Source organism: Cajanus cajan, chromosome 11 (assembly GCF_000230855.2).
Source record: "Cajanus cajan strain Asha chromosome 11, NIPB_CcT2T_4, whole genome shotgun sequence".
Lineage (NCBI taxonomy): Eukaryota > Viridiplantae > Streptophyta > Magnoliopsida > Fabales > Fabaceae > Cajanus > Cajanus cajan.
The window spans coordinates 29667284-29739372 of NC_138527.1; the positions used below are offsets into that span (position 1 = coordinate 29667284).

A 72089-nucleotide genomic window follows, 5' to 3' on the forward strand; every position below is an offset into this window, starting at 1 on the left:
TTAAGATCAAGATATCATCAAATCAAAGTGAAAGCAGAAGACATACAGAAAACTGAATTTAGAACAAGGTATGGTCATTATGAATATCAAGTGAGTATCTGTGAATCCGTTTAAAGTATAAGCAATTTTGCTTGGGAACCTCCAAAGACCGTGACAAAAATTCGTAGTTTCTTGAGTTTGGCAGGATATTGCAGAAGATTCATTGAAGGATTTTCTAAAATAACCATGCCTTTAACTCAACTCACTAAGAAAGGAGAACTCTTTGAGTGGACAAAAAAATGTGAGAATAGTTTTCAAGAACTTAAGAAAAGATTAAGCACTGCACTAGTCTTAGCCTTACCCAATCCTAATGGACAATTTGTTATATTTTGTGATGCCTCAAAAATAGGATTAGGGTGTGTTCTTATGCAAGACAGAAGGGTAGCAACATATGCTTCTAGGCAATTGAGAACTCATGAAAAGAATTACCCAACCCATTATCTAGAACTAGCCGCCATTATTTTTGCACTCAAGATATGGAGACATTATGTGTATGGTGGTAAGTTTAATATTTTTAGAGATCATAAGAGTAAAATATTTGTTCGATCAAAGGGAACTGAATATGAGACATAGAAGGTGAGTGAAATTTTTGAAAGATTATGATTTTGAATTACATTATCATCTAGGAAAAGCCAATGTTGTGGCTGATGCACTAAGTAAAAAATCTTTACATCTCTCTTCATTAATGATTCATGAGATGAATTTGATAGAAAAATTTAGAGATATGAATTTGCCAACTGTAGTAAGTCAGGATATAATACAATTGCATGCAGTTCAGATTACTAGTGACTTACATGGACAAATTTGTGAGGCTTAGGTAGTTGATGAATTCATTCAGAAGAAACAGAGATTGTTGAGACAAAAGGGTGGTGAAAAGTTTAATATAGATCAAAAGAGAGTTTTGAGATTTAATGATAGGATATGTGTGCCTAATGATTTAGAAATTAAGAAAATAATTTTAAGTGAGGCACATAAGAGCAAGTTGAGCATAGACCCTGGTGTAACAAAAAATGTATTAGGATCTCAATAAAATGTTTTGGTGGCCTAAAATGAAAAAGGAAGTAACACAATATGTAGCTTCATATGTTTGATTTGTCAAAAGGCCAAGATAGAACACCAAAAGCCAGTATGAATATTACAATCCTTAGATGTACTTGAATGGAAATGGGACAGTATATCAATGGATTTTGTAGTTGGTTTACCATGAACAACACATAAGTTTGCTTCCATATGGGTTATCGTGGATAGACTAACAAACTCTGCTCATTTCTTACACATTAACATTAGGTATTCACTGGAAAAATTGACAGAATTATATATAAGGGAGATTGTATGGTTGCATGGTATACCATCTAGCATAATATCTTATAGAGATCCTAGGTTTACTTCTAGATTTTGGAGAAGTTTACATCAAGCATTAGGGACTAAGCTCCGTCGTAGCTCTGTATATCATCCTCAAACAGATGGACAATTAGAAAGGACCATACAATCCTTAGAAGACTTATTGAGAGTTTGTGTGCTAGAGGATTCTGGTAGTTGGGATCAATATCTCCTCTGATTGAATTCACTTATAACAACAATTTCCATTCTAGCATAGGTATGACACCTTACGAAGCTCTATATGGAAGAAAGTGCAGAACTTGTTTGTGTTGGTTTGAAACTAGAGAAAATTTAATCTTGGGTTCTAAATTGGTGCAACAAACCCCGGAGAAAATGAAAATGATTCAGGAAAAATTGAGAATGACTCAAAGTAGACAGAAAAGTTATGCTAATAAGAGAAGACAACCTCTTGAATTTCAGGAAGGTGATCATGTATTTTTGAAAGTTACACCAACAACTAGTATTGGTAGGATAATAAAATCAAAGAAAATCATACCCTCGATTTATTGGTCCTTACCAAATTTTCAGAAAAATAGGTCCTGTTACTTACCAAATTTCTCTACCTCCTTTTCTTTCTAATCTTCATAATGTCTTTCATGTATCTCAATTAAGAAAATATATTTATAATCATTCTCCCGTAATAATGTCTGATACAGTACAATTAAAGGATTACATATGAAACAATGTATGTACAAATCGTAGACAAGAGAATCAAGCAGTTGAGAGGCAAACAAATTTCATTGGTAAAGGTCATTTGGAATCAAGACACTGGAGACGCTACGTGGGAATTAGAAGAAAAAAAATTGGGAAAAATTATCCTTATTTATTTTAAGTAATACAAATTTCGAGAACGAAATTTCTATAAGTGGGGGAGAATTGTAATATCTTAAATTTATGATACAATACTCTCAATTTTATTATTATTATCTTATTCTTAAAATAATAGTCTAAATTTTTTGTTGTCATATTTTAAAATAAATAGAATTTAAATACAATGTTTTTATATAATTTTAAAGCATTAGAATTTTTATCACAATATTTCCAAGAAACTAAAATGAAAATATATAAAATATAATGACATTATAAAATTTTAAAACCTTATTTATAATATTTTTCAGAATAATATTTTAATTACTATTATGAAAAATAAATATTTAAAATTGTTAAATATTTAATATAAATAATTATTATAGAAGAAAGAAGGTTAAAGAGAGAGAGAGAAAGAGAGAGAGATACCTTATCTACATTAAATGTATGGATAAGATTATGTAGTGAAACATATCCATTAGTAAAAAGATTCTATCTACAAGTAACAATGGTTGGAAATCAACCAAAAAGGAAAAACATGTCATTACATGCAAACTAAGTAATCATTACCAAATTTACTATAAATAGGCCATGTGGTGGGGGAATATGGAACTACAAAAATTTGAGAAGAGAGAAAGAGAGAACTTACGGAAAGAAAGAATATTAAGAAGGAAGAAAGAAAAAGAAAAGAGAGAAAGGAGAAAATAAATATATAATTTTAGAATACCTCCAAGTCATTTCATTTTTCTACTAAGGTAAGGGGGAGGAGATATTTATCCTTTTAAAATTTTATATACTATTATGTTTGTTTATTTATGTTATATCTATGTATATTTATTTAGTGATGTGTCTCTAACCTCATTTACTTGCTTAATATGAAATATTTTTTACTCTTAATAATTAATGAGGTGTTCCTAGTTTATGTTGTTTAATTATTTTATGATGTTTATCACTGTCATTTAATAAATTAATATTTTTTAATACATTTCATTTTTGTAAACTATATTATATTAAATTTTAAATAATTAAAAATATTTAAACTTATTTAGCATAATTATTTTATATTAATTATAACTATAATATAGCTTTGTTAAAATATTCTAAGCTCATCTTTTTATTATTTCTTCATATATTATAAAGATATATGTTATTCTATGGTCATAAGAAATAAAGTTTGAATTAATTTGTAGTTGGAGGTTTAACCTTGGAGATTTAAATGAGTAAGGAATTAAGGTAAAATATTCTTTTGTTAGTTGATATTATTATGCTCATTTATATTGACTAGTCACTACTAAAATAATTTAAATTTTATTATAACAAGACAGTCTAAAATATATTTATATGTATAAATATATACATACATATATATATATATATATATATATATATATATATATATATATATATTTAATATTGATTATAAATAGTTTTGTACATTATTTGTATTTATTGGATATTTGTTCTCACTTCTTATTTTCCCTTTTTTTAAAACAAAATAGATGGATCTACCCGCAATTTTATGTCTTTTTACAGTTGTTATTACTGCTATCTTCCCTATAAGGAATTGGAATGTGAAAGTTGTTTCCAACTCTATTACGTTTCAAGGCATATGATTATCTTCATATTTTTTTTGGCCAAGAAAATTCTACTATTATTGATGGACTTATTATAGTAATTTTTTTATCATCCGCCAACTATATTAATCCAATTGTAAATTTATTTCCACCATCAATATAAATATTATAGTAGAAGTAAGAGAAATAAATAGTGTGTAAAATAATATGATGTTATAAATATTTTTTTAGAATAGTATGTAATATAATTATAAACTAACTATTTATGAACAAGTTTAAAAAATCTTTTTTGTCTTTGTTTAAAATATTATTAATGATATAATTATAATAATAACATATAAGAAAATATATATTTAATATTATATAATTAGACATTACAGCACCCATCAACACTATCTCATTTGCCAAAAAAAAAAGAAGTACCAATGACTATTTTAGTATTTCTGACCAAAGACATTGCATTTCAAGTTTGTTCTCAAATACAAAGAACTGCAACATAAATACGAAAATGTCAAATGGAAACACTTCTAAATAAAAACAGATAACATAAAACATAGAACGTATCCACCATTAACATCATCCAAAGGGACCAAAACCTTTCACATAGCAAATCAATTCGTTAAATTCGTTTCAGATAACCTTTCAATTAATCTCGTACCTTTTTTCCGCGGTGTAATCGATCTTGTTGCCACTGCATGACAAAATGCTTGCTAAACCAACACTTATTGGTGTTGACCTTGGTCTTCACATTGACCTTAGTGCATCACATTCACTAACTAATAATTAACTACCCTACCTTGCAAGGTCGAGAACTAGGGGGAACATGTAACGGTTCCAAACCCTGTTATTCTTCAACTACCTCGTATTATTAATTTCCACCATTTAGCTCAGGGACTACCTAGCAAATTCAGATAGAACTGGGAGTACTAGGTCATGGTGTTTAATTTCAATCATTGATTAATTTATTATATTAGATAGCAGAAATAATCTCATGCACTCATGTACTACTTAGATGCCGCGTACAATAAACAATGGTATTTGTGAATTGTATGCAAGGAACATTGGGGTTGAATCTCCATGGAAATTGCGATGTAGTTTCTAGGTTTTTGATATTAACAAGGGAGTATGCATAGACCTCTTACCTCCCCTTACGTATGTTGATGGAATATTTTACGTGGTTTTCAAATGATTTAAAAGATACAATCAATTAAATAAAAACTAATAAAGATATTTGCTTAAATTTAAAAAATTAATTGTATTTTAAATTTTTGTTTTTGATATAAGGTTTGACTTGGTCACAGATAAATTTTCTTTTTACTTGATTTCTCTTAAAATTTGGAAACTACTTTTAATTCTATTTCTAATTATCATGATATAATTGTGAAATATTCATTAATTTAATTGTTTTAGTTTTCTATGTCAATTGATTTTTTTATTAAATTTATTAATTTTGTCGATGATTTATGTTTGTTAAAAAATATTATTGAACATCTTTAGTATACTTTATCTTCTCAATTTCGTTTTTTTCTCTTTACAAAACTATAATTTGTTTAGGAGATTTGAGTTCAAACCTGGACCAATATAACCGTTTTAATTTTGATGTATCTATATATTTTGTTAAACGTTTATCTTATCGTAAAAATGTCATTTTAACTTATTTAGGGCTCCAGCTCATTAAGTTTAAAATAAATTAATCTCTAAGTCATTTATTTACACGTTTTCTGCTCATTAATTTGTCTAAAATATTATACTTTGAAAAGAGTAATATATTGCATATACTATTTCGTCACGATGAAAAGGCTAATCAAAAGGTTAATCATGCATGTTGGGGCTTAATTGTTGGTGGATATATATGATCAGATTACGACAGCAGAAAATACTAGATGGAAACCCTTAGCACACGGTTGATTAAGAAGAGTAATAGTTTACTTTCTAGAATTTAATAAATATGGTAGACGACGAGAAGCTTCCAATTAATACCAATGGTGGAGACCAAGAAGAAGATTAATAACTATTATTTTAGCGTGTTGAAAATGAAATAGGAAAAGGAAAAAAATGTCAGTGAAGGTGACGGAGGCAGCTTAAGTGCGCCACCGTGGACGGAGGCAACTTTTGTTTGTGTTCATTTGTTGGGAGTTGGAGTAGCTTTTATCGACGGCGGTGTCATTTGCACCGGGGATTAATTATTTTATGCCTAAGTTCCAAAATACATCTTTCAAATTTGTCTTTCTTGTAAAATAATCCCTATTCTATATAGATTGTCAAGGAAAGATCATTCCTAAATGTTTTAATTTGGGGCTTTTAAACTAATATTTTAAAATTTGGTCATCATCAACTTGGTACAAGTATTAAGCCAGTAGATTATTAGAATTATAGGATTAATGACTCATCTAAGTAAATGACACAATTATTAATGTTATTGTGGATGTTCATGGATCGGCCTTATTGGTCGTGTCGCTCAATCTTCAAAGCGAAATGAATCTTTCAAAGTCAAGGTGCATCAAAACTTGTAGTTTTTTCTACGTTGCACAAAATATCCAATAAAGGCAAATTGCCTACCCAATTAAGCAATTACTTTAGCAGATCCAATGATGCATCTAAGATCTTTAATTTTTTTTAAAATTAAAAGTTTATAATCATCATTATATATACAAAATAAATTTAATATATAAAATTAAAAAGTACAAGATATAATATTTTTAAACACACGTTAATAATTTAATTAAAATAAAAGGTATATAACATGGGATTTATTTATTTATTTTTGTTGATTCGTAGAAATTATAGTGATGCAAACAGGTTTCAAAGCAAGACCTTGAACATAATATGAATCCCAATGATTTTCTGTAAGACGGGATTTGAGCAAATGCAATTTGATTTCAGTGCAAATTTTTGTTTTGGCATTTGTAGTTAAAATAAAGGCTAAGAATTTCAGCTACTAGATATTTTCTTGCAGGATTTTCTATTCTCATAACCTCTCAACAAATCTAAATTCAAAACCCCGTTACGGTCGGATACCGACAGGATGTTTCTATTTACAATAGTCCGGCCACCACCTCGACCGGCCCTTAGGAGGACGGTCGGTCTATATCCGATTGGACACATCTATACACCACCTTTCGGTCTTCTTCCGACACCCCCATCCCCATTCTAATCTTTCATAGTCGAGATCCCACTCAGCCAATGTCCGACTGGACTACTTGGGATGGGCCCGGTCGGTCATGATCCGACTCAACATTCCCATATTGGTGTAATGTTTTTAAAATAAGAACGGTTAAGAAAATCCCTATATTCTCGGAGCCCATGAGGCCCGTAAACAAGAAACGATAAAACTAAAAACCCTAGAGTTGATAAGGCATATTACACTCTGGCTTTGAGGTTTGACCTAGGAAAAACCCTAGTGCACCGAGAAATGAAGAACAAGTTTTCTTATATTCTATGTAAAATTTGTTAATTTTTACGTAAAAATGCAATTCCTCGTGTACTTTCTCTAAGGAGAATTTATATTCCTAATTGGGTTACTCCAGTGAATTTATATTCCTAATCCAATCTGGGCCTAAATGAGCCCATTAAAACTGTGATAGTGGATGAGGTTAATATACAATAAGGCAGATGATAAACACACATCCACTCTCATATAAATACACCCCCTTTTTTTTTATAAAAAAATATAAAATATCTAAATTACCCTTAAAAAAAATTCCTAAATTTACGCTCCCTTCCCCGCACCCCCTTTCCCGCACCCTCCTTCTCCTCACCCTCCTTCCCCGCACCCTACACCCTACACCAGCTCATGATTCTATGATTCTAGTTACACGCCGCAGGCAAGGGGAATGGTGGAGGTGAGCGTTGGAGGAGACGAACTTCCTGAGAATGAAAAGGGCGCCGTGGGCGGAGAGGCTCTGGAGGGACTTGCGGGGGGGCTCCCAGGCGGAGAGGGCGTCCTTGACGCCGGAGATTCTGAAGGCAAGGGGAATGGTGGAGGACTCTCGGTCCTTCGCCAGGCACTTAGCGATGTAGTCCTCGGAGTCTCCGAGGTGCCAGGTGCGGGAGCCGATCTTCACGTCCATGACGGAGGCGTAGCCGCGGAGGAGGTCCTCCAGGACCAGGTGGGGGTGGGGGCCGGAGCCGTCGGAGGCCTCCACCACTTTGGTGCCGTGGAAGGCGGGGAAGAAGGGCAGGGGGATGCTTGGGTGGGAGGAGAGAGAGGAGTAAAACGACAGCTCCCTGGAGCCGCGGTCCTCGTTTTGGAGAGGCTTGTAGAATCTTCCCGTGTCATCCACCAGAGGGCCCAGGACTCCGTCCTTGGCCTTGTGCCCCGCCACCTGGTGCTCCGGTACCTTCAGCATTTTTGCCCAACCTACAATAAGAGGATTTCAAATCTACGACAAAAACAAAAACCTAAAAGGGGGGTGTGGGGTGTGAAGGTGCCGGAAAGGGGAGTGTGGGATGCGGGGAAGGGGATACGGAAAAGGGGGGTAAATTTAAAAATTTTATTTTTTTAAAGGGTAATTTAGATATTTTATATATTTTTTTAAAAAAGGGGGTGTATTTATAACAGAGTGGAGGTGTGTTTATCATGAGCCATACAATAATCACGGGGATTATTTTGGTACGCTAAGCCCAAACCCATTCAGGTTTTATTAATATTTATTCTTTTAGTAAATTATATAAACATCTTTGAAATTTATGAGATTGTACAAATATTTTCTATTTTTTTCTACTTCTACAATAATTCTTTGTTTGTTTGTTTAAAACCTTTATTTAAATATTACAAACATAAAATATATATATATATATATATATATAAAACAAAACAAAAATTGTTCAGTTTAATTTATTATATTTTTTTTATTTTATATGCCAACAAAATTAAAATATAGATACTTATTTACATAAGGTGACATAGATAAGGCTTGAGAAATGAGAGAAGTTGAAAAATTGATTCTTTCATTAGTGTCCAAAAAAAGACTGACGGCAATCGTGTCCTCAGGAGACTGGCGCAGTCTGTTGCTCTGTAACTGAAACTCTACGGCTCTGCTTTCTCAGTGATTTCACCATCAAAAGGAACTCTTTTAATTTACATTTTTTGTTATAATTTTTAATTAAAATATTTTACTACTATTTATTATTTTAATTATTATTTTCTTTTATAAGAATAATATTATATAAAATATTTACCATCAATAATTAATTTCCATGGATCAAACTTTTAATGGGATAAATAGTTTTATAGAGTATGCATTATCCCAAAGTAATTATAGTTGTATTTTGTTAGACGAAAAATAATTTAAAAGTAATCCTTTGAACATAGCTGTACTGTACATCATTTAACCATTGTTTAAATATTTTATAATAAATTATTATAGTTTGTAAATTTTTGTTTTATTATTTGAAAAAAAATCATAAAATAGAACAGAAAAAAGTACGAATTCACTGGATAAAGCTTTGCATTTCAATAAGCGAATGTGTGAGCACAAGCTACTAGACATAGAGATAGATGACCGTAGATGTTTCGGAATTAGATCCGAATTCTGATTTTAGATAACGAATAAATTATATTAAAAGAAAGATATTAGTTATAAATTTAAATATATTTATAATTCTTTGAATTTAAAGTAAATTTAATTTTAGTTTCTAAAATTTAAAATTGATATTTTAAACCTTTATAATTTAAAATATATATTTTTTAATTTTTATACTCAATTTATTTTTGAAAATTTAACAAATATTATTGTATAAAATTTATTTATTAATATCTTTGTTAATACAAATATTACATTAAACTCAGTTTATGGTATATAATTATTTTAATATATCATTTTTAGATATATTATTAGTGTTATGAGAACTAAAACAACTTTATATGTTTATGTCAATTTTTGTTAAAATTGAACAATAACTTGAAGATAATTAATGTGTTCATATTTTAATATATTTATATTTTAAAATAAATATATTACGTCAATTTTATTTTATAGAAATGAAGTATCAAATCATCTTAGATTAATATAAATTTTTTTATATATGATCTAAGACTAAAGAACTTTAAATCTAACGGTTGAATTTATAAAATTCACACTTAATATAAAGTTATTGAATGGTGTAGTACTTAGTGTTATTATAACCTTCTCACACATACACACACACACACACATATATATATATAAGGATAAATCCATTTATTCAAAGAGTAAGTCTACCTAAACTTACTCAATTCAATAACGCATTTTTTACAACAAATTTTAACGATTGAACTGTTGAATTTAAAATTCTTAATGCATAAATCAAATATGCAAATTTAAAAAAAAAATAAAAATCATTTGATACTTCATTTCATTAATTCAAATCAATGTATAAAATAATTTTGATTATTCGATAATTTGAATTAATGAAATGATGTATTAAACGAGTTTTAAAATTTTTAAAAATTTACACACTTGATCTATACATTAAAAACTTTAATTTCAACGATTGGATCATTAAAATTTGATGTATAACATAAGTTATTAAACGGAATAAATATAAGTAGACTTACTCATAGAGTAAATGGATCTTTATATATATATCAAATTTGTTGTTTACTTAACTAAATTAATTTGCAATACGTTTCTGTACTGGTCAGCCGAGTTGCCGACTTGTCCCTCACCAATCTGCTGACTCGATCAAATGTTTACCAGCCTAACCAAGCAGTAAGCTCATTATTGCCGAGCTCCTCAGCCCGACCATGAAACATGGACATCGGAACACCACATCGGCCCAAAGAGGCCACGTCATCAAAAAAATAAAAATACAATCTTGTCACCGCGCTGCCCACGCGTTATGGGAACGAGGTGACGGTTATGGGCGTACGTGAAAAGTCACGACCCCTTGTCAAGCTCGGTCTTAACTCCGTAGACCTACGGTCTTCGGAGCTCGGGGGGCTAGTGTACTATCCGTACCGCTATGCCGAGCTTGAGCTCGGCATCACAGCGCGGAGTGACCTCGGACACGCGCTAGGCGACATCGACTCGCTATCCAATTAGGTCATAAACTGATCTCGAACCCAAGGCCCAACAAAACCCTAATACACACAAAGGTACGTGCATTACTTATACGAGACTCATACACCCACAAACACTAACTTTAGCATCGGAGTCTCTTTTGCAGGTATCACCCCATCTTGGAGCATCAAGCGTACCAGCGAAAGAGGCTCACCAATCTTACTCGGAGGATCATCTCTACAGTAGATTTCCGGTAAGAACATTTGGCGCCCACCGTGGGGCCGATCAAGACAGCTCTTATCGGCCACTCTTATGGTTTCTACCAGAAGCCATAGCAAACGCGCAACAGACGACCTAGATCACGCAACTACTATGGACAACGAAGCAGCATTGAGAAGGCTGATCGAGCAGGTCGAGCAAATGCGGCAGCAACACACCGCCGATCTGCAAAACATGCGTGCCAAGCACGAAACTGACCTAGCCGCGATGCGAACCGCCAATGAAGCAGACCTAGCGGCGCTGCGCGCCGAGAATGAGCGTATCCGCACTCAGCTACCACGGCGCACCTCTGATCAACCCCCTCAACCGAGTCACCTAAACGAGGAAGAGGGGCACTCGGTTTCTCAACCGCCAACAGCGCATAAGACACCGACTCCAAAGCCTGCCACGCATGGATCTCATGCACCGACACACAAATCGACCCATGAGGTTAGCAATGCTCCTACTCATGTCGCGGGGGATCAACCAACCTTCCGCCGTCATCCTTTTGTGGATGGCATTATGGAGACGCCACTCCCTCTCGGATGGAAGCCTCTCCACCTCGACCGCTACGACGGCACGACAGACCCAGACGAGCACATCAACCTGTACACCACACAGGTAAACCTCTACACCAATAACGATGCTAATCTGTGTAGGGTTTTTCCGACCTCACTCAAAGGGGTCGCGCTCAACTGGTACACCCAGCTACCTGCCGAGTCAATTGACAGCTTCGGCACCCTGGTCAGACGATTCACGGCGCAATACGCAACGAGCCGACCTCATCACATCACATCCGCCGCCTTGGCCATCCTCAGATAGGGCAATGACGAACCATTAAGGACATTCATGGAGCGCTTCGCTGGCATCTCCGTCAAAATCCGCAACTTAAATCCTGAGGTCGTACTGCACTTCATGCTCATGGCGTTGAAGCCAGGACCTTTCGTCGACAGCCCTTGCCGACGACCTCCTCCCGACATGGACGAGCTCCAAGCTCGCGCTATTGGGTACATCTAGATGGAGGAGCATGCCGAGTTCCGCAAGGCAATTCGTGACAAACCACAAGGAAAGCAAGACCAAGGTCAGGCCACGAACATTTAAAGTTGGCAACCTTGTTTGGCGATTACGGGGAGAACCAAGAACAGACCCCTCCAAAGGAAAATTTGGAACTTGGAATTCCACCCACCTCAAATTTTATTTCTCTTAACTTGTAAATTCAGGGGATGTACTCTTTTTCCTCCTCAGCCTTTTTTCCCACTAAAGAAAAGGGTTTTTGGCCAAGGAAGGTTTTAACGAGGCACCCCTCAGAAATAAATCAACAAAGCAACCCATTCCCATACATTTTCGGTATTGGCACATTAACCATGACGACTAACCAAGGTCGAGTTCAAACCTTGATATGCCAAGGTCGAATCCGAACCTTGATGCCAAGGTCGAGTTCGAACCTTGAGATCACATTTTCTTAACCAAGGTCGAGTTCGAACCTTGATATGCCAAGGTCGAGTCCGAACCTTGAGATCACATTTTCTTAACCAAGGTCGAGTTTGAACCTTGATATGCCAAGGTCAAGTCCCAACCTTGAGATCACATTTTCTTAACCAAGGTCGAGTTCGAACCTTGATATGCCAAGGTCGAGTCCGAACCTTGATATGCCAAGGTCGAGTTCGAACCTTGATATGCCAAGGTCGAGTCCGAACCTTGAGATCACATTTTCTTAACCAAGGTCGAGTTCGAACCTTGATATGCCAAGGTCGAATCCGAACCTTGATGCCAACGTCGAGTTCGAACCTTGAGTTCACATTTTCTTAACCAAGGTCGAGTTCGAACCTTGATATGCCAAGGTCGAGTCCGAACCTTGAGATCACATTTTCTTAACCAAGGTCGAGTTCGAACCTTGATATGCCAAGGTCGAGTCCGAACCTTGATATGCCAAGGTCGAGTTCGAACCTTGATATGCCAAGGTCGAGTCCGAACCTTGAGATCACATTTTCTTAACCAAGGTCGAGTTCGAACCTTGATATGTCAAGGTCGAGTCCGAACCTTGATATGTCAAGGTCGAGTCCGAACCTTGAGATCACATTTTCTTAACCAAGGTCGAGTTCGAACCTTGATATGCCAAGGTCGAGTCCGAACCTTGATATGCCAAGGTCGAGTTCGAACCTTGATATGCCAAGGTCGAGTCTGAACCTTGAGATCACATTTTCTTAACCAAGGTCGATTTCGAACCTTGATATGCCAAGGTCGAGTCCGAACCTTGATATGCCAAAGTCGAGTTCGAACCTTGATATGCCAAGGTCGAGTTCGAACCTTGAGATCGCATTTTCTTAACCAAGGTCGAGTTCGAACCTTGATATGCCAAGGTCGAGTCCGAACCTTGAGATCACATTTTCTTAACCAAGGTCGAGTTCGAACCTTGATATGCCAAGGTCGAGTTCGAACCTTGATATGCCAAGGTCGAGTCCGAACCTTGAGATCACATTTTCTTAACCAAGGTCGAGTTCGAACCTTGATATGCCAAGGTCGAGTCCGAACCTTGATATGCCAAGGTCGAGTTCAAACCTTGATATGCCAAGGTCGAGTCCGAACCTTGAGATCACATTTTCTTAATCAAGGTCGAGTTCGAACCTTGATATGCCAAGGTCGAGTCCGAACCTTGAGATCACATTTTCTTAACCAAGGTCGAGTTCGAACCTTGATATGCCAAGGTCGAGTCCGAACCTTGAGATCACATTTTCTTAACCAAGGTCGAGTTCGAACCTTGATATGCCAAGATCGAGTCTGAACCTTGAGATCACATCTACTTAACAAGGTCGAATTTGAACCTTCAAACAACAAATTTGGGAACTCCTCAGAAGCCCCTTTGCTCTTACATCACTCGGTGCTTGGGGGGCTAGTGTACTGGCCAGCCGAGTTGCCGACTTGTCCCTCACCAATCTGCTGACTCGGTCAAAGGTTTACCAGCCTAACTAAGCAGTAAGCTCATTATTGCCGAGCTCCTCCGCCCGACCATGAAACATGGACATCGGAACACCACATCGGCTCAAAGAGGCCACGTCATCAAACAAATAAAAATACAATCTTGTCACCGCGCTGCCCACGCGTTATGGGAACGAGGTGACGGTTATGACACATGGCGTCATGACAAATAGGCGTACGCGAAAAGTCACGACCCCTTGTCAAGCTCGGTCTTAACTGCGAAGATCTACGGTCTTCGGAGCTCGGGGGGCTAGTGTACTATCCGTACCGCTATGCCGAACTTGAGCTCGGCATCACAACGCGGAGTGACCTCGGACACGTGCTAGGCGACATCGACTCGCTATCCAATTAGGTCATAAACTGATCTCGGGCCCAAGGCCCAACAAAATCCTAATACACACAAAGGTACGTGCATTACTTATACGAGACTCATACACCTACAAACACTAACTTTAGCATCGGAGTCTCTTTTGCAGGTACCACCCCCATCCTGGAGCATCAAGCGTACCAGCGAAGGAGGCTCACCAATCTTACTCGGAGGATCATCTCTACAGCAGATTTCCGGTAAGAACAATTTCTTTTATTAGTTTTTTCAAAAAAAAAAATTAATTCAATTTTAAAAAAAAAAATTATTTTGAATCTTTTTCCCTGAATTTTTCTCCTACCAGTGTTTCTTGTAAAAATTTACATAAACAAAATCATTGACAGCTTCAATAATGTAATGAAAAAAAATAGGAAACATTTTCCGTCGAGAACTAGGTGTGTTATTATACTAGCATCATGATCCACGGTGCTGTTTGAAAAGCATCAAGTTTGAGTAGCTCTTTCTTAGGTATCGTCTTTAATGCATTATTACAAGATTTGAACTGTACAAAATTCTTCCAATTATGTGTTTCATTATTTTACCACTATGCCGACCATCATTAAAGTGGATGGCCCCCGAGTTCAGGGCAGGTCGCCTACCAAATGATTTTGCCACCCAAAGGCATAAATTTTACATTCAAGCGTCAAATTTATGTTAGATCAATATTCAGCACACCTTATTTCACTCGACTTTTTATAATATGATTTTTAACATATTTTATACTTTATTAATTAATAAATAATTATAGTGATAGACAACTATTAAAATCTGTTAATGAATGATTTGGTTTAATAATTTACCACTAATTATATAACCAAGTAATTTTAGTTATTAATTAATTATTTAAATTAATTTAATTATATTATTTATTTTAATAATTTATTTATAATAAGTATATAATTATTTATTTAAATATACAAAATAAAATATAATAATGAAAAAAAACATATTGAGAGGTTGGGTTTGGGGAACCCAACTTCGAAAAGGATTTTAAAAATAAATGTAAAGAAAAGTTGGAATAGTGGTAAATTTTCATAGAGGAAAAAAAAACAGTGGTAGTAGGGAAAGTAGTGTAGGGGAGGTTTGGGAAAATATTATTTTTTAATATTATTTATATACATAGTCGCAATTTGAAATAGCCAAGTTATTTTTGTTTATAAATAAAAAAAGATAAATAAAGAAAAGAAAAAAAAAAAAAAAAAAAAGACATGAATTCCGGCGGACAGCAGGAAGGCCCCACGAACGTAAGTGGCGCGAACCTATTTTTGGTTGAATTGGTGACAAAACACAATTCATGGGAGGTGACTGGTGACTGGTGACTGGTGACTGGTGAGGGTACTTATACAATTCTGCTCACCCAAATACCCTTACCGGATTCTGGGAGGTCTTTAGTTTTTCACTTTTAAGTTATAAATAATTGCATGGGAAATATCAAGTTTAATTATTTTATACAAACCCTGCCTCGTTGCTCTCTTGCCAATTAATAGAGTAAATCTTTCCATCAATAACAGATCAACTCGTTAAATGTCACTTTCGAACCATTTTTGTTGTGCTTAATTAAAAATAATAAGATATTGTGATTTATCAAATAGACATAATAACATTTATAAGTGTAAATATTTATAAATCTATTAATATTAATAATGATATAACATGATTTATAAAATTATGTCAATAAATAAGAGATTAATGTCTATCACATCACCCTAAATTATATATAGAGACTCTTAAATCTTAAAAAAAAGAATAACCAATTTTATATTTAATGAATGATCTAAATTAGAACAATCACTAAATTTTCCTAGAGAGAATCCAATATTGAAATATAAATAATATTTTTTTTGTAATATTTTTAAATACAACAAGTTTTACTTTTAATCCTTTGTTTTTTTTGTTTGTAGCGCAATGTCATTTCTATTAACCAAACAACATGAAACTTTTTAAAAATTATATATATATATATATATATATATATATATATAAATATATCACATAAAAATTGATTTTTAAATGAATTTATATAAAAGAACTAAAACTTAAATTATATTAAATATATAAATAAAAGAAATAAGACAGTGAATTATTAGTATTTTTCATAAAATAAAAAGCTAATGTAGCACTATTTTTTTTAAATTATTATGCAGTATCTCATTAAATATGCAATCATTTGACAGACAGTAAATAAGTAAATTTTCTCTCTTAACTTGAATTTTTTATAAATATCTGAGTTAGAATTCAAGCTCTCATAACTTGTAGCACTGTATATATATATATATTTTGTTTTTGTTTATCACTAAGGAGTGGTTTCCAACTTGGGAGTATCCTTGCCAGAAATTTTCACGGAAATAATATTTTTCAAAAGAAAAATTACAAAAATGATACATGTGCAAGTATATTTACAACAATAAAACGATTTACTGTTCATGCTCGGAATTCGGTTCTTCGAGAACCGAATTCTGAACTTCAAAATTTTTTTTTTCTTCTCAAAATTCGATTCCCGGGAAACCGAATTTTGAGTTAGTTTTAATTTTTTTTTTCGTGTTTGTGGCCCATTTTGGGCAAATGATGGAAGTGGAACAACCCGTTCCGAAAGCAGAACAGGTCGTTCTGCTTAAAGAATCAGAGTCTTTTTTTTTTTTAAATTAAAACGGGCTAAGAACGGCCCGTTCTACTTTCGGAACGGGCCGTTCTTAGCCCGTTTTAATTTAAAAAATACTCTATGTCTTTAAGCAGAACGGCCCGTTCCGGAAGCAGAACGGGTCGTTCCCCTTCCAACATTTGCCCAAAATGGGCCACAAACACGAAAAAAATATTTTAAACTAACTCAGAATTCGGTTCCCCAGGAACCGAATTCTGAGAAGAAAAAAAAGAAAAAAAAATTTGAAGCTCAGAATTCGATTCCCGGAAAACCGAATTCCAAGCATGAATTTTCTAAATAAACTTCTAACCGAATTCTATTCCTATAAATAAACTTCCACAAGTGTCATTTTTGTAATTTTTCTTTTAAAAAATATTATTTACGTAAAATTTTCTATCCTTGCCCAGGCCAACCTAAGTTGGTAAATGTAGTCATGTATAATAAACCATAGACTAATGACTAATGAGTGGTTTCTTACTTAGTTCAAGTAAAGTTTGGAGATTAAAATTTTGTGTGTATGAGAAAAAAACAAAATTGAAAGATAAATTTAACTAAAAAAATCTGGGAATAGTTGTAAAAAAGATAATGAATAGTTTATATTAATAAAGTGATTAAAGAAAATATATATAATGAAGTATAAGAGTAGGGAAATATATATAATAAAGGAATTGTGAGAAGAGCATTTGTCTTTAGTCGAAGTGGTGCACGTGAGGATGTTTTGTTTCACTGTGTGAGTTGTTAGAATAGAACCTTGTAAGTCTGGGGTTCCTCAGATCCCATCTGGTCAAATGAGTCTCTTCATCCTCATCACTCTGCTCCTACTCTCCCTCGCCACGCCCTCCGCCACTCAAACATGCTCCTCCACACACACACGCCCCTGCCCACCCTTCTCCTCTAACTCTAACCCCCCCTTCCCATTCTCCTCCTCCCCAGGCTGCGGCCACCCCTCCTTCCACGTCACCTGCGCCACCCCCCACTCCCTCATCTCCATCAACAACCACACCTTCTCCCTCCTCGCCTACAACCCCAACGCCTCCACCATCACCCTCTCCCTCCCCATCCCCACCCACCCCATCAACCTCTCCGCCTCCCCCTTCCGCGTCTCCGCCGCCTCCTGCTCCCGCCTCGCCTTCCTCCGCCCCTGCTCCCCACTCAACTGCTCCCTCTCCCTCTCCCTCTCCCTCTCCCAATGCCACCTCCTCCACAACCCCTCCCACCTCTTCCAAGACTGCACTTCCACCCACCACTCCCTCGACCACTCCGACCAACCCTGCCAAACCGACCTCCCAGGCTTCCTCCAGCAGTTCCTCCTCACCGGCATCCAACTCCAATGGGACCCCACCCGCGACCCCTACTTCACCAACTGCACTCCATGCCAATCCAACCAAGGTATCTGCGCTTTCAACTCTTCCTCCCCCAACAAACCCTTCCTCTGCCTCCGCTTCCGCCCCCAATCCACTCTCTCCCCTCCCTGGATCCACAAATTCAAACCCAACCACATCGCACTCCTCACCACCATCATCGCACTCACCTCCTTGCTCCTCCTGGTCACAGTCACCACCGCCATTCTCCGCTCCGCTAGGTCAAAACCTCACCCAGACCCTACCACGCTCTTCCTCCACCGCCACCGCTCCGCCACCCTCCTCCCCCCGGTCTTCACCTACGACGACCTCGCCTCCTCCACCAACAACTTCGACTCCAAGCGCAAAATCGGCGACGGCGGCTTCGGCTCCGTCTACCTCGCGCACCTCCGCGACGGAAGGCTCGCCGCGGTCAAGTACCTGCACCGCCACCACGCCACCGCCGCCTTCTCCACCAAGTCCTTCTGCAACGAGATTCTCATCCTCTCCTCGATCAACCACCCCAACCTGGTGAAGCTCCACGGATACTGCAGCGACCCGAGGGGGCTGTTGTTAGTCTACGATTACATCCCCAACGGAACCCTAGCGGAGCACCTCCACAACCGCAAGGGGTCGCTCACGTGGCGTGTGCGCCTGGACATCGCGTTGCAAACGGCGTTGGCGATGGAGTATCTGCATTTCTCGGTGGTGCCGCCGGTTGTGCACAGAGACATAACGTCGTCGAACATCTTCGTGGAGAGAGATATGAGGATTAAGGTTGGGGATTTCGGGCTTTCGAGGCTTTTGGTGGTGCAGGACACGACGTCGTCTTCGAACGGTTTTGTGTGGACCGGGCCGCAGGGGACACCGGGTTATTTGGACCCGGAGTATCACCGGTCGTTCCGGTTGACCGAGAAGAGTGACGTGTACAGCTTCGGCGTGGTGTTGTTGGAGCTTATCTCGGGGCTCAGGGCGGTGGACCAGAGCAGGGACAAGCGCGAAATGGCGCTTGCGGATTTGGTCGTCTCCAGGATTCAGATGGGGCAGCTGCACCAGGTGCTCGATCCCGTTCTCGGGGGCGGCGACGGCGTCTCCTCCGTGGCGGAGCTTGCGTTCCGGTGCGTGGCGGCGGATAAGGATGACCGGCCGGATTCCAGGGAGGTGGTGGAGGAGCTGAAGCGGGTGAGGAGCCGGACGAAGGAGTGAGGCCCAATGCGCATGTGGACTTTGACTGCCTGGGTTCACTTGTGTCGGATGGTAACGTTGACTTGACCCCACTCCACCCAATGAGTTGTTTTTTTAAATTGTTATTTCCAATTACCACGTTGGAGGTGCACGCACGAGGGTTTTTATTTTTATTCTGTTATTATCGTATAGTTACGTTACCTCAGGACTCAGGAGTGTATAATGTATATATATATATATATCTTCTGACTTGTATACCTCTTTGGAAAAGTACATTTTGAATTATAGGGATAGCTTTTCCTTTTCCCTCTCTTTTTTTTTTGCTATTGTTATTACTCACAAGTCACAATGAAACATCACACACAGTTTTATTGTTATAGGAAATAAATAATCAACTAGGGAGGGTTTTGTGTTATGTAAAAGAGTGGTAGAATAAAGTAAAGAGGTTGATTTTTTAAAGGGGTTGCTGATTGGAATGCTTTCACGAACAATGAGGTGGAGTTTCTGTATTGGTCAAATTGGTGTAAAAGTCTTCCAAGAACCTTTTTGACGACGACGTCAACATAAAGATGACTCCTCCTCCTCCGCACCTTTTCCGTGATTAGCGTTTTCGATATTAGACAGCTTGCCCATGACCACGACCACGACCCACTTTTGTTTACACTACAACGTTAATCTATGCGAAACTGCACAAACAACAACGACCATGCATAGGGAGTCTGGAACGGAAGGCAACGTTTATTTGTGTTACATTTATTTTGTCCGCAATTTTACAACCCAATGAAGGATTGGATTTTGCGTTGGTAACAACGGGTACATATTAAAGATGAACTTGGTTCTATGATTATTCCATTTCCCTCAATTAAAATAACGAGTCTCCAAAGCCGTGGCCTTCTCCTTCGCGATTGCTTCTTCTGGCTTGTTAGCTAGTTTGTATCCCCTCTCCTGAAAAATAAAATAAAAAATGAAGCAATAGTAATTGTAATTAGTAAGAAGTCAACTCCGCTTGATTATTCTTTAAAACCATAATTAAGATACTTATGGACAAAGCACCACGTACTAGTAGACGCCATAAGAAGGGGACGCCATCTCTCTTCTTGATTTGCTTCTCTAACACTTCGATGGCTGTGATTAAGTTTATCATATAGTAGTTAGAGATGATTCGTGGGATCCCAACAATATAGAAAAAAAGTTAGAGATTTTACCCTTCAACGCTTCTCCGCTATTCAGCAACATGTTATACCAAACTTCATTGAATACATCGACTTGTTCATCTGATGCCCCAATGATCTTCGCAGCAATGTAGTTAATAATGTAAGTCCCAAAATCAATAAAAGTAAGGCCACAGTACAGAAAAATGGTTTCATTAGTACAACCTTATAATCAGTGGCATCAAAATCTGGATCAAGTAATTCCAGTCCATGTCTGTCGTCACCTCTTCCATATGCATAAAGTGCCTCTGCAAGCTAAGTTCAAACAAGAGAAATGGAGGAAACAATTTTGACTAAGAAAAAATATATTTCCTCTGAATCAGCAAAGCAAAGCAAAAGCATGCTAATGAGAACCTTATTATAAACAACATCAGTAGAAAAGAAAACTACGCGGTTGTATAGGTTTTTCATGCAGTTATTTGTTGCTGGGAAATAATCTGGTTGAACCACCCAAGTACGAGTATGAGCATGACAAACTACTGATATGCCACACACGATATCTCTCAATTTTTTTAACTCAGCAAAATGCAAACAATGAATCAAGAATGTAGAACCAAAACTGACTCAATAAGGACTTATTTACGAATCCAATCCAACAGTAATTAATTTTTTTTAAACAAGTAAAAAGAGCCACAGCACCCAACCTAGAATCTACCCATTTGTGCAATATCCATCCCTACTTCTGAGTGACTCGTAAATGATAAATTTCCGGTAACATTATTGGTTAAGGTTGTATGTGACAAAGTGAGTGCAACAAAGCAAGGTTGTCATGTCACGTACTCCAAAAGAATAAAGAATTAGAGCTATGAACTAGACATACTATCTAACTACATTTTCATATATTCATGGAAGCAGCTACTAAAGCATACCATCATTCCTCTCTGCATTCGTTGTTGTTTCTTTTTAGTCATCCTCAAAATCCTATAGTAAGATAACATGAATATATCAGAACTATTGTATCTCAAATGCCTTATGCAAAATATAACACTTTCACCTGTATTTTAAGCCCTTTAGAAGATCTTCTGCTTTAGAAATTTCTCCAGTCTTTGCCAAAGTCCACACTATTAATACGTCGAAGTGCCACTCTAGGTACCAGTTTTCCTGTACATATAATATACATCCAAGAAATGCACAAGAAACATGTAGAGTGAATATACTTAAACCGCCCAAAAAAGAAAATTTTTCCAACATCATACTTGATCAAGTGCTCAAAAGCTGCATCAAAATCATCACTAAGAAACACAGACAGTACATTTTTAAAAGTTTTTCATTCAAACTCATGCTTTATATGTAAAGTGCATTTCTTCTTTAAAATAGTTTGATATTGTTAAATATATATATTTTTCTTATTTGGTAACTTGGTGCTTAGCATTCAATTTGCAATTTTTTTTCTTTCTGTTATTCTTTTTCGTTTAAATTGTGAACTGGCAGTACTTACCAGTTTAATGTCCAATCTGTTTAAGTTTATACATTGGAAGAGAACACAGATAAGTATCAACTTAACCGAAGTGTAACAGAATTCAAATTTCAGATCAATATTTCCAGTTGCACATTGAAGTGCCATACACTATTATCTTCTTTAAAATAGTTTGATATTGTTAAATATATATATTTTTCTTATTTGGTAACTTGGTGCTTAGCATTCAATTTGCAATTTTTTTTCTTTCTGTTATTCTTTTTCGTTTAAATTGTGAACTGGCAGTACTTACCAGTTTAATGTCCAATCTGTTTAAGTTTATACATTGGAAGAGAACACAGATAAGTATCAACTTAACCGAAGTGTAACAGAATTCAAATTTCAGATCAATATTTCCAGTTGCACATTGAAGTGCCATACACTATTATCTTCTTTAAAATAGTTTGATATTGTTAAATATATATATTTTTCTTATTTGGTAACTTGGTGCTTAGCATTCAATTTGCAATTTTTTTTCTTTCTGTTATTCTTTTTCGTTTAAATTGTGAACTGGCAGTACTTACCAGTTTAATGTCCAATCTGTTTAAGTTTATACATTGGAAGAGAACACAGATAAGTATCAACTTAACCGAAGTGTAACAGAATTCAAATTTCAGATCAATATTTCCAGTTGCACATTGAAGTGCCATACACTATTATCATTTCAAATAGCATGTAGGTTGTGTCTTAACTTACTTGATTAGTTAAGCATTCTGCAAGTATCTTGAGACGATCACCAACAATATCCAATTCACCACGTACATAAAACCGCAAAAGCAGACCCGCAGCATTTAAGTAAACCTGTATTTAGAGAGATTATATAACTCATCACAAGAGAAAGAAAATGAGAAACTACTGGTAGGGAGAAAGTTTATGAAATCACATACCTCTGCAGTCACAGAATCATTTTTGTCTAGCTCCTTCCATATATAATTGTCATATATCTCAAGTACTCTTTGCCTTGGAGCATTACCTTCTAAATAACAAAGTGCTGCATGCCACCAATTGTGTGTCAACCTGAAAGAATGAAAAAATTCCGTAGCTTACTAACAGAAAGCTAGACAAAGCCATGGTTAAATTAATCAAATGCTTACATAAAAGATGAAGAAGAACCCCATGATGATGAACATTCTTCCACGAACTTAACAGCTTCTTTAAAAAAGCAATTATACTGAAGAACATGACATAACTGCAGAACAAAATTTAATTAATCATGTAGTTCCTAATTTTTTTAAAAGTTCTTGTCACAACATATTTCTGAAATTTTACAATAATATATATTCATAAATTATGATTTCATTAAGCCTAAAACTAAAGCACGAGATAATACCCTGAATCCTATCAACAGTTAATTGATTGATTTTTCTAAAAGCCTATAACTGCTTTCCTTTTTTGACTCATAAGAAATACAGGGAACTTCTAAGGCATATAATCAAAAAGAACAGGTGGAGGTTTATTAAAATCTCAATTACTAACAAAAACAACTTGAAAGATAGTAATAAGTAAGTACTACTCTAAGGTAGATTGAGTATTCCAATTCCAACTTTTAAAATTTACATTGACCTACAGCATGCTGTGCCCAGATGTCTTGCTTATTGATTTCAAATCCCCTTCTGGCAGCTTTCTCAGCATCCTCCATTCGTCCAAGCTCCAATAAAGGGAAAGCAAGCATGCCATATATGTAATTTTCTCCTTCATTTTGAGGTAGAACCTGTAAAACTTAAAAGTATGAGGCACTCAAACTGTTCTTCAATTGACAAATAATGTAAAGAAGCCAGTTGCATCTTGTTTAGGTTGCCAATTGCCAAAGGCTTCTAAATCCCAATCTCATCTTAACTTCTCTAGTCTCGACAAACCAAACAAAGGAAACAAAAAAAACATGGAAGTAAATTCTGAGTAACACTCAACTTTTCTACTCTCCAATATAGTGAGCCTGAGAGTTGCAGACATTTTACTCCTCCATTATTGTAATTAAAATAAAAAGCTATTATTTATTATATTAACATTTTGGCAACTTCTTTAAACAATCTACAAAATACAAAAAAGATTTTACTAAAAAAAATGTACCTTTTATAAGCAAAGAAAAGTCAAAAACATTTATTTCCACAAACCAATTATAGCAGACATGAAACAGAAATGTTCACGAATTAAAAAGGAACCTGTTGAACAAGAGATAAAGAAAGACCAGGCAGGCCCATGTAGAAGCATATGACTTGTGCTCTCTTTAGAGAAACCAGATCTCTTGGGAACTCTTTTAGAAGCTTCAAAACAAAAACAAGTTCCATTAAGAAAAAGAATTTGAGCAGTAAATCAGATGAGTCCCAAAGCATGGTGCAAGCAGCTAAAATTGGCAAACATGTCCACAGTCTGAAGTAAGCTACCCTCTTAAGATAGAACTTTCTAAATAAGCGTATGCAAAAGATCATCTAATTTGGTTCAAAATTCAGTTTCCACACATCTGCATAACAAAGGATCAAAGTGTCCCGAAAAAACATCAAATTTGTTAAAGGCTTAAATTTGTAATCCCTTAACTTAATGCCTTCTGGAATACACTTTCGGTTTAGGGTTCTTTCCTATTCTCTCACATGCAAGTCATGCAGTTGATACCAAAATGTTGATCAGCTATCACCGCTAAATTTGTAAGAACTCGGGGAATTATTTTTAACATTGCATCTACAGCATGAACCAATGTTGTCATCTGTATGAAAGAATTGACAAGTCAGCCAGAGTTGAAAGAACAAGAAAAAATAAATATGGAGGACAGCTCCTTATTTCTTAAAGATGCAGGGAAAGCCTGAAATTCTACATGAACTTTTTGTTTATAGATCTATTACTTAAATGTACAAAAGAAGAAGTCTATTGGAGCATCAATGATGTTTTGGAGCCTTTTGTAAAGAGACTACCAGAAAACTAATTTGGACTAGTAGGTCCCTTCTGGATCCTAGCCTAATGGCATCCACATAATCAACTATCCATAATACCAGAGGGCCCCCACCTCCTATTAAGGGATATCCTAGGCATGCCTACTTCTCTACCTACATCCCATCCCCATTTAACCCTAGAACTAAACTGAGTGTCAGATGAATTTTACAGGAGGAGAATGAAAATCTCTGGAGATCCATCTAACATTTTAATGGAACAAGCAGCAAAACAATGTAACAGCAAAATTCTGGAATATTGAGTAAAAACTAATTTTAGTCCTAAAAGATATAAGTATCATCAGTTTAATCCTCCAAAAATACATACATACACCAAAATGGACAAATGGTCCTTCAATGACAAATTTTGACATCAACTAGGTTTTCCAATGTTAGTTTTCTCACCAAATTGGTCCTCAAACTGATGACACTTGTTAAATTACTCACCTTAGAATGCAATTCAACAGCAACATCATCGTCTCTATCTTCAGATAGCAAATAACTGACGGAATCGAAAACTAGTTTCTCATACAAGGTGGCATGTTCCTGTAACAATATAATTCTAATCAGCATCCAAAAAAAAAAAAAAATCCTTTTTTGGTTGAGAGAGAGAGGGAAAAGAAAAACCCAATTATAGGAAGCAAATGAGAGGTTACAAGGTGTGACTTAGCAGCATCAAGACAAGTGAGAGAACGAGAAGAAGCAGATGAGTGAAGAAAATGTGCTGCTAAGATGTTGGCCAAAACACAGTGTTTGTCATGTGCCACTGCTTCCAGAATCACAGACCTCTCTCTGCCATAGCTGAGAACCTTCATTGAGAAGCGACCCCATTTGAGTCTTAATTTCAGATGGTTTCAATTTGAACAAAAACACAAAAATAGAAATGAAAAACTCAGTGAGATGATATACCTGATGGTAGTATGAGTTGATGGCTGAAACGCAGGCCTGAGAGGAAGTTGAAACCTTGTATCCCCATCTGACCTCCAATTTCACACCTTCTTGCATCGTTCTTCACTCCTTTGTTCTCTGTCTAATTTCTCAAGTCAAAATGTTTGGTTATGGTTTTCGGGCTTAAATAGGTGAAACACAAGAAATAACAACCTGAAAAACCGACATAGTTAATAGATCTTATCTAACAAGAACAACTGAACAAGCCAACAAGGTATTATTAACACGTGTAATTTCAAGTTTTTCTTTTTCTTTTTACTTTCCATTTTTAATACTACGCGTTTAAATTATTTAATATTTTAACTTTAATGTATGTATTGCCATTTTTATTGAGGTAATGTGTGTAGTGTAATAAGAGAAAGGTGAGCCAGCAACACACTGTATACACACTCCTTGAGTACATTTTTAAATAATTGGAATTAAGTTATTAAATTTTGTGAGTTTAGCGTGTAATGAAATATTTTGTAATGTTTAATAAATAAAACTATGTTAAAAAATGTGTCAGAAAATATTTTTTTTTTGCACTTTTTTTAGTTAATTAAATATTATATGCATAGTCAAAAAAAGTAAATTAACCATTATGTATAAATGTAATAATCTTGGCTGTTAATAGGTTTTGGTGAAAGATATAAATTTTACTTTATTGATTTCTATCTTCGGAAGGAATTACATTATTATGATTGGTTTGAACATATCTTGATTTAAAAAAGTGCGATAATGATTTACGTACTATTTTACTGTAACAAATAGTGTTTCAGTTTAAAGTTATTAAGTTTAAATAAAATTTCAAATCCATGAAACTGTGGTTATAATTAATGAAAATGTTATATATTAATTAAAACTAATTTCATTAGTTAAAATAATTTAATAACTATTTAAATTTATTGAAAAAATAATTAATTTTATAAGAAATTATTTATTAATAATTTTTATAAATAAGTAGAGTCATAAGTTAAATCAATCAATTAAATTAAATAATTTAGTTGATTGGTTAAAGTTAATTAGAAAATTGTCACATGATATATTAAAGTCATTACATTGATATATTATAAATCGTATAATTATCCATTTATTAATGGTTTTGATTTGGTGTGATTCTCTTAGAGTTACACTCATATATGAGTTGATATCTCTTCAAGAAATAATATGTGATCGTGAAGATAAAAATTTAAAAATAGTATAATATTTTTTTAGAGTTTAATTATTATATGCCATTAATGGAAAAATGTTAAATTTTATTTTTTTAATATTTAATAAAGTTTGACTATCAATTTACAATTTTATAAAATTTATAAAAAAAAATTAGAAACTAAAATTACAGAATAAATATTATTAAAAATAAAAAGTGTAATTTAGTTAAAAATATATTACTAAGATATATTTTAAAATTATTATTACAAAAATCAAGAAATTACTTAACGTATATAATGATCTAAAATCGATAGTGTAAAAATATTTTACACAATGTGTGCATTTTAATTAAAACAATCTTTTAATTTAACTCAAATCAATTTAATATTAATTAAATTTAACAAAGATATTTTAAAATTAAATTAAAAATGATCAACTTAAATTTTATTTCAGTTTAGACCAGAACCAGACCTTTAATATTCTGTTAACAATAAAACGTAGATGTGCTTCTGGCATTCTTTTCGGTTTTCAAATTTGCGATGGTGTTACTTGAGATTGTATAATTCCATATATAAATTCTTAAATTTTCTTTAATTTTAAATTCATATTTTTTTATTAAATTCATTGGAAATTCCCCTATAATATATATTTTTTTTACCTTATTATCTAGTTATAAATTATCTTGTAATTAAAATTGTTACATTTTGTAATTAGTTAATGATATAAAAATTTACATAAAAAATATATCAAAATTAAGTTTTGTTTTATTTTTATTACTCTATCCGGACTTGTATATAGGAAAAATAAATAAATTTCACCAAATTAAAAAGATAATTAAATACATTTAATTTTTACAATTTCATTTAATAAAATATATTAAATATCAAATTTACTAAAACATCTTAATCATATTTATTATAAATAATATTATTATTTACTATTAAAAATATTATATAAATTTGATTTGGTTAAAACTTATTCATACTATTTAAATTTAAAAAGTTTAAATATATTTTTTATTTATATATAAGTTCTGATGGAGGATCATTTAATAAAAAAATAAATTGAATGAGGTTTGTTGATTGTTTTGGGGATGGCCAGGGTCCCATATCCCAACGCTATCGTTTTAGTGGTCCTCTCAATCTCCAGTCGCATTCAATAATAAAAGCAGAATCCAATAACCCTATAACTATAATAACAACAATTTCGAAGGTTTTATCCAATTTTTACATTCATTCGTCATTTCAAGTCTTCGTAACAATGTTAATGACTTCGAAATTTTGAATTCAATTACATACGCAAACCCGTGCTTTATTGTTAAAAAAATTATTTCGAATTTAAATTGTTTTCATATTTATAATTTTTAAACTTTTTATTCTTAAATTTTAAATAAAAAATAATAATATTATAAATTAATTATTCTTATAAATCTAAGATTTATTCAAGAGCTTAAGATTTAAAGACAAAATATAATATCAGTTAATTCAATAAATATTGATAATTCTTAAACACTTTTAAATAAATATGAAAACACCAAGTGACTTGAACCACTAAGATATATATTAAAGACTCAAAGTAACTTTTAAATATAAACAAGATTCAATGAATAATAATCTAAGAGATAAAAATATCTTGATCTGAACAACAATTTTGAAATTTATCTCACAATTAATTTAAGGATCGATAACTATTCTTACCATGGTTCTTAGTATTATTTTTTATAATATATGTTTGACATTTAATGAAATTATTTATTGAAACTTGAATTTTATTTGGAGAATAACACTTAAATTTTATCATTAATAAAAAAAAAAAACTTAAATTTTATCCTTTAATTTAATTCCATTTACCTTGCAGATGCAGTCCATTGTAGTATAAGAAGCTTGGCAAACTCAGTAAGCTTGGGAGTCTCTGGTAAAAGGCCCTTCACAGAAGGATGAGCAGCGAACGATTGAGCCCATTGGGCCAAACTAGGGTTCCGGGCTTCATCAAGCACTTTTATTCCAATTATGTCCTCTGTGACTCTTATCCAACTCATGAAACTCCCGAAACCAATATCAATGAGTCCAATCGTATCTCCTCCGAAAAAGGCCTTCCCTTCACTGTACTTGTTGAACACTTCTTCCATCTTCTCTAGAACTTCTTCTATTTGCTCCAAGTGTGGCTTCTTTGCTTCATCATCTTCAGCCATTAGAATACTTTTGGTGGACGTAAGCAACTACTCCAGTAGGAAAAGAATTAGACAACCAACATAATTATTCCTTCTAAATAGCAATAGCTATGACATAAAATGACATGTCAAGGGCCTATTTCGAGGATTCTTGTATGTGTCTAAATCATATGAAAGCTTGTAACGATAAACTTTTCATGCAACTTATTAAAATAAATTAAAAGAAAAAAACACTTGTAAAAAGTTCACAAAAAATCACATATAAAAAAACTTGACACTTCTTATAAGTTCAATTAATTAAGTTTTATATAATATTTCATTTATAGTTGTTTTTAGCAATAACAAATACAAACAGCAAAATTAAGGATACCTTGTCATCAATGTAAGAAAGCCAAAATCGTGCATTAGCTCGATCATAGGGTTTTTGTGGAAGGATGGAGGGAGCATTGGTCCAAACCTCATCAATGTACTCAACTATGATTAAAGATTCACAGATAGGTTTATGATCTGCATGGAGGAGAACCGGTATTTTCTTGTGCACTGGGTTGGACTTAAGAAGCAACTCGCTTTTGGGACTCAAAGTCTGTTCAACAACCTCATAATCTAGACCCTTGAGGTTAAGGGCAACCTGCACCCTTAGGGCAAATGGACTGAACCAACCACCCAAAAGCTTTAGGTCGTTTTTAGCCATTACACTAGAGTTTGTTTTGTTGGCTATTTGCATGAGGCGTTTATATATGGGAAGAAAGAAAATAGAAATGTTAGATAACAACAAATTTGTGGTGTATGTATGATGCAACAATTAATTCAAGTAGTTGGGAAGTGGCAATAAATTAAGAAGTTGGGTGAGCCAATTCTGTTGTCTATTGATCGATAAGCAGGCAAGAATTGATGTATATATTTTCTTTTCTTTTCTTTGACCTCAATGCTCATGAAACCAGAATAAATCACCACTAAGTTGAATAATTTTGTTTAAGAGAATAATTTTGATTCGTAATAATTTTAAATTTACTTAGAGCATCTACGTCGCGAATCCTTATAAAGATTCTTGCTTATATATTCAAGATTTACGGCGAAGTAATACACCCTTTACATTTTAACGTTATACACTATATATAGAATGAAGATTATTCATTATCTTCTGAAAACAAATATTAATTATCTTCAACACTATTCATTATTAATATCTTCGTGTGTTTTATTTTGTTTAAGACATATATATTTTATTATAAATTTTAAATGTTGTTAATGTTTGTGAATAGTAATAAAGAAACTTAAGTCTTGTTTTAATTTTATTGAATATTTTTATTGTCAAATGTGATGTATAAAGAAACTTTATGAAAACATTTTTTTTGGGACTTCTAAAATCAGGTTAGTTTTGGTAATAATAACTCTAAGTTTTATTTTAAAAGATACTTAGTCTTTACAATATTTTTAGTGAACGTAATTTATAATATTTAGTTAAATTATAATTACATCTGTTGCTTATATTTTTTAAAATAGCTTTTGTCGTTAAATCTCATCGATAAAAGTCAAAGAAATATTTTTTTATACTCCTATAAATATTTAATTATTTAAATTGACTATCTTTAATTGAGTTAATTAATTGTGCTTTATAATTAACAAATTATAACTTTTTAATTAAATTTTTTACTATATTATTCATGTAAAGTATCTAGTAACTTAATTAACTAATGAAATCTTCATTGCAAAACACTGACACCCTCAAGCTTCAGTAAGGTTTTTCCAAAATGTATTTGTAACTTAATTATCAGTAGCTATTTTAGTCATTATATTTCAAGAATTCATACAAATTCTTGCTTTTATCAAGAAGTTGTATTTTTTAAACGAATCATTTTCTTTTGCTGTAATCAAATACATAAATATGAGTGAAAAAAATAATATTTTTAAAAAAAGTTTTTTTTTTTGTCTTATAGAAATTATTTTAGATCTCAATTTATTCAACAATTGGATCATTGAAGTTACCGTACTATTAGTCTAGGTTTTATCTTTTTAACGATAGGTATTATTTCAAGAGCAGTATGGGCTAATGAGGCATGGGGATCATATTGGAATTAGGATCCAAAAGAAACTTGAGCTTTTATTACTTGGACTATATTCGCGATTTATTTACATACTAGAAAAAATAAAAAATTATATATATATATATATAATATTATTTTATATCCTCTAAGAAGTAAAAATAAAATAAAATTATTTATGCTCTTTTAAATTCATAATGATGAGTGCGAAATTTACATTTTGTAAATATAATAAATAAATATAAAATAGTTGATGAATTCAAATATTCATTAATGACCTACATTATTAAAACATATCATCCTTCTTCTAATCTCTAATAATAAATTTAAACCTTACTTTATTTTAAATGTTTCATCAATTAATATATTTTTGAGTACTTAATTATTAAATGAATAAAATAAAAAAATCAAATAAATTATCTAAAAAATCCTTAGTTTGGGTGCAAAAAAAATGTTAAAACTTTCTTATTTTATATTACTATAAAATATAAGATTTTTGAGGATCATATAGTTACGACACTACTTATGTTAATCCACAAATGAGCACGTGGATCAACTAGGGGTGATCATTAATCGATTTTGGTTGGATTTAAATTCAAAATGTTGAATCTGACCAAAATCGACCAATGTTATTTGTGAATTGTATTTGACTGTGAACAGTGGCGGACCTTCACTATGACACGAGAGAGCCACGGCTCCTCCAAACTTTTCCAAATTTTCATATATATATATATATATATAAGGGAATGCTAATATACTCCTACCTGTTTTTTAGTTGAAGTATGTTAGTAATTTATACCAAAATTTTAGGACAAAAAAATCACTCATTTATTTTAATTTGATTAATTTGTACAAAGGATATTATAATAATTTAATTTAATGTTAAATGAAAATAAAATATTTTCTCACTCTTATTAACTTTATTCTCTAAGTCGTTTATATTTTTTTATTTGTTCAGAGAGGGGAGACATCATGAGAGATGAGAGAGAAATGAGTTAAAGAAGGAATTTAATAGGAGAAAGATAAATAAGTTAGAGAAAAAATTTAATTCAATAAGAAAGAGAAGTGAGTAATTAATTTTTTATTTGTTGAGAGAGGGGAGACATCATGAGAGATGAGATGAGAGAGAAATGAGTTAAAGAAAAAATTTAATAGGAGAGAGATAAATAAGTTAGAGAAAAAATTTAATAAGAAAGAGAAGTGGGTTGGAGAAGGAATTTAATAAAAAATAGAAACGACTTAGAGAATGAAGTTAATAATAGAGAGAAAATATTTTATTTTTATTTAAATTAAATTAAATTACTATAATATCCTTTATATAAATTAATCAAATCAAAATAAATGAGTGGTTTTTTTGTCCTAAAATTTTGGTGTAAGTTGTTAACATACTCCAACTAAAAAATAAGTGGGAGTATATTAGCATTCCACACACACACACACACATATATATATATATATATATATATATATATATATATATATATATATATATATTTTATATATATATATATTAATATTATATTTATATATTGTTATATTATTAATTATAATAAAATTAAAAAATTGAGTAAAAAAAAAAAATTCTATTTTTTTATTTAATAAAAAATTTAATTTATAATTTTATATATAAAAGTAATAATTTGATACCTCCAAACTTTTAATCCAAGTTCCGCCACTGACTATGAAGGTTGTTCGAGCTATCAATTTTCGGGTTCATGAGATGTAGGTGCAGGTAGATGAATTGGAACAAGTCATCAAATGAAGACAAATATAAAATTAATGTTGGATCAACAACCGTGTATAGCTAACGATGGTCGTTGTGATGAGTTTGAGTGTCACCAAAAATGGCTATTCTAACTTGGTAGTAGAGCTTATGACATATAAATTTGAGTAAGTTAGTAGTAAATCAAGTGTTCAGAATTAGAAGGAAAAAAAAAAACATTAAAACATTTCATTCAAGTTTTTCCTCTCATGATGTTGAAACTTTGTTTTGAACCTTGCTACTAGTCATAGTAGCTATTAGCTACTTTAGTAACAGAACGGACTACCTTGAAGAAGGAGTATTGTGACTTGTTACTAAAGTTGCAAAAGAAAGACATTTATGTGTGGATGGGACAATGGACTAAACAATTTCAGTTTTAAAGTTGCACACTTTAATAATTTTTGAGTTCCAATGCAAGGTTACATTGTTGTGACATCTTATCAATATATTTTATACTTTTAACTTAATAAATAAATAATAAAACTATGACATTGGTTTTGCATGTAACTTGACAATATATAACATTACTTTAAAACATAATAATATGTATAAGTACATTGGTAGTTGAAAATGGGTATCAATGAAAAATAATATTTAACTCAAATCATCCACAAGCAACCATTTTAACTCAATTTTATAAGTTATTTTATTTGGTAACTAATTTGATCATTACTTGACCATTAATTTGGTTTTCAATTTCTTCAGGTGTTGGTCAAATTCGAGTTACGTGATCATCCTTTATGTTCAATTGATAAAGAGTTGTTTTGTTTTAATTCATGATTTTGAGTTCAAGTTTTAAGTATGTAATTGTATTAAATGATTAAAAGAAGCACTTTACTACTTATAGTAGTTCTACTTAAGCACGTTTGTTTTTAATGAATCATATACACATAAAAAAAAACTTGTAATGTTAAAACAAATAAAGTTATTGTAGAAAATTAATAATACAAGTATACTTATATTTAGTGAAATTTTAGAGTGAAATGCAAAAAAATAATAATCAATAATAATGTATTTATTTACTAAAATATAAAAAAAATTAATATAAAAAAAATTACATAATACAAAATAATTAATTTGTATATTATTAAAAAATATAAAATTATTATTTAAACGATTTTATAATATTATATTATTTGTTTGGACTTGTATTATAAATTTGCGTTTAATATATTTGAACACATTAATTTGGATATGTATTTATTTTATTAAATTTTAATTTATACATTTTAATGAATTATAATAAATTAATTTGTTTATTGAAAAATCATATAAATAATAAAAATTAATCAAAACTAAATCTTATTTACATTAAAGTATTTGGATTGAACACTGCATTGAAACCGAACTTAATACTTCTTATGTCCTTTTTTTTTTGGGTGACGAGATTTTATTTTTGGTGACGACTTCTTATGTTCTTTTGTTCAGTATTTTTTTATTTTAGAAGATGTAATTAATTGACGAAACATTAATAAATTAATTATATGAAATTTTGTAAAATTTAATCTATTTAATAATAATAAAAATCAATTTAACGATTAAGTCATAAAAAGTAACATTTATAAAAACTGTTAAATAAAATAAATTTAACATCACTTACTCTTGAATAAGTATTTCTCCATCCTAAAATAATGATCAAATTAAATTTCTTAAATATACTAGTATTCATTATTCATAAATCCAATTCGATGGACGCATAAAACGTATTGGCTTCGCCATTCTTGATAGGGGTGTACAAAAAATCCAAATTAATCCGAACCGATCCATAACCGAACCGATCCATATTGAAAAATCCGATCCATTTTGAAAAAAAATCCGAACCGAACCACTTTATAAAACCGGTTCAGTTATCCGATCCATTTTTACAAAGTGGATCGGTTCGGTTCGGTTTGGTTTTCTAAAAAAACCGATCCATATGTGAGTAAAAAAGTGGATAACTGCACCGCACCGAACCGATCCAATTTCAAAAAAACCGATCCATATTTTAGAAAAACCAAACCGATCCACTTTATAAAAAATGGATCAGTTAACCGATCCACTTTTATAAAACAGTTCGGTTCGGTTTGGATCGGTTTTTTCAAAAAAACCGATCCATGAACACCCCTAATTCTTGTAGAGAAGAGGCAGGTGTTAAACACACCTCCACTCTCGTATCAACACACCCCCTTTTTTAAAAAACATATATAAAATATCTAAATTACCCTTTAAAAAAAATGAAATTCCTAAATTTACCCGCACCCCCTTATCCTGTATAAGCATGTAAACTTTAGAATCTGGAACGACACCAGAACGGGCCGTTCTGCAAGAAGAACGGCCCGTTCTGCTTTCGGAACGGCCCGTTCTGCAGCAGTACAGGCCGTTCTGCAAGCAGTACGGGCCGTTCTGCTTGAAGTACGAGCCGTTCTTCTTGCAGTACGGGTCGTTCTGCTTGCAGTACGGGCCGTTCTGTTGCAGTACAGGCCACCGCGTCACTTTTAAAATGGCTACTTTATGACTGATTTTAAAACTCCGATTTTAAAAGTCATTTTTGTACTAGTATTTCTTTCCATAGAATAAGTAAGAGTCTTTCTCTTACAAGACCACCTGCTGACATTGCGCACCCCTCTTCTTTCTCTTTGTGGCACTCCTCTTCTTCTTTTTTTTTCCCGCACCTCGCACACCCCTCTTCTTTCTCTTTCTGACACTCCTCTTCTTCTTCTTACTGTTACGGAAAGTTCTTTCCGGAATTATATAAAAATGTTCCGGAAAATACTTTCCATAATATTAAATTCTTATTCCGGAAAGTATTTTCCGGAAATGTTTTGTTACATAATTCTGGAGAGTACTTTCCATAATATTAAAGTTACTATTACGGAAAGTTCTTTATGGAATTATATGAACAATAATTTTACTATTCCGGAAAGTACTTTCCGGAATGCTAATGACTGTAAAAGTACTTTCCGGAATGCTAATGATTGTAAAAGAGTCTTTCTTATGCTGGTTATGGTGGAGCTAGTCCTTTTTTTCTATTCAGAATGACTGTAAAAGTATATTACTTAATGACATTGAGCGGAAAGAGACTTTGGAAAGAAGAGGGGTGTGGAGTGTGGGGTGCGGGGAAGGGGGGTGTAAATTTAGGAATTTCATTTTTTTAAAGGGTAATTTAGACATTTTATATATTTTTTTTAAAAAAGGGGGTATATTTATACTAGAGTGGATGTGTGTTTAGAAGATGCTTGCTTTTAGACCCAAGTAATAAGTCAAGCTATCTGGGCCACAAAACAAATGGGCTGGGCCAGGCCCAACGGTTCATTGTGGGGAAAAACTAATGCGTGAATTGTAAAATGCTAACAAAAGCCCAAAATACAAAACTGCACCAGCCGGGAATCGAACCCGGGTCTGTACCGTGGCAGGGTACTATTCTACCACTAGACCACTGGTGCTTTATGCTATAAAAGCTTAAACAAAAGTTTAAGTATAAGAGTGAGGTTAGTTAATTAAATAATCTCCATTTCCAATCTCTTACAAAAAAATACAACATATAATTTCTACATTCAACTAATAGAGAATTTCATTTCCAATATTTCTTTATATGATGATGGATAAGAAAACACCTATTATAAAATATTTTGATATATTTATAAATATATTATTGCACTATTTTCTATATCATGTGAATAATATTTATATAAAACAATGTAGCAAACAATCTTATTTTTATACTAATAATTGGAGTAGGCACAATTTACTTTACTGTTGTTGAGTTGTTGTTGATCTTCTAGATCAAACCAATTGAAGGATATAATGTAAAAAAAACAATATATATATATATATATATATATAGAATTTAATCTTCAGCAAGAACTAGTGCCAACAAAGAAAAACGTGCATGTGAAGTCGACAAGATTCACATGTGGAACTGTAGTTGATAAATTGTATGACGACCATTGACTATGTAAGAAATGTTCATATAATTAACTTGCGTCAGTAGAACTGAGATGAAAAAAAGTAAATTAGCGGCAAACAAATAAAGTGAAAAGGCATATAATTATAGACGAGATAAAAAAAAAAAAATCATAGATGAATATATTCTCTTCTAAAGTTGTTTGCGTTTTAAATATTCTTCTTTCCACTAACTTTAGTCTCAATTGGCAATAGGTGAAGGCACGATGTAATTGATTAATAGATGCATGATAATTGGATAATAATAACAAGAAAAAAAAATTATAGGGATTGGAGAAAGTAGATGAAAAGTATAAATGTAATCATTACTACATTATTTTATTTCCATTGTTAGATTTAAATACTACTTACTTCCATTGCGTTTTAAATTACTATGTAGTACTTATTATTCTTTATAGTTTAATAATTTTATTTTCGATCTTTATAATTAATTTTTTAATTTTAATATATATATATATATATTAATTCTTAGTGTTTATTTATTATGGAAATTAAAAGATAAGATTTATAAATTTTAAAACTAAAAATATAAATAAATAGTAAAATAATTTTTTTTTTCACCAAAGATAAAATTTATAAAAGCCTTCCAAAGCATTTACGTTTGGCCACCCTTGTTTTAGGGACTAAAGTGTAAAGCAGGAATCTACAACTTCTTTTATGAAATATTTCCTTTTTATTTAAAAGTAATAATAAATAATAAATACCAATCCTAGAATAATTGAAAAAAAGGGAATATTGTTCCGTAGATTTTCACACTTAACAATCTTTAAAAAAAAAAATAGATACAATTTCTTAATAAGAGTTAGAATCTTATTTTGATATAATGTATTAATATTTAATATAGTTCTTATTAATATACAGTTATGTATATTATTAAAGTAAGATTTCAACTTTGATTGAAAGATAATATTTAAAAAACTGTACTTAAATTTTGTAAAAAAAAAATAGTAGAAGAGACATTTTTACATATATAATATGGTTAATACATATAAAGAGGAGGGATCCATTTATATTAAGAGTAAATTTATCTAAACATACTTAATTTAATAACTCTTTTATTACATCAAATTTTAATGATTTAATATTTAAATTAAAAAATTTTAATATATAAATCAAGTATGCAAACTTTTAAAAAATTTAAAAATTATTTGATATTTTATTTTATTAATTCAAATTGACAAATAATCATAAAAATATTTTATACGTTAATTTAAATTTATATAATAAAATATCAAATAATTTTCAATTTAAAAAAAATTGTAAATTTGATATATAAGTTAAGAATTTTATATTCAACAATTTAAATCATTTAAATTTGATAAGAACATAAATTACTGAATAAAATAAATTTAGATAAACTTATTCTTAAAGTAAGTGAATCTTTATTTCTCTCACTATATATAACATAAAATTGGTTTTTTTAGTGTATGAAAAACTAACTATATATATATTTATAATGATTTAATTTTATACAAATGAAAGATTAAAATTAGTAGTATGAAACAACTATTTATTTGAGTGTACAATAAAAAAACTATAACTCTATCAACAAATTATTAGTTTAAATAAAATTAAGCGCTTAATTTTTTAAACAATATCTCTTATTTAAAACTTGTAAACTAAAAAAATATTATTGAATTTTTTTTTAGCCAAATGACTAATAAGAAGGTTGTTAGTCAATTTCCAATGGAATTGATGTAATAAATAATTATGTATAAATTCATTGTAAATAAGAGTAAATTAAAGTTCTCATATAACGAGTTTTGGGAGGTGCAGTGTTCATATAAGTTAACCACCTTTAAATAGATTGTATTATAGACCCACAAAATAAATGAATTTACAAAAGCGTTAAAAATATATTAATATTTTAGTAGATGGTCTAGTTTAATTACTAAGGTATGTAGAAAAATGTAATAATGGTCTCGAATTTTAATATTAAATATTAAAAATAAGATTTTATCGTAAATCCAATTTTATATTTAAAAATTAGTCATCACTAAAATTATTAAATTTATTTACTTATAACATAATTAATATATATATATATATATATATATATATATATATACATATATAATATTTTATACGTATAACATAATTAAAAAAAAATATAATAGATAGTGACTCTTCTATTATGAAAACAACTATTAACAATGACAAAAAAAATGTATTCGCGAATATAATTCATTACAAATAATAAATGAACAACTTAAATAAATATTTATAAATAATAAGTATAAATATTTTCTATTCTTTCATATACAAAACGAGAATAAATATGATAGTAATCATATCTACCTATACTTGCTAAGTAAAACTATTAAATGTTCACATGTTTAATTATATTATATATATATATATTTTAATATTTAAACAAACGTTAAATATAAGTTTAAAAATTGATGTGAATTATCTATTTTTAATATTTTAGTAAAATCAATATTAAATACATGTTTAAATTTATTTATAATACTTTTTTCAAATTTTTTAAAAATACTTTTAAATATTTATATTTATTTATGAATATTTATAAAATTCACAAATATTAATTTAATGATTACCCTTCCAAATATAAAACAGATATTGAATATTTTTTATTCAACGATGTACCTACTACCACCCTAAAGAAGCTCCATTACCATCTCTATGTACTATTATAATTGCAAGTATACAAAAGTACACATATTTCAAGAAAAGTAAATTTGATTGGTGGATTACTGGTGAGTCTAACTCATCAATAAAATCATTAATATTTCATTCTTATAACATAATTTTAAAAAATTAATCGGAGATGATGACATTGCTAATTCCGACACAATTGCTATTGTAATTGTATGTATATAAAAAAGCACTCATAAAAATTTGCATCAAACAATTCTAGGTTTTTCTTAATCCAAATCTACACGAATGATGACAATGAGGTCTTCTAGATCTAGATGTAGGTAGTAGATTTTTTGTCATCGTGTTGTTAGATAAAAATACATTTCCTGCTCATACGCATGTATCTGTTAAGCAAATGTCTACAATTTTTATAAATATTTGTGAATATTTATATTTATAAATATTTATAAATTTTTAATAAATTAAAAAATATATTTAAAATAATTTTAAGTTTATATTTGATGTTAATTTTTATTAAAATATTAAAAATAAATAATTAACATAAATTTTTGAACTTGCATTTAATGTTAATTTTATTACAATATTACAAATAATAAGAAACACAAGATACACAATAACTTAAAATATATTAATCTCATAATTTTTTTTATCATTAATTAATCTCAAAAGTTTAAATAAAAATCTAAATTCACAAAACTAAAATAATAAAGAAAGTATGATATAAGACTACTTACTTTTTTATATAAGAGTATGTAAGTAATATTTCTTACTGAGTAGCCACATGTATAAATATTAGAGATGTACAACAAAAATTATATAATATAATTTTGTTTTTATTTCTCTTTATTATTAATAATATCTCTCTTTAAAATAAATGAAAATGAAGTGATGGAAAGAAATAAATACAAAAGTAATATTATATAAATTGTACAAATTTTGTTATACGTGTAATATTACTATTTAAATTACCTATTTATTATTTATGGTAAGTTTTATCTATAGATAGTAGCAAGTGAGAGTTATTTTTTTTACATCTACATGTGGAGCACACTGGGCACATGCTAGAGCCATATATTGCCAGCTCTAGACATAGTAAAATATGAAAGTGAGGGGTTTTAGACTCCAAGCACAGTTAATTGCCAGTCACCTGTGACTTGTGTAAGGTCGTTACGGGGCTGCTCGAGCACATGATCATGTGATTTCTCTTAGCAACAGATTTGAAACAATTTATGTGCTCTAACATTATTAATTTCTTTTATTCCAAGTTATAAATTAAACATACAATACACGAAGGTGGAGACAAGAGGAAAAATTAAGATTAAACCCGAATTTTCTTGTATAGTACTGACAAAAAAAACAGTGATGATAACTAGTAGAACGCAACCGTCTAATTAATTATAATTTGTTGCTTAAGTTTTGATCTTATTGATATATAACATAATTGAAGTTTCACTCCATTAATCTGTATAATTTTTCAATTTAAATCTTTATTTCACTACTATTAAGTTCACTGAAAAGCAATACAAGCAACACCAATACAACTAGAATTAAGTTTTTTCCAAATTTGTTTGTGGGTGAAATATTCATTGAAGTTGTTGATAATTAACATTTGCTAAAAAATTTATTTGACTATCTTAGTAAAATCTCTTTTTCAAATCACGTTTTTTTTATCATAAAATTAAAACATGAAATCTTAAAAAGACCAAATTCAAAATGTTAAGAAAATCAAGTTTAGTTTTACTCAAAGAAGAAGGACATATTATGTAACATACCATGTTTAAAGATAGAAATCCTTACACAACAAAAACGCAAGTTCCTTAATGCTTCTTCTGAGAAAGTTTTTATTCATCTGCTACTTTGCTAGATAGCTAGAGGCTTTCAAGAATTCAATAAATAGTAACACCAACATCAAACTCATTGGCTAGCCCCTCCTATTCTTGTTTTCATCACATTCCTTATCCTCCCTCACCCTCTCAACAACAATGGACCATAGCTACCCTTCACTTCCTCTTCTCTCCATTTTCCTTCTCTTGCTTCCTCCCCTGATCTCATCTCAAATCTGCCAGAGAAACTGTGGCAAAGAGACTCTCAAGTACCCTTTTGGCAGTGGCCCTGGTTGTGGCGACCCTCGCTTCCAACCACACGTGTCATGTAGCCAACAAAAGCTCACTTTCACCACTCACACAGGCTCCTACCCTGTGACCTCAATTGACTACACCAACCAAGTCATACACATCTCAGATCCCACCATGTCAACATGCTCTTGCACTGTCCCTAGCAAAGGCTTTGGCTTAAACTGGGACGCACCATTTACTTTTGCTGAAAGCACCATCTTTGCTCTAGTAGACTGTGCAATGAACTCATCATCTATATGCAAATCAAGTGGCTACGATGATGGGAACAATTCTAACCTTCTTTGTGATCAAGGCTCACCAATTTGTAGTCTTCTGTATTCATGCAGGCCTATTAGTACTATCAACCTTCCAATCTCCACATGCTGTGTTTACACGCCAGTTAATCTTGGACCATCGTTTGAAATGGATCTGCAGAAGCTGCAATGCCCTTCGTACACGGGCTTTTACAACTTCAATGATCAACAATCGGATCCTGAAAAGTGGAATTATGGAATAGCACTTAAGTACAAGTTTAGTGTCACAAATGACTATCCTACTTCCTGTGCTGCTTGTGAAAGGAGCTATGGAGTGTGTGGGTATACTGGTGCCTATAACTCGTTTATCTGCAACTGTCCTAATGGGATTAACACAACAACGGATTGTTTCTTCACATCATCTTATAATGCTGGTTTTAGAAAGGGTAAGCAAAATTCTCCCTTTTCTCTTGTCAATTGCAGCCTGTCATTTACTCATTTATGTTTGGAAGCCGTTTACTTGATTTTTGTTATTATTATTATTTTTTAAGCAAATACGATATCGGTATGAAGTATATACTAGTTTTAATGGTGATTAATCTCCGTCAAAGAATCTGATTGGTTTATTTTTAGTGGAGTTCTTATTTTCCAATTACATTTTCTCTATGCTAAAGACTTGAACTTGAGACTAGTGTAACAAGATCGAATCTAGTATCATTTAGACTGATGACTTATTAACTGTGTTTTTGTTATTTTATTTATTGCTTTCAAAGATTTGTATAGAAAATATTTTTGTTTCTTGAACAATTTTTTTGAAACAGAAAATAAAGTCACAGTTTTGTAATTGAAAAGTGAAAACGGATTAGTGAAAGGGACTAATTAAAATTGTTTTGGCCTGTGTTTTTTCAGGGGTTGCTTGGTTGATCTATCCTGTGGTATGGTCTCTAGTTTGGTTCTTCTTGTGACCCAACAAGTAACCAACAGTCATAAAAGGATTCTTATTGCACTATATATAAAGATGAGATCGGCTACATATATCACAAACCTGACAAGTAACCAATGAACATATATTTTCTGAAGGGTTTCACAAGTTTGAGTGTTGGGAACTTTCATTGTTTATGAGTGACTTTCTTGGTTAAAAGAATTTGGCCATTCATTTTGGGTGTCCTTAGGTGGCAGATGTGTGCACATGCAGCCTGCAATTTGAATTTCCTCTTAGTTCATGTATGTTCAATGAATGCCAAAAATTTATTTATGAAATTTATAATAGATTGTCGGCATGTCAGTTACTGTAGTTCAAGTGGTAAAGGGTTTGATTCCTATTTGTATGATGTGGAGTTTAAGTACTAATGTCAACGTAAAAGATGGACATCAGAAAACTTTCCTCTTAGTGGGTCTATATAATATAACTTCAACTAGTTGGACTCTAATTTGACTTCTAGATGTTGAGTGAGAGTCCTTAAAAGCAAAAATAAATGTCTGAAGTGCACCTAAATAAATTAATTCAACAACTATAAAAAAGCTTTTGAAAGTTAATAAATAACCATGTTACTTAATCATACCTGAACAAATCCTTTTCGTAGAAGTTCCTATATAAAAAATAAGACTAAAATAAAATTTGTCTTTTATATGAATTTTGTATTTGAAGTTATTTTATTTTTTATTTTTTACTTTGGTTTCTTGGAGTATTCGATAAACTAAATTTTTCTACCAGCTTACCACACTATATAATTTGGTTAATTTTTTAATATGTGGTGAATTATGAGAGATGCTATACCCACATTAATTATTAACATTATTCTTAGTAGAAAAACCTGATGGAAAAACCATTTTGGTTTAACAAATACACTTTAAAGGAACGAAATAAAAATATCCAAACTTAGAGACCAACCTGGAAAAATAAATTTAACGAAAAGGATAAAATTATATTTTATCTTAAAAAAAAAATATGTAAAACCTATCTCCGGTAATTTTTATGTCTCAACTGCATTAATTTGAAGCTGCTACACTCTTGATCACTGACTGACTGACACATATATAATAAAATAATAATTCAGCTCAATTTTGATCATATGAATTAATTGCACCTCCCCCCTCCCTCCCTCCCTCTTTTTTTATTTTTATTTTTATTTTATGTTATAAAGTTGGAAGCTTCGTGGGATGCCATATACAGTAGTGAATCTCTAAAGTGTAAACCTGTAGAAGGCTTGATGAATTGGTAAAACAATATGGGATATGGAATGAGATTCCCAGCCTTTAGTCTCTAAGAATCTCTAACTTTGTCAAGGGCCTTTATTTTTTCCCCCCTTTATCTCTATTACCTGAGAAGGTGCAGAAAGCTTTAAGCCTACATATTTATTCTCACAGCAATAGAACATTGGCATCACGATTTGAACTTTTAAGTTTCTTCTATAAAGCACCGAACTATCAAGATATACATAGAAAGTTAAGAGATGATATATACAGCACATGCACAAGAATACCACAAATTTTGCCAGAGGAGGATGAATATGACTTGTAATCCATTCAAGGTATAAAACAAATCAACTTCTATATATTAAAAATAAATTATAATTTTTCTTGAAAGTGTTTTTAAAAAAAAATTTCAACAAGAAGATTTATAATTTTTTTTTATAATTAATTTGATTTTTATTTATCATAATTATTTATAAATTAAATAATAATATTTTAAAATAAATTTTCAAAAAATAAAAATAAATTTTATTACAATATAAATTTGTTCTTACCGGAATTTGGTCGTAGGGGTGATCCGTCCAGTAAGATCGGTGAGTCTCCTTTGCTTGATGTATTGATGCTCCAAGATGGGGGAGGTACCTGCAAAAGAGACTCCGATGCCAAAGTTAGGGTTTGCATGAATAATAGTCTCATATATATAATGCACGTACCTTAGGGTGGTTTAGGTTTGCCTTGGGCCTTGGGCCTGAGATAAGGTATGTTATGATATGATATAGTTGAAGGGCGGATCTGGTCTGGGGCGAGATCCTCGAGTTCAAGTGTGATTTGCTCAAATACCGGGCTGACGTCGCGCAGCGCATGCCCGGGGTTGTTTTGTATTGCTAATCCGGGCTCGGAGCCCGGGTGCGAAGTACGGTTAGTACACTAGCCCCCCGAGCTCTGAAGATCGTAGGTCGAGGAGCTGAGACCGGGCTCGCCAGTGGCTTTTCACATAGGTGTCATGTGTCGCGACTGTTCATTTCTGGAAACGTGCGAGTGACGCACTAAAGGAAATGACGGTTATGCGATGATGGTTTGCAATTAATCTACCGTTAGGCGTGCCCTTTGGTCGACACGTGGCCTGACCGTTTTGAATTTTGGGGAGAGGTTGTTCTTTTTCTTGCGCCTCTTCTCCTTTTCATTTTACTCTTTTTGCGTCCCTCAGCTTCTTGTGCACGCTTCGTCTTCGCTTGTTCTTCGCCTTTGTTTCCTTTGTCTTTCTTGATGGCTGGTGGTCATGGCGTTGATTCTCCTGCCCCTGCTAGGGGTAAAGCACGCGGGAAGGCGGTGACAACCGGAAGGGGCGCCATTGAGGGAAAGGAGGTGCCTCCGCCCGGGGACTTAGAGTTGGGCGTCCCTGGCTACGAATGGGTAAAACGCGAAATGGCCAAGTTTGCAAGCGTTTTTGACTCGAGTTTGGAGGTTGATGCGCTCTGGGAGACGCATAGGATTTGTGACCCTTCTATTTCTCAGATGATCCGATTGGAGCCTTGTTCGGCTAGTGAAGGTGTGTATATGAAGAGGTCCGTTGGTCCTCCTTCCTTTTATGTGTATCAGAGTTTTTTCAGGGACTTGGGTGTCTGCCTTCCTTTCACGCAGTTCGAATGCGACTTTTTGAACTACGTTAATGCGGCCCCTAGTCAGTTGCATCCCAACAGTTGGGGCTTTTTGAGGGCGTTCGAGGTATTATGCACGGTTCTAGGGATGGAGGTGTCTCTTCGGGTTTTCCTCTCTTTCTACCAATTGAAGGCGGGTGCCCCGCCGTATGGGACTCTTTCTTTGAATGGGGGTAAGGAGGGGGGTTTGTTCACTCCTTATTCCCAGTCGTATAAAAACTATAGGCAAGAGTTTTTCCGAGTTACTCTTGTCGATGTCGACCCTTTGGAGGATGGGGGGTTCTACTTTGGCGGGCTACCGAGGTTTCCCTTCTACTGGTGCCATGACCCATCTTGGTTTCATGGGGTGGACTCCTCGCAGCTGACGCCGTCGGAGACGACTGCCGTTGATGCTTTGAAAGCGCTTCCTCGCCCGCTAGACTGCAAGCTCATCCTGTCGCTCGAGCGTTCGGCGCACAGGGAAAGGGATTTGGAGGGTGAGTGTTTGGTACTTCGTTTACACGTTAGGGTTTTATGCTTGTTGACGTGTTCTGTCCTTTGCTTTCAGGTATTATGGGAAAGGACTTGTGGCGTGACTGGAAGCGGTGCCAGCGCTACAATGTCGTTGAGCTTAAGGCTCTTGGGACCCAGGGGGAGGGAGAGGTTTCTCCCCTGAAGGTTAATCGAAAAAGGAAGAGGGTCCCGAGGGAGGTTGGGGGAACCTCTGTTCCTCGCGAGGTGGAGGAGGTTGTTGCTGGGGCTGCCAGCGTTGAGGTGGCTAGTTTGCCCGGGAGCCGCCTGCCTGAGAGTGGAGCTCGGGTGGTTTCCGAGGGGGCAGCAACGGCTGCCGAGCCTCTCGCCTCTCCTGCCGGGGCATCGATCCGGGCTCCCGAATGAGTGGTTGGGACTACTTGTCGATTACTTGCTTTTTCTTTTTACGCTCTCTTTTAGTTTCCTGAATTGGGATTGTTTATTGTAGGTGGAGACTGGTGTCGGGTCGTCCTCCCGGGTTGCTGGTCAGGTCGGTACGACTTCCGGAGCAAAGGTTCCGACCGTTGGGCGAATTGCCCCTGCTGTTGGGGTAAGGAGCGTGTGTTTGCGATATTTTGAATTGCTGTTTCCGGGTTGTCCGTTGTTTTGCGGGACTTATACCTTTTCTTATACTTCTTTTGCAGGTGGGCAGGGCCACCGAGGTTCTGAGAGTTCCGAGGTCGACGGCGGCGGGGGCCGATGTCCCTGGGGCAGAGCCGGGGGCTCCTGCTTCTGCTTCGGCCGGTCTTCGTGGGGAGGGTCCTAGCTCTAGGGTCCCGACCTCTGCACTGGCGGCGAGGGGGCCTCCAAAACGCCCCTATCTTGCGTACCGCTACGCGCAGGAGGGCGCCCCGACGCGATTGGAGCATCTGAGCGCGTCGGAGGAGATTGACTCCTTGTGGAGTGCTTCGTTGACACCCGAGAAATTTTTTTCGAGGGGGTCACTAAGCGCGGCCGACCAGGCGATGCTCGAGTCTGCCAGGCCTATGGGGAGTTTTGATACCGCTCAGATTTTCCTGCAGAGGGGCACGACCATTGTGGATTACTGGAAGCACAAATGGTCACGGCAACAGGAGGATCTAGCGAAGCTGAGAGGCCGAGTGCAGCCCTTGGTGGAGGAGAATAAGGTTTTGGTTGCTGTCTTATCTGAGGCGAAGATGCAGGGGGCCGAGCTTCAGGCAGCCCGGGGGGATCTTGCCGAGGTCCGGAAATCGTTGGGGGTCGCTCTGCGCAGTAATGAGGGTTATGCTAGCCAGGTTCGCTCCTTGGAGGAGGAGGTAGCTTTCTTGAAGGGTGAGCTGGTATCCGTGACCGAGGAGCGTCTTCGCGACGAGGTGGTCCTTAGTAGTAAGGAGGAGGAGATGGCCGCCCAGAGTGCAAGTCTTTCGGCGTTGAAGAGGAGACTTGAGGAAGTTGAACGTTCCGTCGTGGTGGAACACAAGAGGGGCTTCCTCAAGGCTGCTCGGCAGGCTAGGCTCCTCGCGCCGAAGTTCGACTTTTCCGACATGCATTTGGAGAAAGTTGTTCGCTTCGGGCGGTTAGTCCGGGAGGACGATGTCGAGGAGAGTTCTAGCGACAACGCCTCTGTATAGGACAATTTTGTTGTGCATGTACTTTTGTATCTGTGTTTATGTATGGATCATGACTTTTGTACATGTGAGTGTTGTTCTGCACCTGTGTTTGGTTTTGGTATTTCACCTTGAATTTGTTGTGCCGAGACTCGAAGTCGTCTTTTTGTTTGACGGCGCGTTTCAAGAGTTCGGGCTTGTCTTTCGTAATGTCGGGGTCGAGTTCAACCTCGGGTGAGCGTGTCGGGGTTTGTACCCGACTTCTAGTAATCACGGTCAGGTTTATTTTTGACTTTTAATAACTGCGACGAGGTTCATTATCGACCTCTAATGAGTGTCACGAGGTTCGTTGTAGCCCTCTAATAGACGTAACGAGGTTCGTTTTTGACCTCTAATAAACGTAATGAGGTTCGTTCTCGACCTCTGATGGACGTAATGAGGTTCATTTTTGACCTCTGATAAACGTAATGAGGTTCGTTCTCGACCTCTAATAAACGTAATGAGGTTCGTTGTCGACCTCTAATGAATGTAACGAGGTTCATTCTCGACCTCTGATAAACGTAATGAGGTTCGTTCTCGACCTCTAGTGGACGTAGTGAGGTTCGTTTTCGACCTCTAATGAATGTAACGAGGTTCGTTCTCGACCTCTAATGGACGTAGTGAGGTTCGTTTTCGACCTCTAATGAATGTAACGAGGTTCGTTCTCGACCTCTAATGGACGTAATGAGGTTATGAAAGTAAGAGAATGCGAGTAAAAAGGAGTGAGTCATTTTATTGACAAAAACTGTGTGCCTCGTTAAAAACCCTCTCAGCCAATATGTTCTTCTTGAGGTGGGAAAAGAGTGCACCGTTTATTTCTATAAGACTTAACTGAAGTAAAATTTGAGGTGGGTGGCATTCCAAGTTCGCGGTATGGGCTTTCCGCTGAGCTCCTCTGATCGGTAGGCTCCGTTTTCCAGGTTTTCTGCAACTCGGAAAGGGTCGCCCCAAGTGGGTGCGAGCTTCCCATCTGACACGTCTTTTCGTGCTTCTCCCAGTAATTGCCATACCAGGTCGCCTGTTCGGAAAGAGCAGGGTCTCACCCGGGAATTGTATCTTCGTGAAGCTTAGAGTTTGCAGGCCTCTTCGTGAATTTGGGCTTCGTCTCTGAGCTCGTCCAACAAGTCGAGGTCGGTTGCCAGTTCGTGGTTGTTTTGCTCGCTGTTGAAGACTTGGCATCGGTGGGACGTTTGTCCGACTTCGACTGGCATCATTGCGTCGGCCCCGTAAGTTAGCCTGTAAGGTGTTTCTTGCGTGGTTGTCTGGGGGGTGCAGTGATATGCCCAAAGGATGCTGGGAAGCATGTCGGGCCACTGCCCTTTTGCGTTCCCCAGCCATTTTTTGAGTTCTCGAAGGATGACCTTGTTGGCTGCTTCGGCCTGGTCGTTGGTTTGGGGGTGTTCCACCGAGGTCGGGAAGTGCTTGATTCGGAGCTCTCGGAGGAAGTCTTCGAATTCTTCTGCAAACAATGTGTTTCCATGTGAATTTCTGCACGTTCTCAGTGGTGATTTTGGCGAGTGGGCATGCCTCAATCCACTTGGTGAAATAGTCGATTGCTACCAGGAGGAATTTCAATTGGCCCTTCGCGGGGGGGAAAGGCCTGAGGATGTCCATTCCCCATTGGGAGAAAGGCCATGCTGACATCATGTGGTGAAGGGCCTCGGGGGGTTGTCGGTGCGCGTTGCCAAATTGTTGGCACTCCTTGCATTTCTGGATGTAGCTTTGGCAGTCCGACTTCAGAGTGGGCCAGTAGTATCCAGCTCGGAGTACCCTGGCTACCATTGAGCGTGCTCCGGAGTGCATTCCGCATATCCCATGGTGGATTTCCTTGACGACGTAGGCTGTTTGAGACGTGGTCAGGCATTTGAGCAGCGGAGTGGAAATCCCACGTTTGAATAATTCTTCATCGATGATGATGAATTTGGCTGATCTCATTCTCACCTTTCGTGCTTCGTCTTTGTCTTTGGGCAGGGTGCCCTCTTTCAGGTAGTTCCAGATATCTGCCATCCATCCCAGTTCTTCATTGTCGTTGACGTTGACGATTTTGCCATCCAGGCTAGGTGAGTGCAGAGTTTCCTGGATGATGGTTCGGTGTTGACCGGGCCTTTTGGTGCTGGCGAGTTTTGATAGGAGGTCTGCTCTGGCGTTTTGTTCTCGTGGTACATGTTTTGTGGAGAATTCGTCGAAGGACGAGATCTCTTGGGATGCGGTGTGGAAGTACCGCTGTAGAAGGGTGTCTTTTGCCTGGTATGTCCCACTGAGCTGTTCCACCATGAGTTTTGAGTCGCTGTTGCAGTTCACCCTTCGAGCTCCGAGATCGTGGGCTAACCTTAGTCCGGCGAGGAGCGCCTCGTACTCTGCCTGGTTATTGGTTACTTTGAAGCCGAACTTGAGGGATTGCTCCAGGGTGACTTGGTTTGGCCCTTCCAGAATGATGCCTGCACCCCCACCTTTGGAGTTGGAGGACCCGTCAACATGTAGGGTCCATGCCTGGGATTCCTCAGTAGTAGCTGGCGTGAGCTCGGCTACGAAATCGGCTAAGCATTGGGTCAACATGTAGGGTCCATGCCTGGGATTCCTCAGTAGTAGCTGGCATGAGCTCGACTACGAAATCGGCTAAGCACTGGGCTTTCAGGGGTCCACGGCTTTCGTACTGGATGCCGAACTCGGACAGTTCTATAGACCAGGCAATCATACGTCCGGCGAGCTCAGGTTTTCGTAGGATTTGTTTGATGGGGTAGTTAGTTTTAACTACCACCTGGTGGCTCTGGAAGTAGGGTCGGAGTCGCCGGGCTGCAGTGACCAGTGCCAACGCCAGTTTCTCGATCATCTGGTACCTTCTTTCCGCGTCTTGGAGGACTCGGCTGATGAAGTAGATAGGCGTCTGCGTCTTTTGGTGTTCTTGTACAATGATGGCGTTGATGGCGTTTTCTGCCACCGCCAGGTAGAGAAGGAGGTCGGTATTGTGATCCGACCTCTGTAAGACTGGCAGAGTTGTGAGGAAGTTTTTGAAGCTTTGGAAAGCTTCTTCGCATTGATCTATCCAAAGGAAGTTTTTTTGGCTTTTTTGGCAGGGTAAAGATTGGCCCTGCTTTCTCCGCAAGTTTAGGGATGAAGCGGGATAACGAGACTAGCCGTCCGGACAGGCGTTGAACCTCTTTTATCGTTTGTGGGCTTTGCATTTGTATGATGGCTTTGCACTTCTCGGGGTTGGCCTCGATTCCTCTACTGGTGACCATGAACCCGAGGAACTTACCCCCCTGGACGCCGAAGACACACTTCTCCGGGTTGAGGCGCATGTTGTGCTTCCTGATCTGGGCGAACACCTCGGCGAGATCGGAGGCGTGATCCGTTGCTGAGATGGTCTTAACCACCATGTCGTCCACATAAACCTCTAAGTTTCGCCCAATTTGGTGGTGGAATACTTTGTCCATCAGCCGTTGGTATGTTGCTCCCGCATTTTTGAGGTCGAAGGGCATCACCCGGTAACAATAGTTAGCGTGGTCAGTGATGAAGGACGTGTGCACTTCATCAGGCGGGTACATCATTATCTGGTTGTACCCGGAGTAAGCGTCAAGGAAGCTGAGGAGGGCATGTCCGGAGGCTCCATCGACTAACCTGTCGATGCTCGGCAAGGGGTATGAGTCCTTGGTGCATGCTTTGCTGAGGTCGGTATAGTCGACGCACATACGCCACTTTCCCGAGTGTTTCTTTACTAGGACCACGTTTGCCAGCCATGTGGTGTACCTGACTTCACGGATGAAGCCGGCGTTGAGCAACTTCTGCGTTTCGACGATGACGGCTTCCTGTCTTTCGCCACCGACCTTCCTCTTTCTCTGGGCGACTGGTTTTGCCTCCTTGTGTATTGCTAATCTGTGGCAGATGAAGTCGGCGTCTATACCGGGCATGTTAGCGCTAGACCAGGCGAAGAGGTCGGCGTTCTTGAGGATCTTCGCTTGGAGTTGCTGTCATAGTTTGGGGGTTAATTGCCGGCTGATTTTTGTGGTCGGGGAGTTTCCCGATTTGAAGGTCGTCGAGCTCATCGACGGGGCTGGGTCGTTCGTCATGAGCGTCGGATCTCGGGTCGAGATCGGTGATTTCTTCGTGGTCGGTGTGAGCCAGAGCGGTAAGGTCGTTCTTGCGCTGTTCGCTTGGTGAGACGGTTTCCAGGCTTTCTGCGTAGCATTGTCCCGCTACCTGTTGATTTGCTCTGATGGAGGTGATCTTCCCATCGTGCCCTGGAAATTTCATGGTGAGGTGTGGGGTGGACACCACCGCCCCGAGCTGATTTAGGGTTGGTCTGCTGATGATGACGTTATAGGAGGTGTCGGCTTCCACGAGTAGGTATCGTACCAAGACCTGTCTGGAAACTGGGGGTGCTCCGAAATTCGTCAGTAGGTCTACATATCCCCGAGTGTGAATGCTTGTCCCTGCAAAACCGACTAGAGGTTCGGTATGAGGTTGTATGAGAGAGTGGGGGATGTCTAACCTGAGGAATGTTGGCCAGTATAGGATGTCGGCCGAGCTTCCTTGGTCGACCAAAGTCTTGCGAACTTCCCAATTGGCCAATGCCACAGCTATGACCATGGGATCGTCTTGATTTCGGCTGACCCCGGCATAGTCGTCGTCGGTGAAAGTTATCACTGGCGAGTTCCGACGTAAAGCGCCGGTGGCGGAGTGTACGCGGTTGACCTTGTGCAGGTGTTTTTTCTGGGACAAGCTACTGGCGCCGCCTCCTGTGAAGCCTCCTGCGATTGTACCGACTAATCGGCTTAGGGGAGTTGACCCCGCTTCCTGGCCTGCCTCATCTCGCGCGGTCCCGCTGGGGTCGAGTTGAGGGTCGGAGGGGGGATCAGGGTGTCGCTATCGAGTTTAGGGGTGTTCATGGATCGATTTTTTCAAAAAACCGATCCAAACCGAACCGAACCGTTTTATAAAAGTGGATTGGTTAACCGATCCATTTTTTATAAAGTGAATCGGTTTGGTTTTCTTAAAATATGGATCGTTTTTTTTAAATTGGATCGGTTCGGTGCGGTGCAGTTATCCACTTTTTACTCATATATGGATCGGTTTTTTTAAAAAACCAAACCGAACCGAACCGATCCACTTTGTAAAAATGGATCGGATAACTGAACCGGTTTTATAAAGTGGTTCGGTTCGGATTTTTTTTCAAAATGGATCGGATTTTTCAATATGGATCGGATCGGTTATGGATCGGTTCGGATCAATTTGGATTTTTTGCACACCCCTAATCGAGTTTGAATGCGAGCTCTTGAGTTTTCTGCGTGCGAGGTTTGTAGGTCGACTTTGCTAGTCGGGCTTCTTAAGGCTGTATTGTCGCCGTTCATGGTGATTGAGTGCTCGTCTAGTACGGTTTCTGGTAGGGACCGTACAGGTGGCCGATAAGAGCTGTCTTGATCGGCCCCACGGTGGGCGCCAAATGTTCTTACCGGAATTTGGTCGTAGGGGTGATCCGTCCAGTAAGATCGGTGAGCCTCCTTTGCTTGATGTATTGGTGCTCCAAGATGGGGGAGGTACCTGCAAAAGAGACTCTGATGCCAAAGTTAGGGTTTGCATGAATAATAGTCTCATATATATAATGCACGTACCTTAGGGTGGTTTAGGTTTGCCTTGGGCCTTGGGCCTGAGATAAGGTATGTTATGATATGATATAGTTGAAGGGCGGATCTGGTCTGGGGCGAGATCCTCGGGTTCGAGTGTGATTTGCTCAAATACCGAGCTGACGTCGCGCAGCGCATGCCCGGGGTTGTTTTGTATTGCTAATCCGGGCTCGGAGCCCGGGTGCGAAGTACGGTTAGTACAAAATTATTTATCATAAATGTAAAATTTATAATTTATATGTTTAAAAATATTTATGTATACTAATTTTAAATATAGACATGTTTGTGTTCCCTGTATATACATAGACATTAAATTCCATAATTTAATATATATATAATACTAACAAAAATTAGTCCTTTTAGTAACAAAAAATACTCATTTCTATAAGAAAAAGTTATGGGTTCAATTTCTGTTATTGATATAAGGATCATAGAGTCTTGAAGTCTAACCTTGATGAGTCTATGAGACCCATGATCACTTAAATTTTTTTACATAAAAAATAGCTTATAAAATTAGTATAAATCTAATATATAATAAAATTATAAATTTAAAGTGGAATTAATGTCATAAATAAGAATATAAATTATTATAAATACAATGAAATTTATAATCCATGTAATTATTATAATACTTTTCTACGCATTAGTATAAAAATTAAAAAATAAAAAATTATAAAACACGATTGAAGGTGTACTATCCGTATCGCGAAGCCGAGCTCGAGCTCGGTATCACAGCGCAGATTGACATCAGACGCACGCTATACAACATCGGCCAAAACAAAGGCTCAATATCTGAGCAGACCATAATTGATCTCGGGTTCAAGGCCCAAAGAAACCCTAATTCACACTAAGGTACGTGCATTACTTATATGAGACCCATACATCCACAAACACTAACTTTAGCATCAGAGTCTCTTTTGTAGGTATCACCCCCACTTGGAACAGCAATCGTACCCAGCGAAGGAGGCTCACCAATCTTGCCTAGTAGATCGTCCCTATGACCGATCTCTGGTAAGAACAGAAGGTATGCATCTTGAACAAAGTGTGTTGATTAATGGATCTAAAGTTGATAATAGTCTCGAGTTTGAATTTTAAGTATGTATTTATATAAAGAAGAGTGTTATCAATGCATTTTGTTCAATATACTCTCTATAATTAGTTAAAATTAGTTGAAATAAAATTATAAAAAAAATGAGTCATTAAATAGTATATAAAATCTACAAAATTTTATGATTTTTATTAAATTTCAACTAATAAAAGATAAAGCTTATAAGAAAAACTCTACCACTCATAGAAGTCTATTCAAATTGGGTATGATTCACTACAAAAAAAAAATGCATATATTAAATTGTCATTATTTATCTTCTATTATGGCATTTTCAGTACCATCATTATATACATGTAAATTGTGACATTTAGAACTTTTATTTTTAAAATCGCTTACAATTCATTTAAAAATCGTGTTAATTTATGCATTTTTTTTCCTCCCGCATCTTTATTTTGGTTCCTCATTTCACTTTGCAACAAATCCTAAAGAAAAAATGTATTATCTCTTTAGAAAATTTCCCCCATTGAAGTTACCCATGTTGTTTACCATATACACTTGTTGTTTCTTTTTCACCATTTCACCCTTCTCACTTGCATCCATTGTTGTATCAATACTGGTTTCTCAACATCCTCTTTGTATCAGTACTGGTTTGATTAGTTGTCCAATTTTAAAAGAGTAATGGTATATCCTCCAAAACAATTGTCCGAAAAATTTTTCAAACACTTAAAAGATTGACGTTGATCAACTTACATATTTAACTTTTTTAAAAATTTAATCGTTCAAAGAATGTTTTGGAATTCAATATCGAAAGATTTAACATTCTTTATATTAAAATGGTTTGATGTTTACAAGTTAACAAATCAATCGCTAAACTTATTTTAGTCAAATCAGTTAAACCAATCTATCCCATTAAAACTATGACAAAAACAAGTAATTTGAAACAAGACACTAAATTCCTCTTCTTCATCACCTAATAACAACTTCTTTAATACATGAAAGTACATAGGAAAATAAAGTCAAAAAAAAAAATTATCATGTTTGTATGCAATTTTTCTCTATGTTACAAATTTACAAACTATATAAGTTTGTTCATTTGCCGATTCCTCAGTATCCAACTTTTTACTCTATATAAGATGATATACCTATGGCATCTATTCTTTTAGGTGGGGGTATGGATCAAAATGAGGGGAAAATACAAGTATCTTCTGTAATATTCAAAATTTTATTAAATAAAACAGGTTATTTTGATTTTAAATATTTATTGAGATTATTAGAAAGTTTATCATATTTTTATACGTATTTTTACTATTCATGTATACGTATTTTTACTATTCACATATACGTATTTTACTATTCACGTATACGTATACGTGAATAGTAAATGGCTGCTAAGGGTGGCACGAGGGAAGCAAGGTTCAATTTTATAATTAATTTGAATATTTTAATGAATAGTGCATAGTAACTTATAATATTATTTTAATGAATAGTGCATAGTGCATAGTAACTTCAAAATTTCTATAAATAGGGGCTTAAGGTTTTGAAAATTCAGAATTCTAGAGAGAAGGAAATTCTGGAGAAATAGAGAGAGAAAGTAAGAGAGAGAGAAGGAGAAAGAAAAGGAGGTTCTGCTCTAGTGCCTTGTTTAAGGAGAAAGAGGAAGAGATTCTGCCCAAGTTTTTAGAGAGATATTGCACTAGTTTCAACTCCTACTTATCTAGGTAAGGGGGAGGAGAACCTTATCTTTTTAAAATTTTATATACTATTATGTATAATTATTTATGCATTTATTTGATTATATTTATTTAGTGGGGTGCCCCTAACCTCACTATATTTATATATTTATTCAGTAAGGTGTTTCTAACTGCACTATATTTATATATTTATTCAGTGAGGTGTTCTTAACCTCATTTAACTACTTAACTTTTAATTACTATGTTATTGTTATATTTATTCAGTGAGGTGTTCTTAACCTCATTTAACTACTTAACTTTTAATTACAATGTTTATTTATGTTATTATTATATTTATTCAGTGAGGTGTTCCTAACCTCATCTAACTACTTAACTTTTAATTACTATGTTATTGTTATATTTATTCAGTGAGGTGTTCTTAACCTCATTTAACTACTTAACTTTTAATTACAATGTTTATTTATGTTATTATTATATTTATTCAGTGAGGTGTTCCTAACCTCATCTAACTACTTAACTTTTAATTACTATGTTATTGTTATAATTATTCAGTGAGGTGTTCTTAACCTCATTTAACTACTTAACTTTTAATTACAATGTTTATTTATGTTATTATTATATTTATTCAGTGAGGTGTTCCTAACCTCATCTAACTACTTAACTTTTAATTACTATGTTATTGTTATATTTATTCAGTGAGGTGTTCCTAACCTCATCTAACTATTTAACTTTTAATTATTATGTTTATTTATTTACGTTATTATTTAGTGGGGTGTTTCTAACCTCATATATTTGTTTAACCTTTAATTACTATTACTTATTCTATGATTATTCTTAAATCTATTTTGAGTAATTTTTTTTATGATTAATATAATTTGTTAAAATGTCTTTTACTCATTTTAAAGATAATTAATACTCTATGGCCATAGACGATAAAGTTTGAATTATTTGTAGCTGGAGGTTTAACCTTGGGGATTTAAATGAGTAAGAAATGGAGGTGGAATAATTTTTGGTTGGTGTTATAATGATGCTCATTTATCCTGACTAGTCACTACAAGTATAATTCAAATTTTATTGTATCAAGAAAATCTAATATTTAATCTGTATAAATATATATTTATATATATATATATGTTAAAATTTTATACATAAATAATTATGTTTATTCGTTCGAATTATTGTATTTATTGGATATTGTTCTTACTCCTTTCTTTTCTTTGTTTTTTTTTTAATTAAATATATTATAAATAGATGGATCAACTTGAGATTCCAGATCATTTTGCTGTTATTGTTACTGCTGTCCTACATGGAAGGAAATTGGAATACGGAGGCTATTTGATGGATCTGTTATAACTTTACTTGTCAATCATATTATTTTAATTGTAATTTTCTTTCCGTTATGAATATATATATTGTATTAATAGAGTAAGGAAAATGAATAATGTGTAAAATAATACGTTATTCTAAATATTTTAGAACGATATGTTATGTATTAAATTCACAAGATATTCTTTTCTTTACTTTTATTTTTATTAAATAAATATATAGATATTGTTAATGATATAATTATAAAATATTATAAAATTTTATAATTTTATATTGTATAATTTGGGTATTAGAATTAGGCGTTACATTTAATGGTATCAAAGCAACGTTCCATGTGTAACTTGGGGAAATGTGCTAACCATGTTTCTATTATAAGCTAATCTATAAAATTACAGATGGCAGGAAGAAGGAATACCGAACTAACAGAGGCTGTACAAGCTATTAGGGACATGGTTGCCGCCTTGTTAAGGAATCAACCACCAGGAAGAACAGGAGAGTCACAAGGACTTGTAGAATTCAGAAGCAATAACCCTTCCCAATTTGATGGAGGATACAATCCTGAAAAAGCTGAATTATGGATTAAAGAAATAGAAAAAATATTTCGAGCTATGAACTGTCCTGACAACCAAAAAGTAAATTATGCAGTATTTATGTTAGTAGGAGAAGCAGAATATTGGTGGGATAGTACCAGGAGATTATTAGAAGGAGGGGGAATAATCATTACATGGGAAGTATTTAAAACCAAATTTTTTGAAAAATATTTTCCTAATGATGTTAGGAGGGCTAAAGAAATAGAATTTATGCAGTTAAAACAAGGGAATATGACAGTGGGAGAATATGCTTCTAAGTTTGAGGAATTGGGAAAATACTCTACTTTCTTTTATCACCCTGATGAGAGGATGAAGTGTATTAAATTCGAGGATGGACTTAGATCAGAATTAAGAAAGGCAGTAGGGATATTGGAAATCTCTGATTTTCCCACATTAATACACAAGTGTCGATTTTTGGAAGGTTTTGATCATAATAAGGATAATAGACCAAAATCTTTTGGCCCTCAATTTAGTAAGAAAAGGGATAATGAAAGAAAACCTTATGTTCGACCACAATGGAAACCCCAATCTTCTCAATTTGCAGGAAATTCCAGTAGGTCCATTAATAATCAAGCCAAGTGTTTTAAGTGTGGACAGGGTCATTATACTAAAGATTGTCATCTCAAAGGACCTGTTTGTTTCAAGTGTGGAAAGCCTGGTCATGTATTTTCTGAGTGTGGACAACCAAAGACGCACGTGAATATTTCCGGATCCAAACCAAGACCTTCTACAACTGGAAGAGTTTACACCATGACCGGAACTGAAGCTGCTCAAAACAACGATCTAATACAAGGTAAATGTTTCATTAAAGGCAAAACTTTAAATGTACTGTATGATTCAGGCGCAACTCATTCTTTTATCTCCAATAATTGTGTTCAATACCTCCAATTACCAATTTCTTCTTTAGAGAATAATTTGATTGTTTCAACCCCTACAAACAAATCTGTAATTGCCAATAAGGTTTGTTCAGACTGTCCTATTTTTATTGGCGATAAAAAATTTCTTGTAAATTTGATCTGCTTACCTTTATCACAATTAGATGTGATTTTAGGTATGAACTGGTTATCTTCCAACCACGTTCTTCTTAATTGTGCAGAAAAGTCTATAATATTTTCTGATCCTAAGGACCTATCAATTTCATTATCTAAACCAATAAACAAGTTTCCTTGGGGTAAAGTTCAAGGATATTTAATCTTATCCTCTATGGAAGCTAAAGAGGAAGTCAACTTGAAAGATATAGCTGTCGTTCAAAATTTTCCTGAAGTCTTTCCTAATGATATTCCTGGTTTGCCACCTGACAGAGAGATTGAATTTTCGATTGATTTAATACCTGGAACTGGACCAATTTCAATGGCACCCTATAGGATGTCACCTTCTGAATTAGCTGAGTTGAAGAAACAATTAGAGGAGTTACTTGAAAAACAATTCATACGCCCTAGTGTATCACCTTGGGGGGCTCCTGTTTTGTTAGTCAAAAAGAAAGATGGAAGCTTTAGACTGTGTGTGGACTATCGGCAATTAAATAAGTTTACCATAAAGAATAAATACCCTCTTCCTAGGATAGATGATTTGATGGATCAATTAAAAGGAGCCACTGTATTTTCTAAGATAGATCTAAGATCAGGATACCATCAAATCAAAGTGAAAGCTGAAGACATACAGAAAACTGCATTTAGAACAAGGTATGGTCATTATGAATATCAAGTAATGCCTTTTGGAGTAACCAATGCACCTGCAGTGTTCATGGATTATATGAATAGGATTTTTCGTCCGTATTTAGACCATTTTGTGGTGGTCTTTATAGATGATATCCTCATATATTCTCGAACTCATGAAGAGCATGAAGAACACCTTCAAACTGTTCTCCAAATCCTGAAAGACAAACAACTGTATGCCAAACTTTCTAAGTGTGAATTTTGGTTAGAGGAGGTTAAGTTTTTAGGACATGTGATTTCCAAAGATGGAGTGTCTGTGGATCCATCTAAGGTAGAAGCAGTTCTACTATGGGAACCTCCAAAGACGGTAACAGAAATCCGTAGTTTTTTGGGTTTGGCAGGATATTACAGGAGATTCATTGAGGGATTTTCTAAAATAGCTATGCCTTTAACTCAACTCACCAAGAAAGGACAACCCTTTGAGTGGACCGAAAAATGTGAGAATAGTTTTCAGGAGCTTAAGAAAAGATTAACTACTACACCAGTCTTAGCCTTACCCAATCCTAATGGACAATTTGTCATATTTTGTGATGCCTCAAAAATGGGATTAGGGTGTGTTCTTATGCAAGATAGAAGGGTAGTAGCATATGCTTCTAGACAGTTAAGAGCTCATGAAAGGAATTACCCAACCCATGATCTAGAACTAGCTGCCATTGTTTTTGCACTCAAAATATGGAGACATTATGTGTATGGTGGTAAGTTTGATGTTTTTAGTGATCATAAGAGTTTGAAATATTTATTTGATCAAAAGGAACTGAATATGAGACAAAGAAGGTGGATGGAATTTTTGAAAGATTATGATTTTGAATTACATTACCATCCAGGGAAAGCCAATGTTGTGGCTGATGCACTGAGTAGAAAATCCTTACATGTCTCCTCATTAATGATTCAAGAGATGAATTTGATAGAAAAATTTAGAGACATGAGTTTATCAACTACGGTAAGTCAAGATAAAATACAATTGCATGCGGTTCAAATTACTAGTGACTTACATGAACAAATTGGTGAGGCTCAGGTAGTTGATAAATTCATTCAGAAGAAAAAGAGGTTGATAGGTCAAAAGGATGGTGAAAAGTTCGATTTAGATCAAAGAGGAGTTTTGAGATTTAATAATAGGATATGTGTACCAAATGATTCAGAAATTAAGAAAATAATTTTAGGTGAGGCACATAAGAGCAAGTTGAGCATACACCCTGGGGCAACAAAGATGTATCAAGATCTCAAAAGAATGTTTTGGTGGCCCAAAATGAAAAAGGAAATAGCACAATATGTGGCTACATGTTTGATTTGTCAAAAAGCTAAGATAGAACACCAAAAGCCAGCAGGAATGTTACAACCCTTAGATATACCTGAATGGAAATGGGACAGTATAGCAATGGATTTTGTAGTTGGTTTACCACGAACAATTCATAAGTTTGATTCCATATGGGTTATTGTGGATAGACTAACAAAATCTGCTCATTTCTTACCCATCAACATTAGGTATTCTCTAGAAAAATTGACTGAACTGTATATAAGAGAGATTGTAAGGTTGCATGGGGTACCATCTAGCATAATATCTGATAGGGATCCTAGATTCACTTCTAGATTTTGGGGAAGTTTACATCAAGCATTAGGAACTAAGCTTCGTCTTAGCTCTGCATATCATCCTCAAGCAGATGGACAATCAGAAAGAACCATACAATCCCTAGAAGATTTATTAGAGCTTGTGTGCTAGAGAATTCTGGTAGTTGGGACAAATACTTGCCTCTGATTGAATTCACTTATAACAACAGTTTCCATTCTAGCATAGGTATGGCACCCTATGAAGCTTTATATGGAAGAAGGTGTAGAACTCCTTTGTGCTGGTTTGAGACAGGAGAGAATTTAATCTTGGGTCCTGAATTGGTGCAACAAACCACGGAAAAGATCAAAATGATTCAAGAAAAATTGAGAATGACTCAAAGCAGACAAAAAAGTTATGCTGATAAAAGAAGACGACCTCTTGAATTCCAGGAAGGTGATCATGTATTTTTGAAAGTTACACCAACAGCTGGTATTGGTAGGGTAATGAAATCAAAGAAACTCACTCCTCGATTTATTGGTCCTTATCAAATCCTTAGAAAAATAGGTCCTGTTGCTTACCAAATTTCTCTACCACCTTTTCTTTCTAATCTCCATAATGTCTTCCATGTGTCTCAGTTAAGAAAATATATTTCTGACCCTTCTCATATAATAATGCCTGATACAGTACAATTAAAGGATAACCTTACATTTGAAACAATGCCTGTACAGATCGCAGACAGGAGGATCAAGCAGTTGAGAGGCAAACTGATTACACTGGTAAAGGTAATCTGGAATGATGTTACTGGAGATGCTACTTGGGAACTCGAAGAAGAAGTTAAGAAAAATTATCCTTACTTATTTTAAGCAATAAAAATTTCGAGGACGAAATTTCTGTAAGTAGGGGAGAATTGTAATATTCAAAATTTTATTAAATAAAACAGGTTATTTTGATTTTAAATATTTATTGAGATTATTAGAAAGTTTATCATATTTTTATACGTATTTTTACTATTCATGTATACGTATTTTTACTATTCACATATACGTATTTTACTATTCACGTATACGTATACGTGAATAGTAAATGGCTGCTAAGGGTGGCACGAGGGAAGCAAGGTTCAATTTTATAATTAATTTGAATATTTTAATGAATAGTGCATAGTAACTTATAATATTATTTTAATGAATAGTGCATAGTGCATAGTAACTTCAAAATTTCTATAAATAGGGGCCTAAGGTTTTGAAAATTCAGAATTCTAGAGAGAAGGAAATTCTGGAGAAATAGAGAGAGAAAGTAAGAGAGAGAGAAGGAGAAAGAAAAGGAGGTTCTGCTCTAGTGCCTTGTTTAAGGAGAAAGAGGAAGAGATTCTGCCCAAGTTTTTAGAGAGATATTGCACTAGTTTCAACTCCTACTTATCTAGGTAAGGGGGAGGAGAACCTTATCTTTTTAAAATTTTATATACTATTATGTATAATTATTTATGCATTTATTTGATTATATTTATTTAGTGGGGTGCCCCTAACCTCACTATATTTATATATTTATTCAGTAAGGTGTTTCTAACTGCACTATATTTATATATTTATTCAGTGAGGTGTTCTTAACCTCATTTAACTACTTAACTTTTAATTACTATGTTATTGTTATATTTATTCAGTGAGGTGTTCTTAACCTCATTTAACTACTTAACTTTTAATTACAATGTTTATTTATGTTATTATTATATTTATTCAGTGAGGTGTTCCTAACCTCATCTAACTACTTAACTTTTAATTACTATGTTATTGTTATATTTATTCAGTGAGGTGTTCTTAACCTCATTTAACTACTTAACTTTTAATTACAATGTTTATTTATGTTATTATTATATTTATTCAGTGAGGTGTTCCTAACCTCATCTAACTACTTAACTTTTAATTACTATGTTATTGTTATAATTATTCAGTGAGGTGTTCTTAACCTCATTTAACTACTTAACTTTTAATTACAATGTTTATTTATGTTATTATTATATTTATTCAGTGAGGTGTTCCTAACCTCATCTAACTACTTAACTTTTAATTACTATGTTATTGTTATATTTATTCAGTGAGGTGTTCCTAACCTCATCTAACTATTTAACTTTTAATTATTATGTTTATTTATTTACGTTATTATTTAGTGGGGTGTTTCTAACCTCATATATTTGTTTAACCTTTAATTACTATTACTTATTCTATGATTATTCTTAAATCTATTTTGAGTAATTTTTTTTATGATTAATATAATTTGTTAAAATGTCTTTTACTCATTTTAAAGATAATTAATACTCTATGGCCATAGACGATAAAGTTTGAATTATTTGTAGCTGGAGGTTTAACCTTGGGGATTTAAATGAGTAAGAAATGGAGGTGGAATAATTTTTGGTTGGTGTTATAATGATGCTCATTTATCCTGACTAGTCACTACAAGTATAATTCAAATTTTATTGTATCAAGAAAATCTAATATTTAATCTGTATAAATATATATTTATATATATATATATGTTAAAATTTTATACATAAATAATTATGTTTATTCGTTCGAATTATTGTATTTATTGGATATTGTTCTTACTCCTTTCTTTTCTTTGTTTTTTTTTAATTAAATATATTATAAATAGATGGATCAACTTGAGATTCCAGATCATTTTGCTGTTATTGTTACTGCTGTCCTACATGGAAGGAAATTGGAATACGGAGGCTATTTGATGGATCTGTTATAACTTTACTTGTCAATCATATTATTTTAATTGTAATTTTCTTTCCGTTATGAATATATATATTGTATTAATAGAGTAAGGAAAATGAATAATGTGTAAAATAATACGTTATTCTAAATATTTTAGAACGATATGTTATGTATTAAATTCACAAGATATTCTTTTCTTTACTTTTATTTTTATTAAATAAATATATAGATATTGTTAATGATATAATTATAAAATATTATAAAATTTTATAATTTTATATTGTATAATTTGGGTATTAGAATTAGGCGTTACATCTTCCGTCATTTCAAAGTAAGAAACCCCGAACTCTCTTAAAAAGAAGAACAAAATTTATATACAATTAATTCTTTGTATGACTCTCTAATCATATAGTTGGGATTGTCTTAGTACTTTGGATAATTATTTAAAAAAAAACTTTCATTGTATAGATTAACAAGGTAAAAATCTAATTTTGATGCGAAAATAACACAAACAACACCTATATATGAACTAAATATAAGTTTTATCCTAAAAAAAATTTACGTAACTACAGAGATATATTATAATCATATACTCCTAACTAGTTGTGCATAATTCTTTTTTCCTTATTGTATACATCACTTATACCTACTTCATGTGTCATCTCATGTTGCAACAAAGTGGTTTTCCTTGATGTCGCAATTTTTCCCACATGCATATCATTTGTCGTGGTGATTGATAATGTGCAGTGTAGTAATCATAATAGCACCCAAATTGGCAGAACTTCAAGTTGTGCACATACTCTACTGGTCCTGAGTTGTTGAACTGCTCCACCCACATTCCCATGCTCACATCCTCCATTTTAAATAACTGCACCTTGTTGAAATTGGTTAATTATGTCAAAAAATATATGTGCACAAACTAAGAGATATTAACACATTCTTATGCATGCATGCATGCATGTGTGGTGCACAAAACCAAAGAAGAGAGATAGAGATTGGTAGATAGAATCAAGAACAGATGGACAATAAGGATGGTTTACAAACATGCATACCTTTAATCTACGCTTCTCAAATTCATATACAACGAATTGAGCAATGTCAGCTGAGATTAAGTAGCCTGGACCATTAGCATAGATAGGATATTCTTTGCCTACCCATTCCTGAAAGTTAGGACAAAAAGAAAAATGTCAGCAAAGATCAATGTCTCCGCACAACCAACATGAATTCAAAGTCGTCACAAAAGATACCAAAAGACCCCAACAGTGAATGTCATAAATTCATAAAGATCAATGAGCGAAAATTGAAGTCAATCAATTGAACTCGTAAACTATCATAAACTCATTTGACAACAAATATCAAATGACTTAAACTATTAATTAAAGTTGGTCAGTAATCAGTTATTAGTATCAAATAACAATATAGAGCAATCAACCCCACATATATGTATAGCACATAGTGGGGATGGTCGCTATTTTGAATTTCCATATACAAATTAAACAATGTATATTGTATATATAAATGGTTAGGAATTAAAACAAATACTCAAAATTCATGACATGTTTATGTGAACAACCAGAATGATATCCGTGCATTTAGATGGGTTACTCTCACTTTTACGTATGTTAAAAATATATTTGTTCATAAAATTATTATTTTTATATTAAGATAAATCATTAATTGTTTGAGTTTTTTTTTTCAAAAATATAAAAAGATAACATAGTTAAAAGCATTAAATTTTTCAATAATTTAAATTATTTTTTCAAAATTAATCTTATCTCTTTTCAGTTAATCATTTTTCACCTGAATAATTAATATTTTTAATTTTATAATGTGAAATATTAAATATATTTGATTATTTAACAACTATATTATAAATAAAAATTTATTACAACTATATCCAATCCCACGTAACAAAGTGAGTTTAAAAATTTAACCCACTCCATTTTTTTTTGGGTATAGTAATCCACTCAGATTAATAATTAAAAATTTAATATTTTTTTATGAATTTAATATATGTCAAACATTTAAATTTTGTAACAACATATAAAAGTTTTGGATCACATAAAATTTATCACCATTATTTTTATTTATAGTATATAAAACCCATTTGACATTTACAATAACGGTAATTGAAATCATTATATAATAATAATAATACTATTTTAAAATAATAACATAATAATAAAAGTTAGTAAGATCCTAAACATAATAATATATGATAATAAATTAATTACCATTAGAATAATGATAAATATCAAATTCTTCTGAATAGAAAAATAATCATTGTAACATTAGAATACATGGGTTTCAATATATCTTTTTCTTCTAAGTCTTTCAAACCTTTTAATCTTATAAAATTTTATTAGAGTTTAGTATATTAATATATTAGTTTTGTAGTAATTCTATTTTTATTTATTTTATATTTATTTAAATACATATAAATGTTTAATATTTATGATATTGAAAGTCGAAGTGACAAAATACCCTAGGTCCTGTCCTACCTAGTTAAGTGAATTCAAAAATTCAATTCACTCTATTTAATAATTAAAAAATTATATATATATATATATATATATATATATATATATATATATATGTATGATATTTATTGAAAGTTAAATAAATAAACTTATTTTTTAATAATAATTAATTTAGACACAATAAATGAAATAAGAAATTCAATAATTACAAAAATGAAAATTTTAAAATTAATACTTGAACAAATAAGATTTTTTAAATTATCCAGCTTAAAAGAAGAAAAAAAACGTTGAAAAATAATTATAAATTTAAATTTTTAGCTTAAAAAACAACTCATTTTTCAGAAGAATATTTTCTTTTTTACAAATTCAATATTTTTCAATCACGATAAAGCTTTAATATGCTTTAATAACATGAAAAATTTAGACCATGTAAAATTTATCACCATTATTTTTATCTATAGTATATAAAACTCATTTAGCTATTACAATAAATGTGATTAAAATCATTGTATAGTGATAAGACTATATAAAATAATATTCTAATAATTTTATATAATAAAAGTTATTATTACAATAATAAAAAATAGTAAGATGCTAAATATCAAAATTAACATTAGAATAATGATAAATAAGTTAATTATATATATGAGTATAAATATATCTTTCTCTTCTAAATCTTTTAAACTATTTTATCTTAAATTATTTTATTAGAATTTATAATATTATTATATTAGTTGTGTAGTAATGATATTTTATTTATTTTTAATTTGTTTAAATTTATATAATAGATTAACATTAATGGTATTGAAAATCGGATAACAAAATGTGTCATGCCCTATCCCGTCTCGTTTTGCTAAGTGAGTTTAAAAATCTAACCCACTCTGTTTAATAATTATTATTATTATATATATAATATTTACTAAAAAATAATAAACTTAATTTTTCAGTAATAATTAATTTAGACACAATAAATGAAATACAAAAATTCAAGAATTATAAAAATCAAAGTTTTAAAATCATTACTTGAGCAAATAAGAATTTTTAAATTATCCAACTTAAAAGAGAAATAATTTTTCTTGAGAAATACTTGTGATATTGGAAGTCGAAATTACAAAATATCTCATGTCTTACCTCGTTTGATCCTATCCTACTTAGCTTAGTGAGTTCAGAAATCTAACTCGCTTTATTTAAAAATTATAAATATAATTATAAGAAAATTGTCATATAATGACATAATATATATCACTAAAAAGTACTTTTATCCATAAACTAAATACAATATATCTTGCTATATTGTTAAAAGGTATTGATATAGATTATAATAATACACAAAATATGTTATTAAATTACATTTAAAATAAACACTTAAATTATGTATAGCTAAATGTCAAATATATATATATATATATATATATATATTATATTATATTTATAATGATAAATTTTGTATGTCATTAAATGTTATATTTTTGTAGTGTATATATAATAATTATTGAAAATTAAATAAATAAACTTAAGTTTTTTTAGTAATAATTAATTTAGACATAATAAATGGAATACAAAAATTCAGGCATTGTAAAAATGAAAATTTTAAAAAGATTACTTTAACATATAAGAATTTTCAAATTATCCAACCTAAAAAAACCATATAAATTGCTGAGAAATATTTATAATATTGGAAATTAGAGTGACAAAATGTCTCGTGTCTCGTTCTATCCCATTTATTTAAGTGAGTTCAAAAATTCAACCCACTCTATTTAATAATTATAAAGTTTATATATAATATTTATTCAAAATTAAATAAATAAACTTAATTTTTCAGTAATACTTAATTTACACATAATAAATGGAATTAAAAAATTCAAGAATTATAAAAATTAAAATTTTAAAAGTAAAAAATGATGGTAATTGTACCTCATAAGTTACAGCCCATTTCCCATAGCGAAGAGGCCTATGGTGGTAATTCATATTTCCCATGTAGAGACTTCTCCTTTGAACTTGTCTTGCTTCGTTTAAGATAGAATCCACTCTCACAAATGTGTCATCATCGCATTTCATGATATACTTGGCAACCACAGTATGAATCTGCAAGATGCATATTCAATAATAATCAATGAAAATGCAAGATAAAAGAAAGGGTAAAATATTAAAAAAACAAAAAACAAAAAACAAGTGTGTACCTAAATAAGCAACATATAACTCCTACCATACTCACCCCATATTCACATATAGCTATGGTTTTCAACACAACAAGGTCATAATGATCCATGTATGGGACTATAACAATATCACCAAAATACTCTGCTTCTTTCTTTATGTCCACATTTATATCCTTCTTTGCATGCTATCATATAAAAAATAATAAAAATAAAAGAAAAGTCAGAAAAAATACTATGTAATTGTGAATTCTTTTTTAGCATTATTTGGGATTAGAAGATGCAATGACATTTCACCAAGGCCACAAAAAATCGAGCCACGACATGAGAAGATTTGATTAGTTTATGTTGCATCCAGGACTTCCTTACTGCCATCCGATCAGCAAAATGGTTTCCAGCAGAAAGAATACCAATGAAAAGCTCCACATTCACATTGTGAAGAGGAGAAGCTTTCCACTTAGGAAACAATTCAAGATGCATCTGTGGAGCATAACTAGGATGTGTTGTAGGTAAGGAAGCAACAAATACAGAATGCATAAGGAGATATGATTATTGATTAGTGTACCCACCACGCGATAGGGAAAAGATGTCACATGTCTCCCGTCCACACTAACATGGTAACCTTCTATGCCAACACTTATTGTCAGAACAAATAACTTGCCCTCTGCAAAAGGATATGGCCAATCTACAGTCGCCTCATTTTTTCTTCCTATCAATCTGTTTTGCCACCATGTTTCCTTCCACTCTTCAAAATGCTGCTTGTTATCACGAATCCACTTTTCACATTTCACATGCCCATCAACTTCACAAAAATAACGAATTTAGCACATGCCTTGAAACAAGAAATGCATAAGTGAAAAAAAGCAAGCATCCAAAATGTCCACATTCACAAAAGATAATGAAAACAACATCTAAAATCTTCTCTCTTTTCTCCTTTGAACTTAAATTTGATCCCTATTCAAGGTAAAGTTACACTATCCTCAAGTCAGGCTTTCCATATAGTACTAACAATAGTCAGCGACAACAGAAATCTTACCCCACAAGGTGAGGCTAGTTAAATAGGTCACACAACATTTAGTTCAGTTATAGACTAAGTTATGATAGTCAAACTTTAATAATTTGACAAAATTCAACAGTCCTATAATGTATTAAAATAGGATCAAAATTAAATCCTTTTTCTTTTTTTCCAACACACACATAGACAATCCCACTCTCAAACCAACTCCAACGAGATAAAGAGTGCCCCCATTGTCATTCACAATGAAAACTCCAAAATCCACTTCACTTGCAACCCCAAACTAGGCAAACCCTTTGCACCGAAAGATCTGACATTGAATGTCATCATCATGCATGACCATAGTGAAACACCACACCTAACTTTTCTCCTATCCTGAATTCAACTAAGAAACACATGATGATAATGATACATCTTAAACAACCACTCACCAGTTTCCTCATCCGTGTGAGACTTCCACCCCTCACACCTGAGAGCAGAACCCCATTGCATCTTATAACAAGTGTTCTGCTCAATCACAGGCTCCCCACTCCAATCCCCTCTCAACCTTGGATTGAAATGCAAAATCCTTGGAGGCTCCTCTTTCTCATCGACCTTCAACCCTTGCAAATCTATCATGAACTGAGACACCATCAATGCCTCATCCCCATCCCTCACAATCGCTATCTTAGGGTCCCTTTCAGCACGTGCCCATCGCGGTGTACCCACCACAGTCACGTGCGACCAAAGTTTTAGCCCGCACGGCAACACCATCACCCCCTTAAACCTCTCTTGGAACTCCACCCCTGAAATGGAAATCGATTCTGGGCATGAGTCCGACCCATTTCCGATAACCTTAAACATGTTCCTCAAGTTCTCTGTTTTCTCATTCTCCATTTCCCTCCAAAGCTTCTCCCCTGCCACCCATGCATGTCGCGCCACCTTGTGCAGTTTCAAACCCTCGGTGAAGCTCTTGTTGAACCTCAAAGTGGAGACTTTCTCCAACTTTAGCCCTCTGGGTCCTCGAATTTTGAGTCCCTTGTGCAATTCTTCAAGGGACAGCGACACAGGCATCGACACTGCGTCAGTGAGGAAAACGGTGCTATTTTTTAATCCAAGCCCAGCTATGAACACGACAACGATTTCAAAGCTCATGAAGAGCAAGTAAACGAGCAACACCACCATGAAAATGTGAAAAAGTGTGAGCCTGTTGGGTTTCACAAACGGGTCTAGTTTACTACCCCTCTTCATTGGTGTTCCGCTTTGTGAAGAGAAATACGAAACTTGCGCAATGGGTAGAGAAAAAAAAAAAGTGGAAAAGCTTTCTTCTTGTTGCTCCAATCACATGAACATTTTTATAAACATGGGAAACAGAGAATGGGGAATGAGTGAAACTATGAAAGTTGAAAGCTTGTGAAATTGTGTGGCTTTGTGAAAAGTTTGAATTGTCATTTCTATTATTGCAATAAAAACAGAATCATAGAAAGTAAAGGGCAAGGAGATCACAAATTCACAATTATGATGCCATGGAACTGATGCATGTTAGCGTTCTTCATTAGTTCAGTTTGAAACAATGTTATAAAAACCGACCGAGTCATCTACCCGGTCTAATCATAAAACCGGATCATCACTTATTAAAATAGTTAAATTGGTACATATTAAAAAATTAAAAATAAAATAATATATATATATATATATATAATTGATATTATTTAAGATATTTCATAAATTAAATAAAATTATTGACATACTAGATGAAAAATATTACATGTTTAAACTTTAAATTTAATATCACAAGCTATAATAACACAATTCCATACTTCAAATATAAAAACATTTTCATTATAAAGTAGTAAATATCCAAAATAGTAATCAAAATTTATGCAAGATATCAACACTTCAAAATATAACTTTTATAAAGATCAAACAGGTTTTAAAAAAAATGATTTTTTAGATTTTATTTTTGAATTTTTTTTTGAAAACCAGACCTGTTCACCGATTTTATTTTATTTTTTTGTGAAAACCAGTTCATTTAATTCAGTTAGATCCAATTTAACTACATAACTAATCTGATTAGCAAGCCATTCAGATTCTGACACCGGTTTCCTGTATGACTGATCAATGCGACC

General features: G+C 33.7%; 6 protein-coding genes, 1 non-coding gene and 1 pseudogene across 8 annotated transcripts; 2 read left to right on the forward strand and 6 right to left on the reverse strand.

Annotated features, from left to right (window-relative positions):
• Positions 1–7515: 7515 nt before the first annotated feature.
• Positions 7516–8236, reverse strand: LOC109800354 (inositol polyphosphate multikinase beta). Its single transcript, XM_020361143.3, has one exon. It carries the CDS (start codon positions 8147–8149, stop codon positions 7592–7594), a length of 558 nt encoding a protein of 185 aa, XP_020216732.1. The 5' UTR covers positions 8150–8236; the 3' UTR covers positions 7516–7591.
• Positions 8237–17601: 9365 nt separating this feature from the next.
• LOC109799929 (Protein kinase superfamily protein) lies at positions 17602–19850 on the forward strand. Its single transcript, XM_083066966.1, has one exon. The coding sequence runs from the start codon at positions 17808–17810 to the stop codon at positions 19563–19565; it is 1758 nt and encodes a 585-aa protein (XP_082923092.1). The 5' UTR covers positions 17602–17807; the 3' UTR covers positions 19566–19850.
• A 414-nt stretch (positions 19851–20264) lies between these two features.
• Positions 20265–29187, reverse strand: LOC109799927 (Tetratricopeptide repeat (TPR)-like superfamily protein). Of its 2 annotated transcripts, none has more exons than XM_029271612.2 (15): positions 29059–29187; positions 26039–26159; positions 25786–25938; positions 25577–25675; positions 24371–24472; positions 23779–23922; positions 23306–23400; positions 23099–23228; positions 22908–23012; positions 21750–21856; positions 21625–21676; positions 20921–21010; positions 20750–20834; positions 20605–20669; positions 20265–20489 (listed from the first exon to the last, which is right to left on the reverse strand). In XM_029271612.2, exons 2-15 carry the CDS (start codon positions 26132–26134, stop codon positions 20403–20405), a joined length of 1410 nt encoding a protein of 469 aa, XP_029127445.1. In that variant the 5' UTR covers positions 26135–26159; positions 29059–29187; the 3' UTR covers positions 20265–20402. The 2 variants fall into 2 exon arrangements, with proteins under 2 accessions (XP_029127445.1, XP_020216173.1); XM_020360584.3 differs by having other exon boundaries at positions 26039–26230; positions 29059–29177.
• On the reverse strand, positions 29055–30069 carry LOC109799928 (glutathione S-transferase U17). The gene is made up of 2 exons (XM_029271892.1): positions 29749–30069; positions 29055–29426 (listed from the first exon to the last, which is right to left on the reverse strand). The coding sequence occupies exons 1-2, from the start codon at positions 30067–30069 to the stop codon at positions 29055–29057; spliced, it is 693 nt and encodes a 230-aa protein (XP_029127725.1).
• A 6464-nt stretch (positions 30070–36533) lies between these two features.
• On the reverse strand, positions 36534–36604 carry TRNAG-GCC (transfer RNA glycine (anticodon GCC)). Its single transcript has one exon. It is a non-coding gene; the product is annotated as a tRNA-Gly (tRNA).
• A 4966-nt stretch (positions 36605–41570) lies between these two features.
• On the forward strand, positions 41571–43408 carry LOC109801311 (Putative membrane lipoprotein). The gene is made up of 2 exons (XM_020362353.3): positions 41571–42560; positions 43024–43408. Exons 1-2 carry the CDS (start codon positions 41729–41731, stop codon positions 43077–43079), a joined length of 888 nt encoding a protein of 295 aa, XP_020217942.1. The 5' UTR covers positions 41571–41728; the 3' UTR covers positions 43080–43408.
• Positions 43409–64988: 21580 nt separating this feature from the next.
• Positions 64989–69079, reverse strand: LOC109801561 (hydroxyproline O-galactosyltransferase GALT4-like). The gene is made up of 4 exons (XM_020362662.3): positions 69026–69079; positions 68725–68895; positions 65383–65490; positions 64989–65198 (listed from the first exon to the last, which is right to left on the reverse strand). The coding sequence occupies exons 1-4, from the start codon at positions 69077–69079 to the stop codon at positions 64989–64991; spliced, it is 543 nt and encodes a 180-aa protein (XP_020218251.2).
• LOC145953498 (hydroxyproline O-galactosyltransferase GALT6 pseudogene) lies at positions 68794–71145 on the reverse strand (annotated as a pseudogene).
• Between the last annotated feature and the right edge of the window lie 944 nt (positions 71146–72089).

Bases quoted from the DNA above. Each gene is read 5' to 3' on its own strand.
- LOC109800354 (XM_020361143.3), bottom strand. From the start codon at position 8,149: ATGCTGAAGGTACCGGAGCACCAGGTGGCGGGGCACAAGGCCAAGGAC.
- LOC109799929 (XM_083066966.1), top strand. From the start codon at position 17,808: ATGAGTCTCTTCATCCTCATCACTCTGCTCCTACTCTCCCTCGCCACG.
- LOC109799927 (XM_029271612.2), bottom strand. From the start codon at position 26,134: ATGCAAGAAGGTGTGAAATTGGAGGTCAGATGGGGATACAAGGTTTCA. The intron at 23,013-23,098 runs GTATGTGATTTC...CTCTAAATACAG, and splicing joins ATGATTCTGTGACTGCAGAG to GTTTACTTAAATGCTGCGGG. The intron at 20,490-20,604 runs GTACGTGGTGCT...TTTATTTTTCAG, and splicing joins CCTTCTTATGGCGTCTACTA to GAGAGGGGATACAAACTAGC.
- LOC109799928 (XM_029271892.1), bottom strand. From the start codon at position 30,069: ATGGCTAAAAACGACCTAAAGCTTTTGGGTGGTTGGTTCAGTCCATTT. The intron at 29,427-29,748 runs GTATCCTTAATT...CTACTGGAGTAG, and splicing joins TTTCTTACATTGATGACAAG to TTGCTTACGTCCACCAAAAG.
- LOC109801311 (XM_020362353.3), top strand. From the start codon at position 41,729: ATGGACCATAGCTACCCTTCACTTCCTCTTCTCTCCATTTTCCTTCTC. The intron at 42,561-43,023 runs GTAAGCAAAATT...GTGTTTTTTCAG, and splicing joins TAATGCTGGTTTTAGAAAGG to GGGTTGCTTGGTTGATCTAT.
- LOC109801561 (XM_020362662.3), bottom strand. From the start codon at position 69,079: ATGGATCATTATGACCTTGTTGTGTTGAAAACCATAGCTATATGTGAA. The intron at 68,896-69,025 runs GTGAGTATGGTA...TGCATCTTGCAG, and splicing joins TAGCTATATGTGAATATGGG to ATTCATACTGTGGTTGCCAA. The intron at 65,491-68,724 runs GTACAATTACCA...CCTAACTTTCAG, and splicing joins AATGGGCTGTAACTTATGAG to GAATGGGTAGGCAAAGAATA.